Genomic DNA, 72,089 nt, shown 5'->3' with positions numbered 1-72,089 from the left:
ATAAAAACAATCTGAATGATTAGAGTCAATAGTGTGGACCCGTACCAAGTGTAAAGCATAAAAGTGCATGCGTATAAATATTCACTGCTGCAGCTCAGTTCCAATATAATATAATAATGTTTATATATAATTTTCTTGGTTCTTCCAAATAAATGTATGCTAAATATGTGTACCTTATGTAACGTATGACACAGTTTTAAAACCTTGAAACAAAGGTAGATTTTATTTTTCACTTCTTTCTTTTAAACATGGGAGACTGTATCAGGTGTCCTTTATTTGCCAGCACTGGTTACAGGTTACACTGGCCCTATAGATGTTGGCAGACGAGAGATATCTGAGAACAAGATAGAGATCTGAGACAGATACCTGTCCGCCCCTTTGACTTACTTACAATACAGGATTTTGTAATGTCACAGGATTTCTTTTTCTCAGTGTAGAAGTGAACTGTACACAGTGATCACTTTGAACCAGCAATATGTAATATGTAGAGCAATATGCAATGTGTAGAGCGAATGATTTCCCAGTAACATGTAACAATTCCTTGCAATATCTATAGAACCAAATGCAGTTATTGACAGCTAGATATCACATATTATGTCATGTGATGCAATTTACACCTCCATAACCGGTCAACTTCCATCCAGCAATGCCAACATTGATTGCTAATCTGTGATATATTTGCATGCTAGTGAAGTGGGTGACCATTATTCCTACTCATTGGAACATTTACAAAGATATTTTGGACACAATCCAAAAGACAATACGTATAAAATAGCTATGTATTAAGTTGCATAAAATGACTAATTAATAATAATTATTGAGTAATGAATAATAAATTGAAGTGCTGCTCATCCTTTTTAATGTTATTGGTGCTGTTGTTAATGGACTTCAAGGGGTATATTTACTAAACTGCGGGTTTGAAAAAGTGGAGATGTTGCCAATAGCAGCCAATCAGATTCTAGCTGTCATTTTGTAGAATGTACTAAATAAATGATAACTAATATCAGATTGATTGCTATAGGCAACATCTCCACTTTTTCAAACCCACAGCTTAGCAAATATACCACAAGTATCAGTGTGCTATTGTTCTAGGACCCCAGTGTCAGCATGCTATTGTTCTGGGACCCCAGTGTCAGCATGCAATTGTTATGGGACCCCAAAAGATACAGGTACCAATATTATCTATATTATATTTGATATTCAGGGGATTCAAAAACAGATTTTGGGACCCAGACTGTGCACCTTTAAATTTCACTGATGTTTATACATGCAAACAATAAATACGACTGTGAAAAGTGATTTTTAAACATACTTGCCTACATTGGCAAGGACTCCTCTGGGAGATCAGGGAGAGGTGGGCGTGTTGGGAGCGGGGCCTGACTGGTCACCATCAATCACTGTTTCCGCCCAATTACAGCAGGGGGCGGAGCCACAATGATGCTTGATTTACATAATAAGCCCCGTCCCTTGCTACTTTACTATAGGTGGCAATTAGAAACCAGAAGGTTGCCTCGCTCTCCCAGGACTCCGAGAGGACTCACAGAAATTCGGGAGTCTCCCAGACATTCAGGGGGAGTAGGCAACTATGTGTTTAAATGTATTCTTAGACAAACAAGTTAACACAAGGGGGTATATCACTGACGTCAGTCAGTGATCATGTGTGAGATGCGCCGCGGACATTGAAAAACAGCACCCCGCCGCCGCTGCACTTCTCTCCCGAGCCGCTGAACCGCTGACTAGATTAGAAAATCTAGTCAGCGGCGCCCTGCAGGTCCCAGCGCCCTAGGCAACTGGCTAAGGTTGCCTAATGGGAGCGCCGGGCCTGGTTACATATGCTAGTATGTTTTAATGGTAATATTACATTTAATATCTTTTGTTGCTTTTCTCCTTTCAGAATAGGCAGTTGAGTGCAAATAATGTGACTGTGCAAAAACAAACAAAAAAGAAACATAAAGTAATAAGTCCCTGATGAAGATTTCTTAATTCTAATGAAACATTTATTGGGCTATGTGTCATGCAGTATGACTGCATCAGGGCCTTAAATATAACTCAAACCCACAATACAAAAATTGGTTCTGTGTGGAGTTCAATAAGATAAAATGAAAAATACCTTTCACGTACAGTCTATGTTCCAAATGCTGCATCTGCTACTGTCCCGACTCACTCTAACAGTACTCTTACTCGCCGAAATGGGAATTTCAAGGGACAGGGTTACTAACACAGCCACACTATTAGCCACACACACTATTAGCAACATACACTATTTACTACACATACATATTACACACACACAGACACACTATTAGCCGCACAGACACACTATTACACAAACACAGAGACACTTACCTTTTTACATCCAGCAGCAGCACTCTGCACACTGCCCGGCAGACGGAGAATCAGTGACTGCCGCCTATGCGAGCAATCACATGGAACAGCACCACGTGACAGGTGCCATCCCATGTGATTGCTCACATAGGTGGCAGTCACTGATCCTCCGTCCGCCGAGCAGCGTGCAGGGTGCTGCTGCTCGGCGGGCATGAGGACCGGGACATCTGCCCATCGGCTCTTCTGGCATTTGCCAGAAGTGCCAGTCCGGCCCTGGTCTGAGGGCTTGGGTATGCGGGGGTGCAGAGGTAAATTTGAGCCTTTAGGCATGTTGGAAAAAATTTGCAGTGAGAGGGAGGAGGTGTATGTATGTATGTATTTATGTGTGTTTGAGGGTGTTTATTTTCTGTCCTGTTTTAACTAATATATATACATATTTTTTAGCACTGGGACAGGTCCGTAACACAAAAACTGGCTAGGACAGGTACACTGAGCAGAACAAGAGCAGAAAAGCTCTCTCCAGGTATGTCAGACATACATTAACTAAACATCTCTGGAACGATGTCAGGCAAATTCTGAAGTGTGTGTGCACTCACAACCAGCAGTGTAGGCAGATCTCCATAGAGTTTACAGAGTCACAATCTTTTCAGCAGATGCAAATGACAGATGTAGATCACAGATCTGAAGGTAAATTGTGTAAAATCGTGTAAAGTGTGTACACATGAATCGGCATGCTGCTCGGGACTTTCAGTCATTGGTAAAATCGTAAAAGATATCACGTCTGGAGAAATTTTTTGTAGTGTGTAACCAGCTTTAGACTCATCAAACATCCATGCTGGGGGTATGAGAATGAAACATATATGTTAAGTAAGTATTATTTTTTTTATGTAATCAGAATCAGATTCCACCAAAAACAAATATTTTTCATAGTGGGTGGAGTTATAATTTAACCAAGAACATGCAATTTGAAAGGACATATATCATGTCACTTTATTGCATCATCATTTTCAATTCCTGAGTACGCTTCATCTCCAGCATTTTGTACTACTGCTATTCAAGTTGAAATATTTAGAGAAATGAGTAATCCCAAGCCAACACTCCTGGGTCCAACAGTCCCTCTAGGGTGCTGGTCCATGTGTCCATGCACAATTTTAAAGGATTCTGCGCATGAATGTGAAGGAGCTGCACAATGGTCACTTACCGATGTCTGACCAACATTTTCTGTTACGGTTGCAGTCACTACAAGTCCACTAAACAAGTCCACGGAATGTCCTCTGAACCTCTAGACAGCGACACTTTTACCAGTAACCTCATGCAGCACCCTCCTCCAGAAGTAGTCCTGGCTTAATAGAAACAAATATTTCTTCCACACGTTTCAAAAAGCAGTAGGATTATTACTGGGGACTGATTTCTAGGCATAAAGATGTATATAACGTCAAAAGGTAAGAAGAATGAGGAAGACATCAGTGCCAATGTAATTCTATGAACCAGTAGCCAAGCATTTAAAGAGACGGAAAAATGTAATCTTATAGTATACATAAAATATAATTAAACATTTGATGGAAGATCCAATAGCCTTTTCATAATGGGCATAAAATATTTGATATACAGAGAAATCCCAAACTGAAGAGGGAATCTATTTCATCCCTATAATAGCAGTAATTCATTGACTTAGACATAACATGGTTTGAAGATGGTTTTATTACTTCCATTTTCCTTTTACTCTTCGTTTTTGTTCTTAGTGACGCTTTACACCTGTAATTCCATTTCCTGTGAACTCTAATATGTTTTGTTGCCATTCACTAAGTGTTTGCATTGGAGACACCATTCTAAAATCCCAGCTGCAGATGAGATTAGGTTACTGCAAACTGCACTTTTTATAATGCCTTATTCCAGAATTGCCACCCATAACATTGCCTGAGAGTATTTGGGGAGTTCGTAGATATTTATTTAAAAAAAAAGTATTTAAGTGATTTTCTTAACAGCTGGTTTAAAAACAATACATTGAATGTTTGGCTGTGATCTGCCCATTTCCATTAAACAGTCGACCCTTGGGGATATTTACTGATGGCTTAGGAGAGATGCCAGTCCGGTGTTCTATGTAAAATATAGTCTTGCTTTCGAAAGCTGAGCAGGGGAACCCAGAAGAGTTACCATAATATTTACATTGCTGATTAATTTATCAAATACTTTAAACACATATGGAGTTAACTGGTTCTGACAATGTTATAAATAGGAAAAAGGCTTAAGGACCACACAAGCAGATTTTTACATGCGCAATTAACTATTAAAACTGTCAGAACTGTAGATTAATTAGAAGTGCAAAGACTCACATGGACATAGATATATGCATGAATAGATTTAGCATTCAAGGGTAACTGATATCCATATTATTATTGGATGGTTTTAAACGGCTACTACTGCTCACTCAGAAACAAAAGCGCATTATATAAATGGGAATATAAGAATATGAAGAAATCCTTTCATTGAAGAGTATGATAGAAAGATATACATTCTCTTGAATATCATCATCTATTTATATAACGGCACCAATTCCGCAGCACTGTACAGAGAATGTTTGTTCTTCACATCAGTCCCTGCCCCATTGGAGCTTACAGTCTAAAGTCGCTAACACACACCACGTTAATTTTATGAGCAGCCAATTAACCTAGTAGTATGTTTTTGGAGTGTGGTAGAAAATCCACGCAAACACAATTCCACACAGATAAGGCCATTTAGCCACCATGCTGTCTATGAAATATGTTGCAATATTTCCCAATATTTAGTCCCATTTCCCATATAAGTGATGATGGAATCAGTTCAGGTGCATTTAGAATTTGTATGATTTGGGTTGGACTCCTGAATGAGTATGGGAGTTTGTCCAGGATTTAGTCGCAGGTTTGGTTTAAGATAACCAATAAGAGTGTACAAGAGTCACATGGACATATATATTATATAAGTGACTGCCGTGTACACTTACTCTGTAAGTGTATTTTATCTTTTTATTAAGAAAGCAAACAGAGAATCAGTTACTACCATTGACACATTATTTATTTAGTGTTCTACATTTTTTCAATTAGCCCGCCTTATTAAGTGTTTGAACCCAAAGGCAGCCAAGATCATGAGAACGGTAGGATGAGTTTGAATTACAGTATATCTGTAGCTGCCATTACTGTACTTTTTGTTAGCCTGTGGATTTGGGTTTTTACAGATTATTACCTTTTGTGAAACAGAAAATAATAATTTACTTTTCGCAGTAAAATGTAAAATGGCACTGCCAATGTTCCATGAGCCCAACACAAATACAGCCAATATATAAAATTGTCTTTTATGTTACTGATGTTGTTAATGCACAGCTGCATTTATTAAAACTCTCTGCTGAAGACAGACAAATATTATATCTCCAAATACACTTAAAGGTCTGCCTTGTAGTTCCTTATGTGTTTAGCAAAACTTCCAATTATTATATTGCTGCAATTTAATCATAACATGGGAGGAAAGAGACACATAATTGGGCTATCTGTTGTGCTGGAATTAATTGCTGGATGGGACCTTTCTACATGCAAGTATTACCTACGCTGAACTTGGAAATCAATAAACAATAAATGCAATTTTGCTGCACAGTTGAATAGTGTTCTTGTATTGCTGCTTAGTGGTTTGACAAATGATAGGGAAATATCATATGCAGTCCAGTAATACCTAAAATAACACTTACAGTATAAGTAACAATGCCTTTTCGTATTCTTTAGAATTATTTTAATTACTGGTTATTTTCTGTTTTTACATTAGGTGGAATTTATCTGGAGTACACTTGTATAGAAATCACCTCCTATGAGGCATCATTAAACCTACAGTTGGATTGCAATTGCTTACAACACTTGTTATCTGAGCATGGATAGCAATAGATTCAGCGATGCCATCGAGAAACCAGTGGGTTGTCTCTTGACATAATTGCTGTGTTGCAGAAAGCAAATTCTCATAGGGCAATATACAGCACACCATTACTGGATTTGTTCTTGACAAATTGAGAGTAATTATTTGGCAATGTACAGCCTAAATTGGACTAGTGAAGATGAGAAAGATGAGGGTAGTCCAGGCAACTGACAGCAATTGATTCCTATAGGTAAAAGGAATACTTATTGCTTTTGGTGAATACACAGAAGATTGGTGTTTTTCTATACAATATAATTTGTGTGTCAGTACATACTCGCAGGGGAAATGTTTCTGAAAATGCTGTTTAATCTTCTGCTTTTACCAAATAACACTGTAGCTATGATTGCTGCAGAACTGATACTATGATCAATATGTATAATTACATTGCATTGTCGGAATAATGAGGCTCTCGTCAACAGATCCACTGGTGGAGTGGCAGGAAAATGTGATTTTACTTTTATCTAGTTGTGATAGAAATGACTAATAGTATTATGGATAGTGTACTATTGTGCTCGCGGTAGGTGATGATGACTATTGTCCTTTCATTTATAGTAGCATTGGTGTAAAGATGTGAGCAAAGATGTGTCTGCACACTCTCATTTCCATTTCTGCAAACATTAAGCTGTATGCACACTTAGATCTAGTATGTAGATATGTTTGGAGCAAAGATTAATCATTATTATCAACTCCCAAACCTGCACCTGCACAATTTATGTCTCATAACTAACTTATTTCAAGATCTGGGCATAGCTAACTTGTGTCTGCATGCCCTTATTATACTATATTTGTATGTTAACATCCCTGATCAGCCTCTCCAAATGCAAATGGTCGATAGTATAAGATATGTACAATTGTAAATGAGGGTGCAAGTTGTGCACATGGGCAGTGCATCCATTTTTGCTCCAAGACAGACATTATCTTTATCACATTGTGCAAATGTAAACTCTAAATCAATCCAATATATACATGTTGATGTATTTTACGGTAAATTATACACTTTTGCATAAACATTGTCTGATATTCTTTTAGTTTAGTGCATTAAATATTAACAGTCTGTGAGCTGAGGCAGGAAAGACCACAATGTAAGCACACCAGTGTTGAGGGCACACCTACAAAGATTTGCTTTTTGACACAAACTGCAAGAGGGAACCCCCTAACAGGAATAGCATACTGGTTTTGCCAACCAACATATAATGCTATTTTGTATCCTGCATTTCACAATATTAGATGTAAAGAAATAGTACGTCCAGTGTCACAGTCCCTTCTGGACAGTGTCTGTGTAAACTTTGCCGCTAGTTCCTCTAACCATGGCTACAACCCCCCCAACTTTAAAAGTTTTGTTCGCAAAAGTGTTGTTGCTCATTTGTAAGCTTTCCATGATGCCAGCCTGGAAAATGATCCCTTGGTTAGAAGTATTAGTGCTGCTGGAAATTGCCTCTGCTGCGTCATTTTGGATTATTGGTAACAGTTACTATGAACAATGTTTTCTCAACAATGTGGCATGCCAATACCTACGGGTACATCAGACATATTTACGTTGTTATTTTCAAAGCTACATTTTATTCAAAATAACAGTTTAATATCTAAGTAGTGAATAAAACATAAAACAAACTTAAATGTATATTTCTAAAACATTTAGAAACATGAAGGGTCACTTGGCAAACATGTTTACACATTAAGGGCACTTGGAATAAATGTGTGCAATGAAGGAGGCACTTTGAATACAGTGAAATAGTGGGTACATGGGAAACATTTACCATCATACTGGGGTATATGCTACAGAAAGTAGGAAACACCCTACTGTAAATAATACTGTGCAGAGATTAGAAAACAATCTAGACTATAATACATGCTATGGCTAATAACTAGTGTTACAGAAAGTATCAAGAGTAAGGAGGCTCTATTTACATCTTGCCTTGATGTGATAACAAGGAAGATCTGCAGTGACAGTGACTGTATTATTATTATTATTATTATTATTATTAGTAGTAGTAGTAGTAGTAGTAGTAGTACTAGTAGTAGTAGTAGTAGTAGTATTAGTAGTATGATCATCATGCCAGCATTAAAATTAGAGTGGATAGAGTGTATTTGTTCCAAGTAGAAATAGTAGTTGCTGCTAAACTTCATTATTATCATTTGACTTTCATGTATATCCAAAATGATCTGATAATCAGGCAATAGTCATATCGGATGTATGCCATACTGCTCCTCTTGAGTAATTAAACTACACTATATACAGTGTTACTAAAGTATATTATTTATATCAAAGACTGGATACTGAGGTCGGCCTAACCTACATACTGTGCATGCAGACTCATGTTGGTGTGTCAAGATTTTTGTTGCAGGATAAATTCAAACCTATTGGCCATTTATGTTATATGTTAATCTTTTGGTCTACTACGTATTATCAGTGCTAATTGTGTCTGCTAAAAACATAAAGGGTCTGATTCATCTTCAAACACGATATGAACGCAATTTATGTTTAAAAAAATCATATACGCTGTATTCAAATCATGTATTCGCCCGCGCTGCTCCCTCCACTGGAACAAGCTCCCTCCCTCCATCAGAACTTCCTAAAAACTCACCTTTTTCTTAAAGCCTTTCTGTCGGCCACTTAACTTCCTACCTTATCTTCTGCCTCCGTCCCCCTACTCTCCCTCTCTCCCCTGCGTCTCTCTGTCTGTCCACCCCTCCCCTTAGATTGTACGCTCCTCTGAGCAAGGCCATCTCTCCTCCTGTTTCCACCACTTCTAACTCTGCTCTCCAGCTACTTAGCCCTCCTCCTCGAGGGTCCTCCACCCCACGTCCACTCTCGCTCCCTCCTCCCCCCTGGGGGTCTCCCTGTCCGCGCCCTCCTTCTTGGGCCCTGTCGTTTGCGGATCCTCCCTCCCCCTTCCCCGCCCTCTTTAGCTGTGCATTAAGCTTATTGAGTTACTGTGCTTACTGTTTACTGTACTGTGCTGTCTCCCATTGTATTGTAATTTGTTTGTCTCTGTACGGCGCTACGGACACCTTGTGGCGCCTTATAAATAAAAATTAATAATAATAATAATAAAATTCAAATACAAGTGCATCAAGATATCTTTCCATTTCAGTCTGGGGATAAATACGCTCTGGCTATACGTTACTTGCCGTATGTAGACAGGCATCAAACAGTGCAGGATATGCACATGCATATGTGCAATATTAAGTACCACCATAATGCATGCACAAAAGCATTCTATAGAAGAAATTGCCAATAATTCTAGAATCATTAATAAAAATTGTTTACTTTTTTACATTAAAATCATAAATCAAGATATTCTTAATGCATATTGTACATGTTTATAGTCTATTTTACTAGCATGCACATGTTCTGTGCTAGCTAGTGGCATACATACTTGTAGTCATCGCTATCACCTGCCCTGTAGCTGGTTCAAATGAAATGGCTAAAAAAACATGTACATACAAGATGCCCGGAGCTTCAATCGGCTGTGTCTGTGTTGGCACTTCCTCACTGTACAGTGCGTACGTTCATACGCCTCCCTCCACCATTCCACCCTTTTATCACACTTCAATGCAGAAATCACAGCTAACAAGCCTGGAATATGGTGAAACACACAATGTTTATTACTGGAAGGTACAAACCAGATGGTGTAGGAATGAGGATTGCAGGGAGATGGAGAAAGCAAATACCAGGAACACGGCTGATGCAGGTAAACAGACAATATGAAGAAATCCTTGGGATCGGATGTGCCAGGACCACAGCAGGGAACAACATGGAACAGCAACAACAATGACAAGCACAGTAAAGAGAGAGGAAGGTGTAAATAGGGAACACCCAGGTGCAGGAGATAATTGGTGCAGCAAGGTTAAGTCCTAAAAGACAGAGAAGCAAAGCACAATAGCAGATCTCTGGTGGATCAGAGATACTGCCGAAAATACATTCAGAGAAACACAATGATAAAGTCCAATCCCATGGGCAGGAGCAGCTGAGATGAAGCAGAATTCTGACACAATGCTGCATAAGAAGCGAGGCAGATCCTGACAGTATTCCCTCCCTTTAGGGCAGATTCTAGATGCTCGTATTACCAAAAATGGTTGAAAGTGTCTGAGTCATAGTCCACTATGGGGGTCCGGCATACAAGTCCTCATCCAAGGGTGGAAAGGCGATGGATATCATGCCAGAGAGAAGTTGAGGCACAGCAGACCCTGTTCTTTTCTTTCCCTTCTTCTTCTTCTTACGAGAATTACTCGGAATAGCAGCCTGTTCTAATTGGGTGGTGCACAGTGGTATCTCTTGACCTGATGAGATAGGTGGTATTGCCGAATGTACGAAGGCTCCGCAAGATGGAATAGCGGGAGATGTTGCAAACTTGTCATTTACTGCCTCAGTAAAGGATTTCAAGTCCGATAGGATGGGATGATCAATCTCAATAAATGGGTTTATCCATTCCAAAGCTTATGCTTTAAAATGTGATATTAGAAACAGTACCTGTCTCTTAGGGTCATTAACAATGCTAGGTACGGAGGGAATATGTGAAGGACAAAACCTCAGAAAGGCACTAAGTTGGAAAAGATACCCCTCAAAGAAAGGTGACAGGTCGTACTTGGAACCCTCAGCAAGAGATGGCTTGGACTTGGCACACTTGGCTAAAGGCCCGGACTCGGTGAACGACTTGGCAGGAGGCCCGGACTGGGCGGTCGACTTGGCAGGAGGCCCGGACTGTGCTGGGCGACTTGGCAGGGGCCCCGGACTGGAAGGATAGGCTAGCACCTTGGAATTGGATGGCAACTCGGAACTGGGAGTAGAGGATGGCACCTTGGAACCGAAGGCCGAGAATGGCACCTCAGTACTGGAGGCAAAGGATGGCAGCTCAGAAGTGGAGGCAGAGGATGCCACCTCAGAAGTGGAGGCAGAAGATGGCACCTCAGGACAGGTGGCAGGAGCTGGCACCTCAGGACAGGTGACAGGAGCTGGCACCTCAGGACAGGCTACAGGAGCTGGCACCTCAGGACAGGCGACAGGAGCTGGCACCTCAGGACAGGTGACAGGAGCTGGCACCCCAGGACAGACGACAGGAGCTGGCACCTCAGGACCGGCGATGGGAGCTGGCACGTCAGGACCGGAGACAGGAGCTGGCACCTCAGGACAGGCGGGAGAGACTGGCATCTCGAGACAGCAAGGAACAACAGGAAACAGCACAGCAACATGGAACAGCAACATGGAACAGCAACATGGAACAGCAACAGCAACAACAATGACCAGCACAGGTAAGAGAGAGAGAGAGGCAGGTATAAATAGGGAACACCCAGGTGCAGTAGAGAATTGGTGCAGTAAGGTTAAGTCTTAAAAGACAGAGAAGCAAATCACAATAGCAGCACCTCTGGTGGATCAGAGGTACTGCCGATAATACATTCAGAGAAACACAATGATAAAGTCCAATCCAATCCCATAGGCAGGAGCTGCTGAGATGAAGCAGCATCCTGACACTATGCTGCATAGGAAGCGAGGCAGTTCCTGACACCTTTAAGTTGTATGCAGTAGTAGATTTGAGTTGCATGCCATTGCGTTCATTGGCGTAAGGTCTGTTTCTGAGCATGTGCAGAGCAATTTCACATAAGATACGGAATGCAAAGGGACTTACAACCGAAGATGCATCAGGCCCAAGCAGCCTTTCTGACAACCATCATTTTAGCCTTCTGTTTTCTTGGTTTATTTAAGTGAATCCCTATCATAGCTAAAAATATAATAGATGGATCATTCATGCCTCAAACCTTTCATGATTAGTTTGATTGAAGAGGCCAACACTTGGTGAAAGACCTGCAACATTTTGGAGAAAACCCTTTCTTTCACCATGATTCCATCATTTCAATCAAATTTGTCACAAAAGATCGCTGATATTTTTTAAATACAAGTGAAGTGTGGGGGAGTTCTCAGGATCTAGTAAAAGGTGGTAGTACAGGGTCTCCCACCCTGAGCCAGAGCCCTTGGGGCTGCTACATACAACTGTTTTGGCCCAGGGCTCTGCGAGTTCTGTAACAAAGAGTTGCTAAGTCAATTTAGTTTTCCAATTTAAAATAGCGCACCAGGGGGTGTGTGAACAGGAGGATCACATGTCGCAATATCTTAATTTTGACATGTGATTGGTCGTTTTGCTCTCTCTCCCCTACAGCTGTAAGAGGAGTAAAGGTGCCCCAGAAAAAAAGAGGTGCTGGTAGAAGACCCTGGGTGTACAAGTAGGTGGGCGGAAGCTACACTGATTTAGTGCACTGAGGTAGTGCAGCTCTAAACACTTGCATATAATACTGTTAAAATAAAGTTTGCAGTTACTCTCTAATTTTGTTTGATGCTTTTCTGGAAATTACAAAGTGAATAACTCTTGTTTTTTATTCACTTGCTGTCCTACCTTGTACATTTGTTTTCCTGTCTCTGTCTGTCTCTCTCCCTGCCCAGCCAGAAGCCCCTCAGTAAACCTAAACGGATTAACAAGCCAGGTGCAAGTCATCAAATGCTTTAAGCTTTAAACACATAAATGGGCCTGTCTGATCCCTGGTTTAATATAATCATTAATGTAATCATTTAATGTAATCATTATTATTCTCTACAGACATTTGAAATGAGAGATGAACTAAAATTATATTTGATAATTTGCTCATTCAGGTTTTTCTTAAACAGTAAACCCAGCCACCTGATAACTGAACTCTGCTGTGCCATGGAGGATATACAGATATAAAAAATGTCAATTTGTAACCCATTAGATTTATATTCATATACCACAAATGAACCATGTGATTTGACAACATTGTAATGGATTCAATCTATCCAATTCTTGTATCCAACTAGCCTTGCTCTTGCAAAACTAGTGCTTTGCACGCTTGCTCAGAAGTAAAAAAAAGAGTATTGTACACCAAAAGTGCACATTGCATTCAACTCAGCATGAAGCCAATAGTCTCTGCTAGAGATGATTGAACTGGTGCTGATTGTTTTGACTTTTGTACACATCTTTGTACAAAAGTCAAAACAAATATTTGCTCAACATATTTCCAAGATTAATGCTTTTTAAGAATTTTCATACTTGAAGATTTTCAAAAATGGTAAAAGTAACAATAAAGACATTACAAACAGTGGCAATTCTTGCTCATGCAACTGATACCATTATAAAACGCCTTTTGTAAAGGTGAAACACCTTATTTCCAAAATAATTAATAAAATACATTTGTATAATATAAAGCTTATAGATTGTATCTGGATTGAATTCGGTCATCCCAACTTAAGTCCTGTAGCATCACTATCAGTCTTTCCAATATCATAATCTTTCATAAATATTGTTTTCCTATAGCAGACATAGGTTATGTTGTGCATAGTTCCAGCATTCTATAATTATATGGATGTTGCTAGACTGCATATGCTGTATATAAGTCCCACAGTGAGCTTTGTGGTAATGTAATAGCATTTTGATTCTTTTCAAACAAGCGTTTTCCTGTAAAGCTGTTATTCTTGAATAATGTGTTTTATTGTAGCCATTTGTAATGCCACTGCAGGCTATAGATTAATGAGAAAGCATCTCTGCTGACAGTCCTATCCAGAACACTAGTAAATAATGCAATGTACTCCTGATCACTATGTTACTTGCAAGCCAGATTAAACCGAAGACCATCTTTCATTAAAATGTGTTGAGATTGCAGTATTTTTATGCCAGTATATTTATGCTGTTTTTATGGATAAGATTTAGATGTACAGTACAAATATTTGGTGAAAGATAGGTCTTGTGCCACAATAAGTCATTTTACTTGCCTATAATTAATTAAAGGAGATTGACCAATTGGCAATCCCTGTATCTGATGTTGACTGGCCTGGGCTTAATTTTACAAACAGATGAGTGTAGATGAACTGCTGCTGCCTGTCAGAAGAAGTTGAGGCATTGATGTATTGGCAGTATTCAACATTCAGGGGTCCCTATACAGTTTTGAATTTTTACTCCAAGGTGTCTCTCACTCAGCTCCCTTTGGACAGCCTTGAAAAAGCAGCTGAGCTAAACGCGCATTGGCGTTTTAGGGCTCCGATACTGCTCTCCTGCATCAATACCTCCTATCCTACTGATCGCTCCCCAGTTTATACAGGCAGGGACTCTTCACATATTCCCGCAATCAGTAGGAATCGCTACTTAGTGTTTTTTGTCAATATTAGCGACCTTCTTTCCACTGGATCGGTTATCATTATCCAGTGAAAATTCTGTAGCTGCCATGTTCACCCTGCTCCAAATGTACTATTACTTATGAGATACCATTTCTCTATTTTCCATTGGTGCTTATATTGGCGCATTCAATGTGACAATTGACTGGCGCTCAATGATTTATTCCATAGGCATCTATTGTATTGTTAATCAGGAGCTACACCGCATTAACCCTTTGGGTTTATTACAGCCCCCCCCTTTTGTGACAGTAAAGGCTTATTTTAAGCTTATTGCTGTTCTTTGAGTGTTACTGATCTGTCTCGGAGCCATTTGCAACATAGTTTGCATTTTAATTATTTTGTATCACTGTTTGTTTATATGTTTTCTTTTAATATTTCGCTCATAGTTCTAACTTTTTAATGCATACCAATAAAACCTAGTTATTTTAATATCTCTCTAGCTGGAGTGCCCCATGCACACTTCCTTTTTCTCCCTTCCTTTGTATATCACCTCCCTTTATTGTACAGTGGCATGGTCCTAAAACTTTTAGCCATATAAATCTGTGTAAAAAAATAACATAATAATTAAAAATCCTCGTGGGTGATCTACTCTATAGTGTGGTTGGAATAGGACTGGGAAGACTTAAGGCCAAGTTCTGCAAAAGAAGCAAATTTTGCATCCTAATGTATAATAATGCAAATATTTCACTGAACAGTTTTGAAAATCTCAATAATCTCTCGTTACAACCAAACAAATGATCAAAGAGCCAGTACATTATAGTTTTAATTTCTTTTCTGAATAATGTTTATATGGCATGAAAAAATTAAACTCTTTGGCATAGAATGTGCAAATCAGTGGAGATTGCCAGATAACATGTAGGATTGTTGATTCAAGTATGGCTCATCTGATGCTGTCAATGATATCACAATGAAAGAAAAATACTTACCAGCATGTTGCGACAATTCCTGGCCACCTGACGGGGCAGCTTCACCAATACCAGGTATTATCTATCAGTCAATTAAAACAAGAATATACCAAATAACATTTTAATGGGTAAATTGGATTCATGACTAGCAAAAACGTGCTTAAGCTTTTTTGTGTAGGTTTGATTGTGTAAAAAAAATAACGCAATGTACTGAGCTGAGCTTGAAAGAGACAATAACCATTTGGGAGAAAAGTGTTTGAGATAATGGTACTGTAAATATAAATTGTAGAAGTTCAAGTAATGGGCATATTAGTGACACTTTTAAAAACCTTTGAAGAAGTAAAAATAGATCTGAAGAATGTGATATCAGTTATTGTTGAAGCTATGCAACTGTTGAAGGTCGTTGTACTGAAGATTTCAGTAAATAAAGTGCACTTCAAAAAAGAAATAGTGCTGAGGAAAGTTGGAAGTGTAGGAAAACTGAGTAATATGCCTTTCAGTGTCCATATACAACATGAATTAAATATATTTTTATCTGCTACTAGGTCTTTTCAGATATTGCCATTAGAGATGTACATATATAAATATTTTCTGTGTGTAATGGTTTATTTTCAGTTTGATGTTTTTTCAGCAAATAAAGTTTAATTCACCTTACAAGACTTCAAAGTTGCACTTAGAAATGTGAGGGGGAGTAGCACTATAATACCACTTGCTGAGAAGCTAATTCTCTTTGTAGTGCAACAGTACACACTTCTATATATCAACAAATAACTGCCATGCAATTAAATTCAGATCATCTTAACATATACAGTATAATTCCCCATTAGACTAGGTACTGGAATAGGACATTCCCATTAGTCAATTGTTAGTGGTACCACTGCAAGGGGTGGAAAGGGGGAGATCAGTGAGTAAACTTCAGGAAAGGAGGTTTGAGCAGAGTAATGTGGATGAGTACAGAAGAAGCATGGAAAGAAACTTGAGATACTCCTATAAGAAACACGTGTGATAGGCTAAGAGATCCCAGTTGAGACATGGCTGTCTACTGTCAATAACTTAATTACCAGACTTGACCTGAAACTCTGGAGAGGGGTAGGAAAGTAAGCTGTGTTTCAGATAAGTTCAAGTTTGGGCTTTGGAATAGCCGTGACCCTCTGAGAATTACTGAATGGAGGTGAGAGCCAAATGAAAGCTAGCTATCCTTGTGTAGTCTGTAGATTCCAAGACAACATCTTCAGGGAGTAAAGTAAGAGCTAGTTGGAGTGGTAGAGACCCTCAGTGTGTTTGCAGTTCCAATATGGGCAGCACATGGGCTTAGTGATTAGCACTTCTGCCTCACAGCACTGAGGTCATGAGTTTGATTCCCGACCATGGCCTTTGGTCTGTGTGGTGTTTGCATTGTATGTTCTCGCCATGCGCCCCCTCGCCATGCGCCGGTTTTCTCCCACACCCCAAAAACATACTGGTAGGTTAATTGGCTGCTAACAAATTGACCCTAGTCTGTGTGTGTGTGTTAGAGAATTTAGACAGTAAGCTCCAATGAAGCAGGGACTGTTGTGAATGACAAATATTCTCTGTAAAGTGCTATGGAATTGATGGCAATATATAAGTAGATGATGATGGTGATGATGAATATGGGATTCATAACACTCCGTGACTATTTCAGAGACATAACCTCTTTCATAGTGTGTGATGAAATAATACTAAGAAGCAGTCTACATCCTTTACTGAAATCAGTATGCACCATGTTCTCTGCAGGAACTTTGACAAGTTTATATGTTCAAGTGCAACACTACTGGAGTAATGGAGATACTGCACACTTAACTATATTTTAAATTGCTCCAGACAATAAGGATATTATCACAGATGGGGTTTTAATATCATTTAGATTATTCTGACAGAGTCCACTAGGCATCAGTTTCTGATTGGAAGGTTGAGTAACAGTTTTTAGAACAATATGTCTGGATTTGTAATATATCTGTTTGTACAATATTCTATCTGAATCAAAATGGTATATTGAATATTATAAATGACCTGACATGCTACATTGTAGTGCTTTGATTTAAGTCTGTTAAGCTCTAAGCAACATTTAGTAAGCTGTGCACTTACTTTACCTTATTCATGAAGGTACAGAAAACAAATGTAATGTGAGTTTGTTTTTTTAAAAATGAAACGCACGTAATTTTGGCATACACACGTCTGTTTTCAACTACAAGCGGATATGAAGAAACGTCTCTTGATGAATACAGGTGTAGGTATTTCAATTATTGTTACTTGCTAATAATTTAATCATTAAGAAAAAGACATTGAACAAACTACAACTTTTAAATTAATTTATAAATGCATTTATCCAGATGCTCTCAATGCATACATTATATAAAATGACACTTTGCAGTTGCTGGCAGGCATATACATCCGTCATCATTATCATTAAGCACTTAAACCTGCCCTGTAGCTATTGCAAATGATACAGCTGAAAAACACATACCTTAGAAATACCTAAAGCTTGAATTGAACACTGGTGATGTGATGGACCTTGGCATGCCCTTACTGTACATTGACTACATAAATAAGCCCCCACCCTACCCTGTTCCGCCCCTGAAATCATAGGCTGCCGGAAGAGTCGTTTGCGTTTGAAGATTAATTGGATACACTTGCGTTCCCTGGTGTATAATCCTTTTCTGAGCATGCCCAGAGTAATTTTCCGCAACACACAGTACGCTTTTACGTTCTTTAATGAATCAGGCCCTGAATGTTTATATATAACACTTTCTAGTGAAATTGTGTAACTTTAATGACAATCAAATTCTTATTACTAATCTCTGCCAAGATAGTGACATTGTATGACTTGAGTGTGAAAGCAATAATTAACAGGCATGGGCAGGTGCTAAAATTTGTTCCTAGGCCAGAAGAGATTGTGGTTTCCACAATCCGGTCCTGGGCAATGACAACAGCACATTGAGGGATTTTATTGTAACACATAAGTTTGTACAAGAGAAATTAATAAAGTGTGGATTTTAACAAGAGATGGTCTGGTGCCCATACTTGTATCAATGTACTGTGACGTGATGTGTTAATGATGGTCTATACTTGTTTCAAACTTATATGTACGAAGATTCCTTTTCCAAGAAACCAATTACACAAACCAGCCAGGCAGAAAGTCTGAGCTAGCCCTAAGGAAGTAGGTGCAAAAATGATTATTACTGTCATAGATTTATAAGGCTTGACAGTACACCGCAGCATAGTGCGGATATACATAAAACAGGGACATACAAGCTAGACAAAATAAATAAATGTTGGGGGGGCTTTTCTCATAAGAGAGCTTACATTATAATTGGAAGAGCACAGCTGAGACAAGAGGGTAGAGTGTGGCTCAGAGGGGACAGTTGTGAGAGTGCACTAGTGTGGCTGGTACATTTTTCTGTAGTTACATAAAACAAAGGACACCATGGGGTATATTTAACAAGTGGTGAAGAGTCAAAATGCTGACGTAAACGCTGGCAAAAGGCTCTCTCACCACTCTTTCTTATTTATCATAGGATTACCGCTGGGGAAATCATAGATTTCCCCTGCATTAACCTAGCTACTGCCACTTACCGTTGTCCCCATAGACCTCTATGGGGAGAGCAGCATTAAGTAATTAATTATTTCACAGCAAAGGAACGTCATCTCAGGATGGTGTTACTGGTATTTTTCAATGCTGCCCAGCTGAAACCTCTCCTGCTTCGCTCGATCCCTCCCAGGAGCAAGCGCACTCTCATAGCACTTTCTCCATTCGTCGGCAACGTTAGACAGCCAGAGAACAGAATAAAGTCTTTCTTGAGAAGAGAGGTCCACACTGGGGCTCCCAGAGCAGCCTGGCATAGAAAATTGTAGCAGTGCTTAATTATGTAGGATCAACACAATCTGCTGAGATTAGCTGCTCATGAGCAGTCTTTAGTTACTGGTGCAGTACAGGCAAGGAGTGAAGAGCGGCGATATCAAGTGTAAGTAACTTGGTAAAAATCCAGAAATTATCAAAATGCCCCATAGTCTTTTGCAGTATTTCTTTCCTTCCATATCACAATGCTACACTACAGTTGTTCAGCATTATGGTGCAGTCATTGTATCAGTGATAGGAAGGATGTATACTGAACTTGTCTTTAAATCTAGTAGAGTTAAAACATGGAGATAGAGGGTAAGGTTTGACCTTTTTCCAGTTATCATGAGTTGGTATTTAGGAAATAAATCATCATCATCATCAGCTATTTCTATAGCGCCACTAATTCTGCAGCGCTGTACAGATGTACAGATTCATCGAGCAATTGCAAGGACTTGATGTAGAGGATAATACTACTAGGTTTTTGTGCACTCTGGGCTCTGGAGAAACAGATAAAAAGTTGATAATCACATTAACTTACAAAACTGCATCATAGTGTGTTGACAGTTTCGGTCTGTATAATTCCCCTCTTTCCAACAATTTCTATTCTTTAACTTGAGCAGGTCCTTCTATTATTTACTTAGTGTGTATATATCTGAAAAGAAAAATGATGAACTCTTTTTTTTTTAGAAAAATGAATCCAATCACAATTAGAATATGAAAATCTCCAAGTAAGGATTCTAAATAATTTTTTGGGAAAAAAAATACATGAATGAAGAAATTGACTTGAGGAAAATGTGTTGTTCTGACATCACCTAAAAGTGAGTTAAATTACATATCCATCTTTTGTCAGCAATACTGTAAATGCAATTCTTGTATAACTAGTGAACTGAAAAATAAATGAAACCTATGAAAACAGTAGGTGCTAAGACTTAGATAGCTTATAGTACAGTTAAAATACTCTTAGCAGTCAGAGAAGATTACCTGCAAATGAAACACTGCAGATGCTTTAGTCAGCACTGAAAAATAATTAAAACAAAATAATTCTGCAGACTCTACCGCATTCTATGCATTATAAATGGATTCTATGTCTTGTCTGTGTCTAACTCTCCCAAAAAGAGCTAAGTTTATGATAGCAACTATAGCAGTATGAATATTTGGTATATACTGTATAAGTGTTCATGCAAACATTGTATAAAAGCTAGAGATGTTCACTGACCCCCGTGTTTTAGTTTAAGTTTTGGATCTGGATTAAGTTCATGTTTTGGTTTTGGCTTTGGCAAAACCTCCCTTGTGTGTTTTGGTTTTGGTTTTGGATCTGTATTTTTTTAGAAAAATTGCTAAAATATGCTAAAATCACATAATTTTTCTCTTTTTTATTCTTATATTATTATTAACCTCAATAACACTAATTTCAAGTCATTTGTAATCAATTTTGACCACCTCACAGGTCAGAATATTATTTTCATACACTTTCAAACAAAGACTGCAGCAACCTGGCTGGATGAGAAGCGACAGACCAACGACACAGACACGCGGCAGTTCATAGCACATCTAGGGAACATTTCCACACAGCAGTGGCAGAAAAGAAAAGTGATGGAAGATGGAATTGTCTTTAGGCTCTACCACCTACCCTTATGTAAGATATTGGAAAGGACATGTACAGGTTAACAAACTAAATTATCCAGCCAGGGGCGGATTGGCCACTGAACCTACCGGGAATATTCCCGGTAGACCAGTGGCTGCCGTTGAATGTTTTTTGTAGGGGGTTAACAAAAAATAAAAAAATAAAATTATGCTTAGCCCAATTAAGGACCTGGTGCTAGCAGGGGGCAGTGTGGTGGCCGCAGATCCCTCTCTCCAGTGTGGTTGCCAGATGTCACATGAGATATGCACCATGTGACAGGCGCAGTCCTATATTTGTGCACACGGTGCGAGGCAGAGGAGAGGAATCTCCAGCGTTACAAGGTAAGTGTGAGGGAAGGGGGTGGGCCTGCGTTGCCTGCCTGCTGTCATTGAGGGAGGTGGGGCTGCCTGCTGTCATTGAGGGAGAAGAGGGAGGGGGCTGCCTGCTGTCATTGAAGGAGAAGAGGAAGGGGGGCTGCCTGCTGTCATTGATGGAGAAGAGGGGGAGGCTGTCTGCTGTCATTTGTGAAGGAAAAGAGGGAGGGCTGCCTGCTGTCATTTGTAAGGAAGAAAAGGGGGGTGTGCCTGCTGTCATTTGTAAGGAAGAAAAGGGGGCGCTGCCTGCTGTGATTTGTGAGAGAAAATTGGGAGGCACCTCCTGTCATTTGTGAGGGAAAGGAGGGGACTGCTATAGTGTGTGAGGAGAAAGAAGGGGGGCTGCTATAGTGTGTGATATGAGGGAAGGGAGGGGGGCTGCCTTAATAATACTTGGGTGGGCTATTAATTTAATGGTGGAATTTAGGTAGGGCTAATTATTTAATGGGTACTATTTTATTTGTGGGGTGATGGTGGGTCAATTTAATTTATTGATGGGCTATTTAATTTAATAGTGAGGCCTATTAAATTAATATGGGGTGACGGGACCTATAATTTAATGCTGGGGTGGTTTGGGCCTATTAATTGAATGTGGGGCTAAATTTGGGGAGGAGGGCTATTTATTAAATCTGAATATGAATAGTTTAATGACTGGGATGGTTGTGGGAATTGATAATATTAAATGTAAATGTAAATTAATTTTTGCTGTGGTTGGTTTGAGGGAAATAGGTCTGTTTATTAAATGTGTATAGCATCAATTTAAAGTCAGGACTGGTTGGAGGGAAATAGATCTATTTATCATATATGAGTACTATTATTTTAATCGTGGGACTAGAAAGAGGCCTAATTATTAAACGTGGGCGCTATTGATTTAATGCCATGGCTGGTTGGCATTTTCAACATTTTATGTACACATTATTTTTTCCAAATAGGGCCTACATCATTCCAGGATCCAGACAAGCATAAAAGTGACAAGAACAGGTAGGAGAGAGCAGGACAGTCTGCCAACTGTCTTGAAACTAGTGGAGTAGTCCCGAATTTGGGTGACTGTCTCGCTTAGTCAGGGTTTGGTCTGACCACAAGGACAGTTGGGAGGTATGACCCGCTTCACACCGTACTACTTGTGAAGGCAGAGCTGCGTGCACCTAACAGTAGTGTACACAGTATTGCCTGTGTCTGAGTATTTGTGTTTTAAATGAAAACTCATCTGTTTTAAGTGCCCCGGGCCCCTTAGAGCCTTATTACAGCTCTAGTGATAATTTAGTGGTTCTTGCATTAATTCCATTGCCTTGTTTCTACTTTGCACTGGTCCCATTCTCAGATTACTTTGTTGAACATATTTCAAGCCCCCATTGCACTGATAATATCATTAATCCTGCTTCCTTTGCACTTAGTATATCACCAGCAAACCCTTGGAATAGCTCTCCCCTTCACTTATGTCACTGTTATTAATTCAAAAGAAGTGTTTTCTTGCAGATGCTTGAAGCATTTCACCTTTGTGGTGATCACACTGGATAGCCACTACCATGCCTTATTATTAGAATTTTAAAAACGCAACTTGCGTGAAGGTTGTGTTCGAAGATGAATCAGGCCTTTGTCCAAAGCCTTATAAAATAAGCTTACAGCCTCTCTTCTTTCTTGATTGTTCTAATGGAAGACATGCAAATGTTACTGTTTGTGATTTGTGACATGAGCTGTAACTTATTAGAGGCCTGACCTCTATATATTCTAATTCCTATCTTCATTTTGTCCTGCACACACTTAGATCATTTCCTGATTTGCCTATTTATTTTACTTATTACATACAGAAGCTAGTGATACAGTGACTCCCAATCTCTTGAAGTCCTATAGATATGTGTTGTTTTTTTTCCCTTGTAAAACTTGCCCATAAGTCACTTAGCCCGACTTTCAACAATAGCAATAAAATATTAAAAGTAACTACAACCATATATAAAGCAGACACAGAAGCAGTTTAAGGAACAGTGATGGAGTAATCAACTGGAAGCTATCGTCTGTAGTACTGTATTATTCATATTGACCTGTGTTATATGTGTACCGTGTATAAGAAATATATATATCAAACATATGTGTATGCAGTAGATAACAATCCTGACACAGGAATACTAGTGTGGTTACTCTGTGATTGTTGTATGTTATATAATTTGTAAAGGTGGGGTAAAAATAGCACATTGAAATATGTGGAAAGGGTTTCAGTATGCAACAAGGTATCATAGGTAGTGTATAGATGTAGTAAGTATATAATAGCAATATTAATACACTCCCATTACCTTATAGACCATCATAGTGGTTACTTTCTAAATCCTTTTGAACTCAGGTTCATGTCACAACAGATATACGGTAGAGCATATATGGACAAGGTGAATAGATGTCTTTCACTGGTCACTATATGATTTTAGAGAGTTAAAAAAATTATCAAACCACAGAGTTCATCATCGCCATCCCCACTGACATGAATGCCTAAAAAAAATAAAAGAACAAGTAAGACATTACCATACTAGTGTACATTTACTCAATTTTGACCAACAAGAAAAATAGGATGGTACAGTGACTATGCCTGAAAAACTGCATGCGCAAAGAAAAGCCATCAAAATGATGCTATGTTACATCTAAAATTTGTGGGAAATGTCCTTGTTAACTCAAGGTAACGACAGCCAATGATAAAGCTGTGGCTAACAGGCAAATTGACAATAAAAACAGTGCTGGTCATCTTAGTATTGACAAAAGGAGTCAAGAACTGATAGTCAACAAGGATGAAACACAGATAGAAAATTATGTTGTTGATGGAGGACAAATTAGAAAACATGGCACATAGTATGCTGATATGCATTCCAACTGACAGGCATGTAAAAATGTTCAAGAAAAGAGGCAATTATTTAATCTCACCCTTGCTGGATCTACAGTACAAGTGTAATATGGCGTGGGGTTTGGCCAAACTAGAAAGGTAGTCTGTGCTTCTGGTTGACAATAAATGCTTACACAAAGTCTTTAGTCGTTCAAATGTCAGAAAAACAATGCATCAGTGTGTCTGCAACAACCATATGTTAATAAGAGTAGCAATTAAAATAGAATCCCATCCATGTTCAAGTGTAATAACTGAGCATGTGTCCGGCGCTGCTGGTTGAATAGTTATAGAAAAGCACAGTCAGTTATCACCCAAAATTGTTTAAATGCTCGCATTCATAATAATGAGGAATGGGTAACATCTAAATTCACCCCTCTCCTATGCCGGATTCACAAGACAAATAAGTGAAGATGTACTTGTATTTCTGCGTGAGGCACCTGAGATTTCTCTCTTACCCGACATGACCTTCCCTTCAACTCTACCACCGACCCAGTTTACAATTTCTGGTTTTTGAAGGTTCTTTCATTTTGTAAACATTAAACCCTTTTCTGATTTCTGGCCTCCTCAGGCTCTCTTCCTTTCCACTAGGGCTGGTAGGCAGCAGCACGGGTAAAGTCTTGAAGGCAGGACTGAGAGGAGGTAATGAGTAAGCAGGAGAGGCAGCGGTTGTTACATTATTCAGTAAAATGCATCTTGCTTCAAATTGCAATGTGAAACAATATGTGATAGTGGAATATAATAAGAGGTTCCAATCATTTCAATAAAATATTTGTGACAAATGTGCCTTATATGCGAATGCTTAATGTACATAGTTTCCACGAATTGACCACATAACAAATTCATTCTTTGCTTCTATGTCCTATGATTAATCAAGCAAACAAACACTGAAAAAGCAATATTCTCGGCAGGAAGATTAACAATTCTAATTTACCTTGCATATTAGTAGTCAGTGAGACATAACATAAAACTAGTTGAAGATATTACATGTGTTCTAAAAAAAAGCAAAAACAACTATATCTACATGTCTAACCTGCCAGATGCCTATTGTAATTAAATGGTAAACTAGGCTAATCCTTGGACTGTACATTTATAACTAAGTAAATTATACTTCATTACTTCATTATATTTTTGTGTCTGTATGTAGTTTTGCATTTTGCAGTGTTTTCTATATTAATATGTATATTTTTTTGTTTTTTCTTCCTTGTATTTTCATCAGTGGTCATCTATACAGTATTTCAGTGAGATTACAAAAGAGCAAATGTGCAGCAATCTTAAGCAATGAATCAGCAATTATCCCTATGTGATCTAGTGTACCTTAGATAATGAATGCAAATGTCCGATTAGTTGAAATATATGTTGAAATATTTAACTTATTGCACTATAGTGATACTTTCTGAACAGTAGCTTAAAAGTGGTACTTTCTTTTATCAGTGGCCTTATAAATACATTTGTGTGCTGTGTTCTTTTGTTTTATTAACATGCCAGAGTTCTGCTGCGTATGGTCTCACACCTTTCACTGTCAGTTTATACTCCTACCAAGTGCCACTATGCATTCAATTATCTCTTTCCTAGTCCCTCCATCTAACTTGACAACCTTTCACTGCTATTTCCTCAATACTGAGTTTGTGTGACCACCATTATTAACTTAATGTGTACTGAATCACAATAAATTTTAACCTGTTTCATTCCATTTAACATAATTATTTTGTTACTGTGTTTATTCTTCTTGCAATTTGGTTTCCAATCTGGAAAATATCAATTTAAGGACAAAGAGCTGTGGTTATGTCATTAACAAGGCAGCTTCTTCTTCGTCTTCTTCTTCTTCTTTTCCACAGATTCCGTAGCACCCTACAATGCTACAAATAAATATAAGTAGGGGTGACTAAATAAACAAACTGTAGGGACTCACGCAGAAAGTAGGAAAAGGACATGTGAGGAAGACAGACAGTAGACAGACATGAGACAAAAGGGACAGAGGACGTTGCCAGTGAGAGCTTACATTTTAGAGACATGGGCGATGATAAACAGTAGGAACAACTGTGGGAGATGATGGGCAAAGGAAGTGGAAGTGGTGGATAAAATGGTCAAGAGGGGGCTTGATAGGCTAGAATAGGTGAGTATGCAGAGGTGAGTTTTGAGGAAGCGTTTGAAGGATTGTACGTAGGGGGAGAGGCAGGGTAGGGAGTTCTAATGATGAGTTGCAGCATGGGAGAAGTCTTGGAGGCAGGAGTGGGAGGAGGTAATGAGGGGTGAAGAGAGGCATAGTTCAAAGGCAGAGCGGGGTGGCCAAGTTAGGGTGTACCTCAAGACAAGATCAGAGGTGTATGGGGAAATGTATTGGTCAATGCCTCGTAAGTGAGGGTGAGAAGCTTGAACTGAATTTTGAGATGTATAGGGAGGCAGTGAAGGGATTGTGCAAGGAGGAGCAGCAGAAGAGGAGCGACAGGTGAGAAAGATAAGGCTAGTTGCAGAATTCTGGATGGGCTGAAAAGTGGGCGTTAGCAAGGCCAGTGAGAAGGAGGTTGCAGTATTCAAGATCAGATATGATGAGCAAGTGGACTAGGATTTTGTTTACTTCCTGAGATAGGTAGGGGCGGATTTTTATAATGTCAGGGAGAAGGCGGCAGGACTTCAGAGGGTCTGGGTATGAGGATTAAAGCAGTAGAGGACAATTTTGTGAAGACCTAAGGAGTGAAGGGTGTTAAGGGTAGAGAATGGCCGACCAGTGTCAAAAGCAGCAAAGAGGTCTAGTAATAAGAAAAAGTGCCCTTAGACTTGAGAAAGTCATTTTTCGCTTAAGTGAGTGTAGTTTCAGTTGTGTGAAGAGGTTGTGAAGTCAGAATGGAAAGGGCCAAGAATAGAGTGGGAAGACAGAAATTGAGTTATGCGGTTGAAGACGTCTTGAAGTTGTTCAAGAATTATAGAAGGAATGTTGAACAGAGATATGGCGTGGCAATTGGAGAGAGGGGATTTATAAATAGAGGGTTTCTTGAGAATAAGGGGGTGAGAGAAAGTTTAACGTGTTGAGCAACATGTTGACAGACATTGGACGGAGTAGGATCAAGGGTGTTGATTAAGGTAGAAGAGGAAGAGAAAAGAGTGAAGATTTCGGACACAGTTACAGGAGGATATGAGCAGAGGATGGAGGAGGGAGTGGTGGAGAGGATAGGTGGGGATAAGTTTAGTGAGAAAAGATTTCATTGAGAATAGAGTAAATTTTGTAAATTCCCATAAATTGTAAGCTTGAGATCAGGGCCCTCTTACCTCTCTGTCTGTCTGTATTACCCAGTATTGTTTTATTACTGTGTTTGTTTCCAATTGTAAAGCACTACAGAATTTTCTGGCACTATATCAATAACTGTTGATGAAGATGATTATTGATTATTTTGTCTTTAAAGTAGTTGATCAAGTTCAGATTAGTAATAGATGAAAATGAATGTGAGGGAGGATACATCAACATCATCATCATCATCAGCTATATATATGGCACCACTTATTCTGTAGCGCTGAACAGAGAACTCACTCATATCAGTCCCTGCCCCATTGGAGCTTATAGTCTAAATACCCTAACATACGCACACATAAACTGAGAGATACTATGGTCAATTTAATAGCAGCCAATTAACTTACTAGTATGTTTTTAGAATAGAGAAGAGAATTAAAAGCAGCGAAGAGGTGTCAAGAGTTATGTGACAGGGAGGAGATGAGGGCTTTCAAATAGGTTTGCCTGACAAGAGAGAGGACAGAATAGTAGGTGGAAAGAATTAATTTAAAGTGGATGATGTCAGTGTCACAAAAAAATTTCCTCCATTGGCGCTCAGAAGAGAGGAAGTACTTTTGAAGGTAGTAAGTCTATATTTTGGTAAGGGCTAGGAGACCAAAGGATCGGGAGAGGAAGAGATCAGAGACAGTAAGGAACTTATTACAGACATATCTGGAATTAGAGAGTGCACAGGAGAACAGGAGGTGAATAAGAGGAAGGATATAAATATGGTTGGAGGGATTGCCTACTATTCAGTGCATAACATAGGTTAGTGTTAAGACAGGATCTTACATATGCAAAGACTGTTTTGCTCTTATTTGGGCTCATCAGTACATGATAGAGGTTCCTGCTGAGAATGTGAAGCATAATAGAGGCAGCCTCATATTCTTGAATCCTAATATATACCCTATAAAACTAACTAATCCCCAATATTTCCTATCTGTTGGGTCGGTATTGACCCTAGTTACTATTTGATACTGGACTAATAAAATCCAACTTTTAAGTGTGGGAAAATATGATTTTTTTTCTTTAAATATAATATGTGATTTAAATGGTTTGTGCAGCCATGAAAATATATGTATTTTAGTTGATTTGAAGTGAACAAAGTTTTATACTATCTTCATCATACTCTAGTTGACATAACATATTGGTTATGCAACCACCTAAGTGCAGATGTTTGTACTCAAAACATTAAATGTATACACTTTTAAATATCCCTTTGAAAATAAATGAAGAACAGCACACAGGACATTCAACAGCAGTTGTAATAATAATATGTTGACTGGTATTACTGCAGTTTTGCTCTCCCAGTGGGTGCTAAGACTTGACACTCCTTACATGGTGGGGTCATAAAAAGCTCTAACTTTCCATCATTCTCTAAGTAATGGAGGCAGGTGTGCACTTGTTTTATTGGTCTGATTGATATTGATTGATATTTACTTTTAGCTTTTCTCTTATGTAGCAGGTGTCATTAATCCATTCTTAATACATTTCAGTAATATGGTTTTCTTGTTTCACATATAACAGCACATTTTGCTTTCCCGTTCTATAGATTTAATATGAGAAATACAGACACTGTAAACTTAAAGTCAGACCATGTATGTAGAATTGATGTGAGCAAGTTTATTATGTGTTACTTGATCAGACGTACAAACAGTTTATAGCACCTAAGTCATGTGTAATAACCATCCAACATCAAAAAGCAAACAATCTTTCTGACTTTTACTATTACAGTGCTCTAAAGAAATGTAGTCACTGCAGGAACTCAAGCAGTAAGAACATGCGAAATGAGATACAGTTAAACAAAGGATTCCAAAGCTTTCAGCAAAACGTCCAAGAGAAAAATAATCTCTTAGAAGCCAAGAAATACAGACAGCCCGCTGCTAACATCCATTCCGCTATGTTTAGTGGTCAGGTCTTTTGCAAAGTGATTTAGCATTCCGTGAAGTCAATGGACACTTTGTTGTGTGTGTGCACAGTAGTTTGTGTTTTCTGTGGGATTTATTTTTCGATTCCGCTCTAGCTAATATATATTTTTAAACATAAAAGTGCTGTTAGCTGTTAAATCTAAAAATATACGCAAATGATCAAGAAGGTTTTTTTTTCCATTTTGAAAGACTAGTACATTAAAGTTAGTTTTCAATAGAATGCCTGGGTCTATATAAAGAAACACTAAATAGGAATGACTGAAACTGGTCTCCAAAAATCTACTTGCTTACCTATCTATATTTTATTCTGAGCATGAGAGTGTTGTCTTCTGCATTTGTTTTCATGGTCACCAATATTCAGTGTTTCTTTTCTGGCGCCTTTTTTCTAATTCCTTAATTTTTTAATCAACAAGTGACTGAACATAAGTAATGGTACCTTTTTGTGTAAGTACCAGTACCTTTTTTATGTAAGTACCATAATCTTTTTTGTGTAAGTACCGGAACCTTTTTTGTGTAAGTACCAGTACATTTTTTGTGTAAGCACGGCTACCTTTTTTGTGTAAAAACCGGAACCTTTTTTGTGTATGTACCTGTACCCTTTTTGTGTAAGCACGGCTACCTTTTTTGTGTATGTACCAGTACCTTTTTTGTGTAAGCATGGCTACTTTTTTTGTGTAAGTACTGGAACCTTTTTTGTGTAAGTACCGGAACCTTTTTTGTCTAATTACCAGTACATTTTTTGTATAAATACAGGTACCTTTTTTAATAGTCAGTCCATAATTTGGCTGAAACTTCTATGCATTCATTTATCCATTTTTTCTTTGCTGCAACTCCTCAGCCTTTCACTGCTGTTGCCCCAGTATTTTATATATGCGACCTCCCCAGCTAGTGCAACCATAATTAACCTTTATTCACTTCACTCCACATGACTTTCTCTTCTCCAGCCATTTTAACTGTTTTTCTTATGTCTTTTACTTAGTTTTTATCAATGCCCATGTTGATATAATTAAGGAGAGACCTGGAAGGAAGATCATGAGGCAGAGTGGCATGAAAACATATGTATAGATGGAATTCCTCCTTTCAGAACCTGGGAACTTTTTTTTCTCTTCAAAAACTGAGCATTAAACGGATAATAAACCTCTCAACAACTGATTGTCTGTGAACAGAAATAAAAATAAGCGATTTATATGCAAGTCTCTGACCACATGGATGTAGATTAGTTCCTGTTATATATAGATTTGGACAATATTTCTGATATGGGTTTTTGAGCACATACTGTAAATAATTCCAAAGGCAAGGATTTATAAGAGCAATGGTTTTTAATCACTCACTCCTTTCCTACCTGGTTTTGATAAACATTCATAATGTATATGATAGGCTTACCCTGCCACCCTGGTCCATCGTGCTTTATAGGGTTTTGCTGGTTACCAGGAACTAGATGTCACTGACTACTTCTACTGGCTCTGCTTGGCCAAACCATCCATTCACTGACTGTGAATGGTGTCCCACATTACTGACAGGCCCATGATATTACCTTGATTTGCTACTGATCAGGCCACAAAAGGATAATTTCCTTCACTGTGATTTTTTTCCAATAAATACTTTTCAAATTTGGAACATTATTGTTGCTTGATAAAGGTTGTTTGACCACATTGTTGCTTTTGTACATTATGTATGCACTCATTCAGAAAATTAAAGTTCCCCAGAGTGCCTCTGGGAAGTTAAATGCAAATTGCATTGGCCATTTTGGAGTGGGCAAACTGCAATAAGAGGTGACATTTGCCTCTCTACCATACCACCAGTAGAATCCTTCCTTACACTATTTCTGGGGTGCCAATCATCCGCTCTGTTACATACATGAGTGCCTGGATTCTCTGCGTTCCTTTATATACAGTAATACCTTTCAAGTTATTCATATAAATATACACAGGCAGGAAAAATAGCCAAAATATTTCCACCAATATGTGGCTGAAATCGCACCCCTCCCTGACTTGTCCATGAGGGCCACCAGCTCCCGGGCTCCTGATCCCATAGTCTCTGGATGTGTCCAGAGCCTCAGGAGTTACCCGATGTTCTGATTCTTCCTGCAAGGACATTCCATCTGTATTGATGTTAGTCTTTCATTGCTTGTAGATAATTTGGAAGTCAGATCTGAAGTACTAGGCTCCACCACCACATTCTGACTTTCTCCCTGCTGTGCTGTGGTCATGATTTTGACTCTGACCAGGGCCCTATCTGCGTGGATTATGCTTCCCATGTTTTTGCGTGGGTCTCCTCCTGAATCCCCTTTTTCCTCCCACAGTGAAAAAACATACTGATTAATTGAAAAAAAAAAATGGACCCTAGTCTGTGCATTAGCGTGTGGTAAGAAATTTAGATTATAAATTCAGATGGGCTGGGATTGATAAATTACTGCATGTCTACTGTACAGCATTGTGTAATGTAATTGGCACTATAGAAATAAATAATAACAAATAAATCCACAAGCTCTATCAACATGTCCAATCTAAGTTAATTTCCCAGTACTGCTCTATCTGTTGAGAGGGAAACCATGACTGCCAGAATCATGATCTCCTTGCCGAGCCTCCAGATGAGCAAAAACCTAGCCATTCTGATCTCCACCATCAGTGTGAATATGGCCAGAACAGTGATAAGTCCTTGGTCCCATAGTGGTCCTTCTTGGACTAGATGCAGATCACTTTACATGTCTTGTGGCAGTTGTATTCCTGCTCAAGTCACACTTTTCCATTTGATCATTAACTTCCTTGCCACACTTAATTGGACTACTTGGAGAATAAAAATTCTCCTTTTGCTCACATTCATTTGTCAGGCAAGCAAATCTCTCACATGGATTGGTAACACAAGTTTGGTAAGCATGGGTTATCTTACATGGCATCCTAAGCTGTCCAGTTTTATTTCAGCCATAGCACTTTGGGGCTCCAGGGGACTCTGATAGCGATCAGGGACAGGATGAACCTCTGGCTGACAAGAAGCAGAAACACATTCTTGTTTACACACTTAAATGGTGTATTAGGGGTTTAATCCCCTACGCATACAGTTCTTTATATTCAAAGTATCCATTCTGCTTCACTTGCACCAGCTCCTAATGGCTGCCAGCTGCTTCCTAACCAAACTTGCGCATTCCTTACTAGGGACTAAATCCAGTTCTAGCATTGGGGCAGACCTGATACTGCTACTAGACATATAATTCTGGCTTTGTGTGCTGCTTGGTTGACTGCTGTCAGGTGAACAGCAGGTAGGATCTCAATGTTAGCTAAAGCTTTGATGGAATGGGGTGAATCTGAAACCCTCACCACCATCATCATCATCATCATCATCATCATTTATTTATATAGCGCCACTAATTCCGCAGCGCTGTACAGAGAACTCATTCACATCAGTCCCTGCCCCATTGGAGCTTACAGTCTAAATTCCCTAATATATACACACACTCACACAAAGACAGACAGAGAGGGAGACAGACAGAGACTAGGGTCAATTTTTGATTGCAGCCAATTAACCTACCAGTATGTTTTTGGAGTGTGGGAGGAAACCGGAGCACCCGGAGGAAACCCACGCAAACACAGGGAGAACATACAAACTCCACACAGATAAGGCCATGGTTGGGAATCGAACTCATGACCCCAGTGCTGTGAGGCAGACGTGCTAACCACGAGGCCACTGTGCTGCCCATACATACATAAAGGGATTTCATTGGTTTCAGGCAAATAGTTATCACTGACTATTCCTACTGGCACACAAGCCACTCACAGTCATTGAGTGACCTGTCCAAACAAGCTACTTAATTATTAACATAGATTTAATAACTGTGATTGTCAACTGCACACCAATGTGTTGTCCCCAGATAGGTTATCACTGCCACCACCAATCTCCTTCACAAGTAGCACAACTTTACTAGTTACTATGGCTGAATCCTTCCTCTGGATCAGAACTGGGTACCTGGCAAAATGCTGACATAGGAATACAGGACTCAATACAAGCCATCTAGGGATAGATTATTTATTTATATAACTTATATAGCGCTCACATATTACGCAGCACTTTGCAGAAAATGTGTAATCATTAGTGCTTATGGCTTAATTTCTCTACCACACAAACACACACACACTCTGATCAATTTCATTAGATCATTCGTTTGACAGATTGTTGGACTGTGGGTGGAAACCAGAGCACCTGGAGGAAACCCAGGCAGGCATGGAGAGAACATATAACATTCTGAGTTATGAAGTTTTTTGGAATAATTTGAACAAATTAGAAGTCAGGATTTTAACATATTTTCTTGGATTTAATTTACTCTTCCTTAGGCATCATTTTCCTTTTAATTGTGCACCTGTAATACTGTGGTCTTGTTTTTGTTAAAATAAGTACCACTTTCATCCTAGAGTTGCCTCAGCAGCCTATTACGCTACACAGGGGACAAAGAAAATAGTAAATTGGTGAGTTTGAAGGTCTACTGTGCTCTGTAGAATAAATCTCTTATCTCTATATCCTAGGGCATGCCCATGAGTCTACATTGTTTGCCAAAATCCAACAGCTTCAGCTACATTCTATATAATATTTGCCTCACCCTTCACAGACTAACGAAGTTTGGGAGAAGATCTGGACCAAATTGTCCCCAGTATTGTTGAGTGACAAGTACATTTTGGCACTTATTTTTGGAATGTCCTGAAGTACAACATTTTTGGGTCACTGTGTTTAACTGTATACATAGAACTGAGATTTCTGTCCCTTTGCATACCTCTGGAGTAGTTTTATTCGGGTTGGTCTGAAGAGAATTCTGGATAAACCAACCAGACAATATGAGATTAACTTGCTTACTTTGGCTTAGGGCTGTATAAGCAGGACATAGATGGCTCCAGAAGGCCCTAACTGCAGTGGATGGGAAGGCCACCTTAACAAAACAGTTGGTCATGATTTTGTTTTAGCCAAAATTCTAAATGTAATCTGATTCAAATGGACTGATATCTGATTGGTGGTTGCCTTGGTTTATTTTATGTTTCAAGACTGTCTCTAAAGGTTGTTGCTAAATGGAGAGCACTGGAGGAAACCATGAGTATGGTGAAACATTAAGGAATCCTTACAAGTAAAATTGGTACAAGACAGCAAGGATTATTGCTAAACCCGCACGTGGAACCGTCAGTGGATACTGATACAAAACTTGTGTGCGTTTGCCTCACAGACCTTTTAAGAAGGGTAAGGTTCTTATGTTTTAGCTGTAGTATTTTTCTGTGACTTTAGGAAAAAAGGAAATGCACTAAACGTAAGGTACCTGTGCTCCTCTGCATTTTATTGGCTGTTGAGTGTGGTATGAAGCACTGGCGGAGTAACTGTACAACTAATTGTAATTTATTTTTTATTTTCTTGGATGTCAGGGGATATTAGAGATGTATTCATTTACAAGGTATCAAATTAATTTAGTGACATGGTCAGGATGGATTTATTTGAAGGAGGTAAATATTAATGTGTGTTTTTAACATAAATTTACATCTTTCTTTTTTATTTATTCTTTAACATATGTTATTACATTGTTATACATTGTATTTCTCTAATTCTATTATCTTGTATTTTTTGTAGTTATTTAGTTCAAAATCAAGCATTTAGAAGCTCCTCTCTAGGAATCCTGTGTTTACTAATGCATATAAATTTATAAACATTCCCTGTTTTTAATATAGAAAAATAGAACAGCATTAATTGTGTATTTGGTGAGTGCAGAGCATCAATGTCTATTTGTTTATATAATGTAAGTGTCAGCATTCTTGCACCTCATTTCTAGTTGTTGACATTAATTAATTCCAACTTGTACACAGAATGGATATGTAGTGGCGCTCCTACTGTGTGTTGCCTGTAGTATATATGCAGAACTCCACTAAGTTCCAAATAGTATGTATCAAGATGTAACAAAATTATATATACATCAAGCGCTCACAGGAATCCATAGAATAGAAAATCTTCCTTCTCAGCGGGATATAATGGATCAATTTCCATAAATTCTTCTAGCACAGAAGAACTGAAACATGAACTCAAACTAGAGAATATATAGTGTATAGTGTATAGCATCAAATAAATGTTCAATTCACCAAAGTTATACATGAATATATATGTGTGAGACTCCAAATAGAGGAAAACAGAGAACCCTTGTCCAAGTGGTGATACAGTCACCCATGAAATATTTCTCCTTCCCGTGGCTGTATAAAGGCTTATAGCCCATAGGAAATATGCTTACAGAGAAGTTTCTTGTTATAAACCTTCTTGTCAATCATATCGTTCATGTTCATAAACTTTGTTCCATATTCAGAGCTCTCACCGTATGCAAGGAAAGTGAAAAAAACATCTAGTGCATTATCCTTTTATTTTATAGCAAAGTGGTATTGTAAACATTACACTCACATAAGAAAATCCATAGAAAACATCCTTAATTAGCTATAGATTAAGATAGTCCATACCAGATAGTCCATAGATGGTATCACATGTAAAAGAAGGATAGGTGGTATACCCAGGATGATTCCTCCTAGCAGTTCCAATAACAGCAATCTACAAGGAATGAGTGTAGTTGGTCTGTTTCAATCACAGATATGGAGTCTTTTCAAGGCTAAATTGACTTTCCTATACCGACAATTATTATTTATAGTCCAAAACAAACACACCACTTCCACCCCATAATGGCACCGAAAATGAGGCTTGGAAGTGATTCATTACAGAATTGTTTGTTGGTGGATTGTAAAACCAAACTGAGGCTTGTACTAACTATATGAATGAATGATAATCCAAAATGAGGCTTGAATGACGATTCCTGTATAGTCCAAAGCTAACTCAAAATGAGGCTTGGATACATCGCCTTTCAAATACAAAAGTTTTTTACTTAACAAAATTTAATAATGGTCAAGTCCATATGAGTCCTTTTCAATTGTGTCGTTATCTGAGGATCCATATTGAATTGCAATAATAGGGTGCTCAGAGCAATGAGTTTCTCTGGCAAATTTATGACAGGCATCTCGGCCCTATATAGCTTTCCACTGGCTATGATCTCTGCGAGTGGTCTGACCTCTGTGCCCTTCGATATTTCCAATGGCACGCGTCAAGGTTGCCCCCCTTTCCCCACTTATATTTTGCTCTCGTTATTGAGACTTTGGCTGCCAGGATCCAGGGCAATCACAAGATAACTGGCGTACCCATGGTCCCTTCTGCCCATATAATTGGGCTTTACGCTGATGATGTCCTGTAGTCCATCACACACCCAACTACTTCTTTACCTCACTGTTGACCTAGCTAGACATTTTTTTGGCCTACAAGATCAACTCAAACAAGACTGAGGTCCTGGACTTTTATCTTCCTGCCCCAGACAGTTATTGCTTGAGCGTTCTTTCCCATTTCAGTGGTGTCTTCAAAAAATCAAGTACCTCTGGATCTTAAGTACCACCTTTTTGAAGCAAATTTCCCTTGTATCCTTGCCCAAATAAAACTAGATCTCACCACTTGGTCGCAAAATGCTCCCCACTCCACCCAGTTTTCTCACACTTTTAACCATTTGGTACTCCTCCTCTCAAAAGTACGGCTTTTTACCTCATCCCTCTCCTGTGAAACTGTTATTCAACTCCCCAGATTTCTCTCCAGGACTTACTCCTAATGTATTCCAGCCCTGGCACACGCTTTTAATCACCTTACTTCTTCCATGATTTTCCCTCAATTTTCTGACATTCAATCTTGCTTTCATACAATTCTAGTAATTTCTACAGCTATGCCACTTCCATAATATAGTCAAATTTCGTCTTTCCTCCTGCCCACCTACTACTTTCGAATCTCTTTGTGTATGTTAATTCTCTTCAAAGGGTCTTATTTGTACACTATATCATGAACTTGCTCCCTCTACTTCAGGCCTCAGGGACCTCCATGAAGTAGCTTGGGAACGTGACTTCACGGAAACCCTATTAGATAAATAATGGTCTGAGATCCCTGAGAATGCTGCCTCCAGTTCTATTTGCATCAGAATAAAAGAAAACGCCTTTGCAACTCCTACTGACTCACTTCTGGGTTGAGATTAAACATATGCATTCAAGCGATTCTTCAGGTGAATGTGCCCCTGGAGCCAAAATTTTTCTCTTCTTCATATGGGAGCCCCTTCAGCGACTCGTCATCAGTATAAGTTGGCTAGACACATACTCGCAGCTCCTTGCCAAGTTGCAGTGGGCTGGTGGCAGCAAACCCCCCCTTCCACCCAGACCATAATTAATAGAATCTGGCACACCAAGCAAATGGAATATATGACCCGCATTATATGAAATTCATCAAGATCTTTCGCCAAGGTGTGGAACCCGTGGTTCTCTTTCTTCCAAGTGCATTCACCATTCTCATTACTCTGTACTGCTATTTGCTCCCCTCTCCCTTGGTCCTCTCTGCTAGCTTCTTGCTTTTCCTAAGATGGAACTTGCCTCTCTTCTTCTCCATGTGTATCTTTCTGTTCTTTTTTCTCTTTATCCTGTCTGTCTTTTTCCTTTTTCTTTCCCTTCTTCCTTTCTAGAAAAACTCTTAGTCATTCTCTCTATTCAGTTAAAATCAACTGCTGACGTGAGATGTTTACGCTGGCTGTAGGTACTGTTTGTTTATTCCGTTAGCTTGTACTTGGATATTCTCACTGTCTGTTGCAAGTTATTTTTCACTTGACCTTGCAAAAATAAAACTTTTCTAAAAAAAAATATTGTAAAATAATAATGCAAACATACAGTAATTATATCAATGGAGTGTAGTCTCAGTACATTATAAAAAAAACATTTAAATTCAAATTCTGTGTTAAAACCCCTCTGGGCTAAGGTTTTTAATAAAACAAATACATTTCATTTCTGCCTTCACTAATCTTTGCCGTGTGTTCTTATTTCTCCAATTTTCCTCTATTCTCTGTATCCCCCAAAAACATTTAATGTGTCTTGGCTCACAAGCATCTGTATCGTTAAAATGTTGGGTGAATGTGAGCATTTCTAATTATTTACGCATGTTATAAATGTGTTCCCTAAGTCTTATCTTTAAAGGGCAAGTAGTATGCCCCACATAAAATTTATTATAACTACATTCGAGTAGATAGATGACGTTACTCATGTGGCAAGTTATAAATTGGTCAATACAATAAGTTTGACCATTTACCAAGAACATAGACATATTACTAGAACAAGAACTGACTGTTCTGCATGCCACACATAATCCACACCTGTGGAATCCTGTAGTTGATTCTTAGAGACATCAAATGTAACATTTCTAACTATTTATCTTTTAAATTCGAAGACTTCTTGTATATGAAGGTAGGGTTTTTCAGTAGGAGCTCTCCTATGGTGTTATCTTTTTATAAAATATCACAATATTTATGAAATATGTTTTCAATCTTCTTGTGGTCCTTATTAAACTGTGGTACAAAAGTCCAATCATATCTTTGGGTGTGATTGGATGTAGGTTTATTCCTAGATGTCAATAAATCTGATCTATTCATACTGCCCAGTGCTTCCTCCGCTTTATCCAGAATGTGTCTACCATAACCCCTTTACAGAAATGGCTCTCTCATTTCTTTAATCTGGAAATCTAGAATCTCTCCTTCTGTAAAATGTTGCTTGAACCTTTTCATTTGGCCCAAGGGTATGTTCCTTAGCCAGTTATAATGATGGTTACTGCTGTAAAATAAAAGGCACTAGATGTTTTTTTCATTTTCCTGGCATCTGGTGGGAGTCCTGAATATAGAATAAAGTTTATGAACATGAATGATGTGATTGACAAGATTATAACCAAAAAACTGCTCTGTAAGCATATTTCCTATGAGCTATAATCCTGTATACAGCCACAGGAAGGAGATGATGCATGGATGACTGTATCACCACTTGGATAAGGGTTCTCTGTTTTCCTCTATTTGGAGGCTCACATATATTCATGTATCACTTTGGTGGATTGAACACTTATTTGATGCTATACTACACTCTATGCTATACTACTTCTCTATTTTCAGTTCATGTTTCAGTTCTTCTGTGCTAAAACAATGTATGAAAATTGATCCATTACATCAAATTGGGAAAGAAGATTTTCTATTCCCAGGATTCATGTGAGCGCTTGATATATATATATATATATATATATATATATATATATATATATATATTTTTATATATATATATATATATATATATATATATATCATTTTATTTTTTTTGAAATGCAACTTATGTCAGATGAGTCCCACGGTGTCCCATGACTATTATTCCTTGGAGAAGATTTGTCATTAAAAGCTGTGTGCAGGTAAGTGTCAAACCAGATATAAAGCATTGCAACTGGTCATGTTAGGTCTGGTCAGAAGGGGAAGCCTTAAGTTTGTCAGCTTAACATATATTGCAATATGTGGAACTAACATTCCCTGTTTTTAATACAGAAAACTAGTTAGAACAGCATTAATTGTATATTTGTTGGGTGCAGAGCATCAATTTCTTTTGTTTATTCAATGTTATTGTACAATGTGTTATGTATAACAGCCCGATCTTTAGTCAGTTCTCTGTTCCATTTAAAATCTTTGATATATCTCACTGTTGATTGTAATATTTGGTAACCGCATAGTTTCTAATACAGCATATGTGAGGCCTCATGAAAACGTTTTAAAGGGGAAAGTGATAACTTTCCTCTTTAGTCTATGCATCTTTTAATACAATACAAAATTGCTAAGTCTGTGATCTACAGTACTGTATACCTTAATTCTTTTCAATTAAAGATCAATCCAATAGTGTCCACCTAGGGTAGTGATGGCTAACCTGTGACACTTCATGTGCTGTGAAACTACAAGCCCCAGCATGCTTTGCCAGTAGATAACTAGCTGATAGCTGGCAGAGCATGCTGGGACTTGTAGTTTCACAACACCTGGAGTGTCACAGGTTAGCCATCACTGACCTAGGGTGTAAACTGAATGCATAGTCTTAGTCTCTTATATTGCATAATTTAATAAGCACGAGGTTTACATTTACCATAACCCAGGCCATAGAGATGTGATTTCCTTAGGCTTTTTAAATGTATCAAGTGTATTAAAATGACATACGCTAGGACCACGTGTTAACAGTTACATCAATACCAAGTTGCACATTTAAGGATCAGTTTGATGAAAATCACAAATAGCATTGGAAACATCTAAATCATGGCTTCTGGAAAAAAAAATGTCTGGTGTTATTCTTCCTACAAGATTCAGTAGCAGGATTTGTGGAAGAGATGAAAAGATCTCATACTCTTTCCGAAAGACTTGTAAAACAATCACATGTGGGGTTTTACATTCAAATATACTGAAAGATCTCCAGAGAAAGGTATACAGTTGGAAGTTACACTGGAATTTTACTAAGGGAACTAAAAGAGAGGTTCTCGGCCCCAAGGTGTGAAAATTGGCAAGTTACCGTCATGGAAAAAGCACAAGTAATAACAAGTGAAATTGAATAGGAGTTAAGCTTGGCTGCCAAGTACTGCAGTTCAACACCTCTATTACTTTGGATTTCTAGAAATCATTTACAGCATCAATACATTTCTTGGTCAAGATTCTCTGTACAGCACTGCGTAATATGATTGGCACTATATAAACGATAGTAACAATAATATATATATAAAATAATATATAAAAAGAGCCAGCACACCCTACGTACAGATTCACAGATAATGTAGCTCAGCAAGGTCCAAAATAGTAAGTAATAATCATCAGATCTGAACGAATGAACAAACCAGCACCAGCAATTCAGTTACTTTAAAAAAAAATAGAACGTTTCATCCATGGAAAAAACTGTCACAAAATCCAATCCCAATGACCATTTCAGTCTATAAACAGACTTTCATTAGGGGCACTAAAGAAGTGAACATCAACAGAATAAATAGTAATACACAGGACGGCAAGAACATCAACAGAATAAACACACAGAATGGCGCTACACCCAGACCTTGCATAATCAATCAAACCATATATAGTGCCGCTGGGAGTATATAAATCATCTATTCATTGCCAAGCAACGTGACATACTCCCAAATGGCTTGTCAATATAGGCTCACCAACTACCTCTATTATCACATCATACTAAATCAATCCTGAGACGAAGCCGCTTTAGGGATGAAAAACATCTAAAACATCTATACGTTGCTAAGAAACGGGATGCACTGAAAAATGGCTTCTCACTGTTCTGTAGTATAACATAAGATATGTTTCCATATCAGATCTGTATAAGGGAAAGAAGAAAATAGAAAATGGACCCAGGGGATAGGAAGAGAAATAAAGAATAGCCAAATATAGATAGATCAAGCTACAAAAAAATGAAGGTGGTAAAAAATATTTAATGAAAATAAGAAAATAGAACATAGAAAACATATATGAACACACAACAAGAGACAATTAGCAGACACTATGTGCTATCAGATGCTCAACTTTGATCCCACTGCTCTGCTTTGTTTAAGAGAGAGGTTGGTGGGATTATTACTTTGAGTGTCAAAAATAGATGTTTTGATCATGAGAATGCTTCCTTCCTCACACAACCTCACCCCAAAATCTCTATGCTGTACACTTTGCCAAAGGTTCACAAAAGCCTTGTGGAACCCCCAGGAGACCAATCATCTTGGCAAGAGGGCCCTTATGCCAACCCTTTTCACAGTTTGTTGTTCTATATCTTCAACCAATGGTGAAACTTTCCAATAGTTTCATGTCAGATATAATAGACTTTCTTGCATTAATCACGTCTTTTGGAAATTTTGAACACAATTGGCTACTGGCCACACTTTATGTCACTACATAACCATACCCCATGACCTGGGCATGATGGTTTGCAAGGAAAGAATAAGTACCAGCCCTGCTTGCTATGGTACTTTTCCTGATTTATTGATGCTTCTTATTGACACTATACTACACAAGATCAGGGGGTAAATGTATCAAAGTCCGTTTCTTTCATCTCGCGGGAGATCGGTGACTTTGCAGCTAAAATTTAAAGTGGCGATGGCTTGTAAAGGCAAGTTTGCCTTATATCTCCAAATTGTTTAGCGGAAGGTGGGAACTGGTCACGATCAAAAGAAGTTAATACAAAATTAATCATCGATAACCAGAGACATAATCTCCATGAAACAGCGAGAAATTAATTTTTTTTTAAGAAAAATCCCCCCCCATTGAAATACATTTATTAGAATGTCATTAATGTCTACTGAAAATACGATTATATTTTACAGCTGCTCATGATTGCAAAATCATGTTACAGGATGTTGTGAGACTGTCAACACTACTTTTTGGGACTTAGACTAGCCCCAGAGCTGGTGGAACAGATACATCAGAAAATCAAGTAACAATCATGGCCATACAACGTGATATGCTGCGGATGAGTTTAGCATGCCCCTTTATACATTGAGGAAGAAAAAATGCCCCTTCCCCGCCTACTTCACTTCCCGAAGCCACAAGCTGTAGTAAGTGTTCCTTGCACTCACTATCGCACGGACATTGATTGCGTACATGTCTGTATCTCTCTGTTTCTTGGCCTTATCTGTCTGTTCTGGGCATGCAAATGTTGGAGTTTAAAGACCCATCCTAAGTGATAGCTGTATATATAGATATCTCTAATCTAGGGTTCTGAGGTGGCAGTTGTTGGAGCAAGGACTAGCTAAGCACTATGGTGCCTGATGGCCTGCACTTCTATGATATGAAGTGCTGGGTTTGTTGAAGATATAAGAGGAACCTCCTTTGCATTGGTGTGTATTAGGTGAATGGCTGCCATCAATTTGGGACTTCAAGTGGGACAAGAGTATACCTAGTCCATGGTCACCAGTAAAGTTTTCTCTCCAACATATATTCCCTTATGCTTATGCAATTTGTATAGTATTAATGTTATGTTTTTACTTAGTGTATTACATATGGTCATTATATTATAACTTGTAATTGTAATAGTATAATAAACTGGAGTCTAAGTTACAGTAATCATCATCATCATGATTAATTTGTAAGGCAGCAAAAATCTACAGCTCAGGATAGTTAGTATTACAAATAATACAAAACACAAATCACACATAAAAACATAACAATTACATACGAAGTAGACAAAGGAGGTTCAAAAATAAGACAGAGGGTAGAGAGGGCCCTGCCTGTTAGATCTTACAATTAAGTGTGTCAGAACCCATGGTGAGAGCTCCTGGGTTTCAGCTGGTGTGTCTGAGTGGTGCAGTCCAGTGGTACAGTTAGCACTCTTTCCATGGGATGGATAGATAGACCATGGTCCCTACCCCGGGGAACATGACACTTCCCCTATGACATGAGCACCCTGACAAAATATTGTTCAGTAAAGAACTATATACCTACAACTAGTACACTACTGTAGACTTAGAATAGCACAACATGAGAGTTGTTTATTAACACACACAATTACGTCTTCCTAGAGATGGCTAGCTAATACAGGTGAATGTCCAACTGGTTGCTTTAGTTTAGTACAAATTTGCACCATTGAGCAATGTTAGTAAATATTTTTTCAATTCCTAAACTGCATATCTGCATAATTATTAATCTCCACAGAGATACACATAAATTATACTAGCAGGAATAGATACAGAAAAGTTTAAGAAAAGCTTATCCCTCCATCATTATTGTAATGTTCTTTCTTTCCCCAGAATAAGAGACACACAGGGGTGCATTGTGTCTCAGCATCTCAGTTTTGAATGAAGAAAAACTGCCATCCTTATTACTAGTTATAACGAACTTCTTTTTTTATATATTTAGGGATTCAGCAATATATAACGTTCAATAAAATCTGTGGGCTTTGCACTGTTAATAGTTATAATTTTGCAAATGTTTTGATATTCCTATGTAATCATAGATGTCATAAAGGATATTTTGTGATGTCATTGATCAGTGATATAATAATTGTTGAAATATTCTTTGTGATGTTAACAGTGACATAATGATGTAATTTATCATGTAATTTATTTTGACTGATGTGATAACAAATCCTTGGGGCTGGGGTCAGTTGTTTGACAGTCCAATATCCTATGAGGTTTGTTGCATGTATTACTGAATCTCTAAGTGAAAAGAAGTTGACACAACTATTGAGGAATTAGATCCACTTCCAGTTGATTCATTTTTACTTTTTTAAAGTCTCAAAATTTAAATGACTTATTAAGCCACAATTAACCCAAGTGATGATAATTTCCATAGTGCAGTGTTTCTTACAAAAAAAAATTACCTGTATGGAAGAGTATGCAAAGGATTCTCTGAAAAAAAGGAACTTTTCAGAACGAAGTACTGTGGGGCGATGAAACAGAAATGTAACTTTTTATTGTCAACCATTTAGTATGGGAGTGGATCTATTAGGCTTTGGGATTCTGTAGCAGCCTATGGCAAGGGAAATACTGTCTGGATGAAAGGAAGAATGGATTCAACAAAATATGAACAAATCCTAGGAGCTAATGTCCCAGAGTCAATGAATAAATTGATGCTGAAAAGAGGTTGTATATTTCAGGAAGGCAATGATCAAAAACATACTTAAAATACAACCGTGAAGTATGTACCGGAAAAAAAGATTAAGACTTTGTAATAGCCTTCACAATCCCCCAGGCTTGAATATTAATGAAAATCTGAAACAGGTAGTCCATGTAAGAAGATCTAATAATATTTCTGAGCTAGAAGAGTTATGCAAGAAAGAATGGGAAAAATCCTAAAGCAAGAGTAGAACGAATCTCAGTTGGCTTCAAGAAATGTTTGGAAGCTATGATTGCCCAGCCATAGCACATGCCACAATTATCTTTTCATACTGTTAAATTCAGCAAATAAATTACAATTGTACATTAAAATAAAAAATGATAATTTGCAATATGAAAAACATCATCTATACCGTTGTATTTTTTAGAAATAATAAATGAATGAAGTTGATGAATTGTTCATGCCAATAACTTATAAAATATGGTGTATTTACTGTGGTAGAGATCAGTGCTGACTCAATTTTAATAATTGGAACAAATTAAATAAAGTAAGTCAAATGATTTTAATTTGAGTTGAGGTTAGTTTCATTCTTTTTATATAGGATTTTAGAGTTTTTTGGGGTTGGGGATTACATTTTATATTCACTTATTGTGCCTTTAGTTTTTTGTTTTTTTTGTACTTTGTTCTTGTGTTTTGGTTTCTCATATTTCTTTTCTAAATCTTACATTTGGAAAACTTTTTAAGTACCTCTCATTTTGGTGTTGTTCACTTTTTGTTTGTTTTCTAATATTAATTTTAATAATTTTACTTTTTATTATCTTTCTAATGTCTATTGATCTGATTATTGTATTTAATTTGATAAATACATTCTATTATATAAAGCATAAAATTATAAATTATTAACATATGAATTTATTATCAAGCTTCCACATCGTGGGCCTGATTCATCAAGGAATATATCTACCGTTTTTGTATGTGTCATACACAAAATGAATCCGCGCATTCCCAGAACTGGACCATATGCAACTAAACGCAGCAACGTTCAATTAATCACCGTAAGCAAAGGACACTTACTACAACCTGCGATTTTTGAGAGGGAACGGGACGGGGAAGTACAATGTACAGTAAGGGTGTGCCAAACTTGAGCGCACGCAGCCACATCTGACTCAAGCTTTGGGCATCTCAAAATTACTTGTGTATCTGCCGAATCTCTTGCTCCAGCTACAGGGCTAGTCTAAGTCCTGAGTACTAATAATGACAGTCTTGCATGCATTATATAACATGTGCTTGCAATCAGGAGCAACTGTAAAATTGTAGTTTAAGTTCAATAGACAATAAGGTCATCCTAATAAATCTATTTCATGAAAAACAAATGACTGTTTTGTCATTAATGCTTATATTATTAAGGTTACATTAATTGATTTTTTATTTCTCTGTGCATTCTTTAACAAATATATATTCCACATAGGTATTGGGCCTATCCTGCAATGTCTTGTGTAGTAGTGTAGGGCAGACCTGCTCCCGAATTCATCAGCCCACGTATCTTCAGATCTGTACTTTATTGAATTTAGGAGAACGAAGAGCCGATTTATGTGTGTTTTAAAACAAACACATGTTGTGCTCAGTATCTGTGCCTTGACGAATCAGACCCCGTGTGTATTCAGTAAACAATATGCTTTATTGTTACCAATTTACATCAATACTTTTGTTTTCTATGTATTTTGACATTTCTTTCACTGGTTTTCTCTTTATACTTAACGTTTTACATGTGTACCTGTGTACTCCATGCTTGATGCCCACTTTATTTGGCTTCTCTAACTGTACCGCTCTGTTTAAATGACTCTTTTTCAAATGGGGTGTGAGCATAACACATGCATCATATGAATACCTAGTGGGACTGAGCGTGGTAATTAGGTCAGGACCATATACTAACTAGATGGGTCCACCCTCCATTATAGCCTTACTACACACCTTATTTCCTGATGTCTCTCCTAATAAAGATATGAAATATTCTCTGGGGCTGGTACTTTTCTTTTATCTCTACCATGGCCTAGTCAGGTATGACATTTATATGCTGTGGAGTTGGCAGTCATTAACTTCTATTTTCATTTAGAGATCTATGCCCTGCAGGGAACTTTAGAGTTCCCAGTGTGAAGGTTACATAGCTGTACTTATATTAACTTAGGGCCTGATTTTGAATTAGGAGCAAAGCAAAGAAAAGGAGCACATTTGCACCTTAACAAAACCATGTTGCATTGAGGGGGAGGTAAATTTAAAATGTAGGGATAGTTTTAGTTTTATAGTTGGGACACTGCATGTCATAGATCAGTTTTAATTTCTGTGTAAAAATAAAGCTGTAAAGCAGGGGTGTCCAACCTTTTAGCTTCCCTGGGCCACATTGGAAGGTGACAAGTTGTTTTGGGCCGCACATAAAATACACTAGCACTAATGATAGCTGATCATCCAAAAAAAACATAGAAAACATTGCTAATGCTCCTTGTTGTTGCTCAGTGCTTCAATGACATGCTAATGGCTGCTGTCAAACATCAAGTGATATTGTTACAACATTTTATGAAGGGCTTCAATACAGCAGTCATTAAGACAGGAAGATAAGGTCCGTGATGCTCCAGGACCAGGTGAGTTTATGCACTGGTCAGCGTCCCTTGAAATAATAAAAAAAAACAAAAAAACCCTCTTAACTTACCTTTTAATCGGCTTGTTCTCTGATCCTCTTCTCTTGTTTTTTCCGTTTCATTGCTGCTGATAGTTCGCGCGGGTGACTCCTATGTGCTGTGCTCCGCAATGGATGTCGGACGTGATGACGTCACACCTGACATTCACTGCGAGTGCCGCACGGAGGAGGAGACCAGGCAGGGACGGCGTGACCATAAGGTAAGTATTTTCTTATCTTTTTCTTTTTTTGCAGGATTTTTTTTTTTCATTAACAGCGCTGCCCCCTTTCCACAACCAAAACTCCTGCTGGGCCACATTTACAGGCATGCTGGGCCGCGGGTTGGACAACCCTGCTGTAAAGTATTTTTGTGCTACATGAAAAAACAGCCAGTATCTTCTTTGTGTGCAAAAAAATAAGTCAATTTGTACCCCTTGCTTTGTAACATGGTTTATCCAGGTGCAAAGTTGCTCCTTTTTTTTTGCTTTGCTCCTAACTCAAGTTCAGGTCTTTAGTGTCTATGTATGGTTATATAAATGATTTAGGGATCTTTATTTCTTTTAAATATTTTACAGTTTGCAAATTTTAATATTTATAACGATTTTGCAACCCTATGGTTTGTTTGGTTTTGTCACTCTGATTACATCACTAAGTTGAAATAAAGACTATTTATTATTATGTTTGTATATGTGTTTGGGTATGCTCCAGGTATCTTTATTCTTTTCATAGGATCTGTGGGAAAAAATATAAAATGACCTTTCAACCTTTATTAAACATATTGAAAGCAGATGAATATAATGGAGAGTCATGGTACACAGTTGTTGTCTAAGTTAATTTCCCAACTGGTTCAAATTACTATGGTATAGCAGACAGAACAGCGCAGTCACAGGGAGCGGTGCCCATTGTTTCAGAGCACCGTTACTGATGCTGCCCATGGCTGAATAATCATTGAAACATTTTTTTTTAAAGCAACTTCCAGGAAGGCAAGATGGGCTACATTAACATTTTATAAAATTCAGAAGGTTTTAATTTCCGTGTGTATACTAGTACATCAAGGAAGTTTGTACAATTAAAAAAAATAGTTAAGCAATGAGTAATCAGCGACAGAAGGCTATGAATGACATGTAGAAAATATTGATATGATTATGAAACAAAAAAATACTATTATGAAGTACATAACATACAGTACAAGTTTGTGTACTAATAACATAAGCAAGTACCGGTACATTAAATGAAACTTAATTTAAAAACAAGTAATACATAAAATAATTTCGCTGAAAGATGGATCACATGGAAAATATACAGCTACAAAAAACAACAGTGTGCAGCGCTAAAATCTAACTGTCTATATTATGATACATAAAATAAAAAATTCATACGATTATGAACATACATGCAAATAACCTATTAATACTTGCGATAGATATATTATGAGGAAAAAAAAAATATATTTATATATAAACTACATCACAGTGCACTGTGACATAGGACCAATAAAGTAAAACCAAAAAATAAAATAAAATATAAATTTCTAATATATTGGCGCCATATCAGGGTTATTTTTCTGTTTTTTACATGGAAAATATACCTTGTAACAATTTCCAATTTGAAAATGAGAATGTTTTGGCCATGTCCCTTATCGGCCTGAGCCATGCTCGATCTGTTCCTAAGTCAAAAAGTCCCACCCATGATGGGATGTAGAAATCATAAGTGTCCTTCCTAAACTGGAACTGTAGCTGGGTATGCAAAAAATAATGAACTTATTAAAGTTTGTTTTTGTTTTTGCATAAAATGTATTATTTAATGTTTCATTAATGAGATACTCTGAAGTTAGTGTTACATTTAAGTACTGATTTTCATTTGTTACTCATTATATTTATTGATTTCATCTGAGCAGTCAGAAAATGTGCACAATATAGTCCTTTTATTGTTTGTATGGTCCCAGATGTCTTGAAACATGGTTTATATTACTGTGTTTTGCAATCAGACACAACAGTTTTTAGTGTTAATTTACAAAGTGCCAAAATTTTCTGTAGCACTTTATAAACTAAGTGATACATACAATGCAATGGGCATATTTGTTCACTAATACAACATTCACTTGGCATTCCATTCATACCATTCTATCTCATATTGCACTGCTTGCCATGCTTTTATGTCACATCTTTTCTCACTTTTATATCAGGCTCCCTTAACCCACTTTAGCTCACTTTATTTCATTATCCTCTTGCCTATCTCTGACTCCCCCTGCTCTCTGCTGCCATCTCTGTGTTAACTGATGATTCTCTGTACTTCTTGTTTCCCCTGCTCAGGCCCCCTACAGTTTCCTTACCTCCTGCCGCCACTCTCTAACCTGCCTCCTCTTTTCCCCTCTGACACCTTCCCTCCTCCTCTCCACTTTCACTCCATCCCTCAATTCTTTACCTCTTATCTGTCCCCACTGCCTCTTTCACCCCTCCCCGCCTCTCTCTCCCCTCACCATGCCTCCCTGCTCACATGTCATACTCATACTCTCCCCTTGCCCAACTTCACGCTCTAGTCCTCGCACTCCCCTGTGCCGCTAACCTTGCCAACCTTATTCCCTCCCTCCATTTCTCCTGTGCCCTCTGTAACATCAGATCCATCCGCAATAAACTGCCCTCTATCCATGACCTCTTCTTATCTAACTCTCTTAACCTTCTTTCCATTACTGAAACCTGGCTCTCCGATTCCGACACTGTATCCCCTTCCGCTTTTTCCTATGGTAGACTCTCCTTCACCCACTCCGCCAGACCTGGAGAGCCATCCAGGAGGTGGAGTAAACATTATCCTATCCTCCACTTGCACTTTCAGAGTCATTTCTCCTGAACCCTCCCTCTCCTTCTCCTCTTTTGAAGTCCACTTTATCCGTCTCTTTTTCCCCATCCATCTCCGCGTCTCTGTCATCTACCTGCCCCCTGGTCCCACCTCCCTTTTCCTTGACAATTTTGCTGCCTGGCTTCCCCACCACCTCTCCTCTAACCTCCCCTCCATCATCCTCGTCAACTTCAACTTCCTTATAGACAACCCCACTGACCCTGCTTCCATTAAGCTGCTCGCCCTTACTTCCTCCCTTGGCCTCTCTCAATGGGCCTTTTCCTCTACCCACTGCCTTGGTCACTCCCTTGACCTGTCTTCTCCCACCTATGTAGTCTGTCTGACCACTCCTTCTCACCCTTTACACTATCTGATCACCGTATCCTCTCATTCTCACTCTCCTCTACTCCTACACCTCTCCCCACACACAAATCTATCCAGTCCAGATGTCTCTTTGATGCCCTTGATCCTACCATTCTGTCTTCTTCTCTCAAAACACTCCTCTCTCTCCTTTCCATCCAGGCCTGCCCCGATCAGTCGGCCTCCCTTTACAACCTCACTCTCACCTTCACTCCTCTGCTCCTGATGTGGTCGCCCATTTCGTCTATCTTTGCTGCTCCAAACCCCAACCCTGGCACTCTCAATTTACCCGCTTTCTCCAAAAATGCACCCGTACCACCCAACGTCTCTGGAGGAAATCCCGTTTCCTGGCTGATTTCCTCCACTTCAAGTTTATTCTCTCATCTTACAGTTCTGCCCTCCCACTTGCTAAACAATCCTTCTTTAAATCTCTCATCTCCTCTCAGTCCTGTAACCCCCACCGCCTACTCGCCACCTTCAACACACTCCTGTCTGCCCTCCCTCCACCTCCCATCCTCCCTCACTGCCACTGACTTGCCTCCTTTTTATCCTCTAAAATAAAGACCATCAGACTTGAAATCTCCTCCTCCGCTGACTTTTCCCCTGCCCCCTCACTCACTCTTCCTTCCCCACCACTCACCCCTCCTCTCCCCCAAGCCACCAACTCCTATACTCCTTCCGCCCTACCACGGTTGAGGAAGTCCACTATCTCATTTCATCTTTCCCCCTTCTACCTGTCGCCTGTTTCCTATCCCTTCTCACCTCCTTCGCTCACTTTCCCCCTCTACCTGCTCCCACCTCGCTCACCTCTTTAATCTGTCCCTCTCCACCGGCATCGTCTCACCCATTCTAAAGAAACCCAATCTTGACCCCACCTCACTCTCTAACTACCGCCCCATTTCCCTTCTCCCTTTTTTCCTCCAAAATACTTGAGAGGCTCGTCTGCAACTGTTTCACCACCAATTTTTCTGAACACTCCTTCCTTGATCCTCTCCAGTATAGTTTCCGCCCCTCCACTTCACTGAAACTGCCCTGGTTAAAGTTACAAACATTATCCTCTAAGCTAAAGCCAGGGACCAGTTCTCCCTTCTGATTCTCCTAGACCTCCCAGCGGCCTTCAACACTGTTGACTACCCCCTCCTGCTTCACACCCTCCAGTCCATTGGCCTCTCCGGCACCGTCCTTTCATTGTTCACCTCTTACCTTGCTGACCATTCCTTCTCTGTTTCTGCCTCTGGGTCACTCTTCCCCTCTTCCACCCTTCCAGATGGGGTCCCACAGGTCTCTGTTCTTGGACACTTACTCTTTTAACTATACACTTCCTCGATGGGTGAACTTATCAGCTCCTTCGGCCTCAAGTACCACCTTTATGCTTACGACACTCATCTCTACCTATCATCTCCTGATCTCTCTCCTTTCTAGGTGACCACCTGCCTCTCTGCCATCTCTCCGTGGATGTCCTCGAGATTTCTCAAACTCAATCTTGCTAAAACCGAACTCATTGTCTTTTCTCCTTCTCAAACCTCCTCCCCCTCCGACCTCTCTCTCACTATCGACAATTCCTATATCTCTCCTGTTGCCCAACTTCGCTGCCTGGGTGTCATCCTTGACTACTCTCTCTCCTTTGCCCCCCACATTCACTCCCTTGCTAAATCCTGCGCTTCCAGTTACGCAACATCGCACACATTCGGCCCTTCCTCTCCCAGGATGCTACCAAGTTTCTCATCCATTCTCTGGTTATTTCCCGCTTGGACTACTGCAACCTTCTCTTTATTGGCCGCCCCCATTCACATCTCGCTCCTCTTCGATCTGTACTCAATGCAGCTGCTAGGCTCATCTTTCTTTCTTGCTGCTCCACTTCTGTCTCCCTCCCTCTACTGGCTCCCCGTCCACTACAGAATCCTTTTCAAGCTCTTCATACTGACTTACAATGCTCTCGCCATCTCCACTGTTCTCTACATCTCCAACCTCACCTCTATTCACACTCCATCCCGGCCAATGCCATCGGCCAATGATCGTCGCCTCTCTTCCCCTCTGATTACCTCTTCTCACGCACGTATCCAAGACTTCTCCTGCGCTGCACCCCTCCATTGGAACAAGCTCACTTGCTTCATCAGAACATCCCGTACTCTGTCCAGTTTCAAACGGACATTAAAAACCCACCTTTTCTTAAAAACCTTTCAGTCACCCGCTTAACTATCCACCTTGTTGACTACCTCTCCCTTTCATCCCTTCTTCCCCCTTCATTATTATTATTATTATTATTATTATCATTTATTTGTTAGGCGCCACAAGGTATGCGCAGCGTCGCACACAGTACTAACAGTAGACTATACAGGGTGAAACCATACAGAACAATTAACAAAAAGTACCAATACTTCAGAAACTCCGGCTAGTCATATGCAGTAAAGACGGAGCGGAAGAACAGGTATGGAGACAGGAGGGGAGGGGGCTCTGCTCATACGAGCTTACATCCTAGGGGAGGGTAAACAGACCAGGCACAAGAGGAGCCAGTTGAGGCAAGAGGAGAGAAGGGAGGACGAGCAAAGGGAGGAGATGTGGGTTAAGTAGATGTTTGGTAGGCTTTGAGGAAGAGGTGAGTTTTGAGTGCACGTTTGAAGGAGCACAAAGTAGGAGAGAGACGGATGGAACGAGGGAGGTTGTTCCAGAGAAGGGGGGCTGCACGGGAAAAGTCTTGGATTCTGGAGTGGGAAGAGGTGATAAGGGTGGAGGAGAGGCGGCGGTCATTGGCCGAGCGCAGGGAACGGGCAGGAGTGTGAATGGAGAGGAGGTTAGAGATATAAGGGGCAGTAGAGTTGGAGAGAGCCTTGTAAGTGGTGGTGAGGAGTTTGAAAAGGATTCTGTATGGGGAAGGGGAGCCAGTGTTAGGCAAGGCAGAGAGGGGAGGCAGAGGAGGAGCGGCGTGAGAGGAAGATGAGTCTTGCGGCCGCATTGAGTATAGAGCGGAGGAGGGAGAGACGGGAGTGGGGGAGGCCAGTGAGGAGGAGGTTACAATAATCAAGGCGGGAGATGATGAGTGCGTGGATGATAGTTTTGGTGGCATCCTGAGAGAGAAAAGGACGGATGCGGGCGATGTTGCATAGTTCATGACTGTCTCCATATCACCTGCTTCTCTGTTTCACCCTTGTGTCTCTCAGTCTGTCTACCCCTCCCTTTAGATTGTACGCTCCTTTGAGCAGGGCGTTCTCTCCTCCTGTTTCCACCACTTGTAACTTTTCTTTCCAGCTACTCAGCCCAACTCATCTTGGACCTTTTGCCCTCTGACACCTCTTGCTTTTCTCTGCACCTCTCAGTGGCTCTTAACCTGTCATCTGCGCCCACCATTTTGGGCTCATGTTACTAGCTAGTGCTGATTTTCCTCACCCTTTCTCTCTAGCTGTGCTTTGAGCTTCCGGAGTGATTATTCTTAATTGTACTGTGCTGTTTTACCTTGTACTGTGCCATTGTTTGTACTTGTATGGCGCTACGGAAACTTTGTGGCGCCCTATAAATAAAAATTAATAATAATAATAATTCATACATATTTCTTATAATTTTTATACATATGAAAACTCAAGTTCAGACTCTCAGATGAGACTTGAGCAGGACATGAGTAAGTGATCGTCTCTCTTACAGTCACTCCCACCATCCAGTGCACAAATATCCTCATCATAAAGTAGACATAAGCCAGTGATGGAACTATAGTGGTTGTAGGGGGTTCAGCAGCTACAGGGCCCACCTCTGAGTCCCCAGTATCCCCCTCAGACCCCCAGGTCAGCCATGCTCAGACCAGACCCTTATTCTGCTCTTTTGAGAGCACAGAGAGGGGTCCGCGAGGCCAGAATGGCAGAATCAGTAGGCTTTTATAGTATTATTCACAGTTTTTATAACCCCCCCATCCACACCGAAAATAGAATTCTACTTCTATCTATCTATCTATCTATCTATCTATCTATCATATATTTTTTATATAATTTGGAGAAACATACCTACAATCTATGAAAAGACAATTGTAAGGAGCTCTCCAAGTATTCTCCACTCTCTGCAGACTCTCTTTGCAAACTAGAAGTGCCTAGATGTGTGGAGAGGTGGAATAATTTTAAGAGGGCCACTGTGCAAAAGTGTAAATGTGGCACAACCCTACCACTTTAGAACTAAGCCTCTCATTAAATTAAACTTTTCACTTTTGCTTCTAAAATACTGCTTGGTTTACTTTATGGCTTAAATTAATTTTGCAAATAAAGGGACATCAGGATTGTTTTAACTATATGTTAACCTTTTTTTACATATCTCAAAGTGCTCCTATAAATGTGCTTCTCTACTGAATTGCAATATGGCGCAAAATGTATCCTACTAAAAGTGTAAGATGAGACCCAACTTCCACTAGGTAACACAAGATGCAAGTTCCTTTTCAGTGCATAAATGGTTGTGCACCCATCTACACAAAAGGAATATCAGTAATAATATGCTTTAGCTGCACCTTTGTCTCATTTCAATCATTTTCATTTGCAAATTGAAATCTTGCTTTTGCATTGTTCCATCAAAGCAAGGCACACTGGTGCATCTACTTCATATACCGCAAGGGACACCATTACTCGATCCATCTGTTCTCGGCAGCCAGAGCACACATCTGCTCCTCTAAAAAATGACGCTCTTTGGCGGAAAAATATGCACGCACTACCAAAGAGGATTTTGCCCTGTGTCTCAGCTGATTTGTGCTTTGCAACTGATTCGCATGTTACTTGCCTATGGTTTCAGCTCGAACTGACTCAAGGCTTGTGATTGTGTCTGTGTTAACAAAATGTAGTATCTGGAATCTAGTGTATACAAAGATTTAATAATAAAATAAATAAAGACTAAATACTTTCAGTATAGTCTTTGCAAATAAATACAATATATATGTAATGATTTTAATAGCCATATCAAATGATTTGTATTCACCTTGAGGTCCTGTCAGTTTCATGTTTTATTGTGTAACAATTGACTTTTAGATAGGGAAAACTGATTAGGTTTTCAAGATCATAAAGACTTTAATAAAAAAGAAAACAAAACCAACATAACTCCTTTATAAAATCAACTTTGTGGAGCCTTCATTAAGCAAACCGAACTCCGCTGATTGAAAATTGAATTATACCACTGACTAGGCTCTTGCAATGGATAAACAATCTATTGTAATTCCAATATTTTAGTCCCAACAGACCTTACTTATTTTAAGCACCATATAAATTGATGTGCACGTCACAAAATAGTCACGGTAGTGCAATCTTGTAGTGCCAGTTAATATAAAAAAAAACATCATATTATAAATAAATAGATTTTTCTACTCTTTACATATGCTTTTTAGCAGTTTATTCCAGTTTTAAATCCATTTTATGGGCATTTTTAGAGCTCTTTATGTTTTCCTGTAGTGTAAGCATTTTAATTAGGCAGTTTAATACAGGTTTTACAACTGAAGAATCCCCAACAGGTCATGTTATCAGGATTTCCCTCTGTGTGAGGTGAATAAACACAAGCCGCAGAAAATAGATTATTTTCACATATGCATTATTAAAAAGACTCTGTTATCTAAAAACAAGTTTTGCTTAGGTTTTTCCCCCCTTCTTTTATGCTTTTTTTTATTGCGCACTGTTGTGATCAATGTTACAAAATTTAATTTCAAATTAATGCAAGTCCACTGTGCTTCTACCAGATAAACGTAAAAATCCAGCGCTCGCTATTGTACCCCAATAACCTATGAATTGATGTACCTTGTGTATATCCAGCAATATGTATGAATGCAGTAGTAGTTGAAAACAATGGGTGGTTTATTAAAAGGTTAAAACAATGCAACTCGTAATAAGTAAATATAACTTGGTTATTACAAAATTAAGTACATCGTACATAACATCCTGAAAAGAGGACCTAGTTGTTATCAGCTGTCCATAATGTCCATAAGAAACACAATCTATGAACAAATAAAAACAGAGCAAATATTGAAAGTTCTGATACTTGCAGTCTGTAGATTGGGAGAAAAGTGTCTTAGTCCTTAGATCCATATGGTCCTGCCGAGCCTTATTCGTCTCTTTGCCGGAGAGGTGCAGCACTGATGTGTGATGAAGTCCGGGAGTCGGCATGCGTTCCAGCGTGGAGCACATGTGACTACTTCCTGCAGTGACGTATGGGATGGTACCAATGCGTTTCGTCACGTGACCGTGACTTCTTCAGGGCTATCAAAGATAGAACGCACGCTGACTCCTGGACTTCATCACCCATCAGCGCTGCACCTCTCCGGCAAAGAGACGGATAAGGCTCAGCAGGACCATATGGCTCTCTCTCTCTCTCTTTATATATATATATATATATATATATATATATATATATATATACTTATTTATTTATTTAATCTCTTCCTTTGAAGTCCACACTATCTGTCTATTTTATCTTCTCCACCTTCGTGTTGCTGTCATTTATTGCCCCCCTAGTCCAGTTTCCCAATTCCTTGACAACTTTGAGGCCTGGGTCACTTATTTCCTATCCTTTGGCCTTTCTACACTCATACTAGGTGATTTCAACATTCCCATTGATCATCCCACTGTCTCTTCTGCCACTAAACTTTTTTCGCTTATGTGACAGGATGGACCGCCTATGCCACCCTGTCTGTTGTTGCTGGGAACCGGCTGGGGTTACTTTGCCACCATTCCCTCTCGTTATTCTGAATACACCCCTCCTGCCACAGTAGAAGGAGCCTGCTGCCACCACTGAGCTCCTTTATGGCGCTCATAACCACGTTCCTTCTGGGTAACTGCCACTGCTAGTGTACTCCTGTGCTGGTACACTTGGGCTGGTAACTCCGGACCTCTTACTATGGATCAGGGTTGCTGTGGATGCATACCCCCTGGACTATCACACTGACCAGAGCTGCAGGGTAGCAGGCAGAGTGGTGGTACTGGAGAGCTGGGTCCAACCTCAGAAACACCCGGAGAACGGATTAGATTTAGGGTCTAATCTGCAGGTCACAGGAATACAGCAATATTGAAGATGTTTTCAAGCAGGTCTTTGAAGCAAGTGATGTTTATTTGCTCTCACACTGGTTTAAGATACCAGGTGATCAGGTCAGATGGAACATCAGAATGATACATTTCAGTGTACAGGACAGTGCTTTTTATACAGATTTGGACACAGGCTATTTTTAGATTCAGGATGTAACCTATTTACCAAAATATAGATTTACATGCATTGCAAAGCTAACAATATTTACACTTATCTGTGAAATTGTAGAAACGCTGTGATGTCCTGTATCCTGTTTTTAGACACTGGAAATCTAGCAGCACATATTTAATTAAACCTTCCTGTCTTCAAGTGAACCCTCACACATCAAAAAATCCAATCAACATGAATCCTTTCTGTAGACAGTCGCAGAATACACATTCCCAAAGACAGGTACAACCCCAAACAAAGCATTTCCTTACACCAAGCTATACAAAAGGCTTTCAAAACAAAGACTTATTGTATCAGATATACACATCAGAAATAAGGCATTTCCTCTAGAAAGGTTAAAACAGAAAAAACTAATTTTCTACCCTAGTTTCAGAAATAACGATTTCCTATCTCAAACTATACACAATCAAAACTAAGTGCATTGGCAATTATATAAATGAGCACACTGCGCTATTTCCTTCAAAAAAATTATACCAGAAGTTATTTATCAGTGATCCAGTCACAGCTTACTTCCTCCTTTGGTCTCTCCAAATGGACCTCATCTCCCACCCACTGTTATGGGCACTCCCTTGACCTTGTCTTCTCCTGCTCCATCTCTAGTTTCTCAAGTTTAGCCTTTCCACTCTCTGACCACATCCTCTTTTCCTTCAGCCTCACCTAACCTCATGCCCTTCCCCCTGCACCCAAATACACATGTACACAATGAAACTTAAGTACTCTTAACCCAATCCACTTCTCATTTTCACTAAAACAACAATTTTTTTCCAATGACTGCATTGTCCTGTCCTAATCAGGCTGCTTCTTTCTATAACAAAATACTCACTTCAGCCCTAGACAATGCAGCTCCAGCTACTACATATAGTCTCCGATGATTCAAACCCCAGCAATGGCACAGCAAACAGACCCGCTATGTGCAAAAGTGCTCCCGCACTGCAGAGCGCCACTGATGGAAATCTCATTCCTATCCCGATTTCCTCCACTATAAATTCATCCTTTCATCTGACAGCACTGCCCTTTCAATTGCCAAACAAACATTCTTCCAACCTCTAACATCCACTCAGTCTTCCAGGCCACATCGCCTCTTTGCCACCTTCAACTCACTTCTCTGCCCACCTGCACCTCCTCCCCCTACCTACCTCACAGCCTATGATTTTGCAACCTATTTCAAAGACAAAATTGACACCATTCGACAAGATATTTCTTCATGCCAAATTCCACTTACTCTACCCACCTTTGCCTGCATTCCCCAATCCACCCTTAATTCATTTTCTCCAGTAACTGAAGACAAAATCTCTGCACTCATCTTATCATCTCACCCTACAACCAGACCACTCGACCCTATTCCCTCCCAACTACTCCGCTCCCTCTCCTCCACTTCATGGCCACCTCTTATTCACCTCTTCAACCTGTCTCTCTCCACTGGCACATTTCCATCCTCCTTTAAACATGTTCTCATCCCACCTATTCTGAAGAAACCATCTGTCCATCCGGCATCTCTCTCCAACTACCGCCCTATTTCTCTCCTCCCCTTTGCCTCCAAACTAATTGAGTGAATAGTGTACAAATGCCTGTCTCACTTTCTCTCTTCTCATTGCATTCTCACTTTCACCCCCCAACATTCCAATGAAACTGCTCTCACAAAACTGACCAATGATCTACTTACTGCAAAATCTAATGATAATTTCTCCATACTCATTCTCCTAGACCTCTCTGCTGCTTTTGATACTGTTGATCACCCTCATCTCCTTACACACCCTTCACTCCATTGGCCTTTGTGACCCAGTTCTTTCCTGGCTCACTTCCTACCTATCGAATGGTTCCTTTAGTGTTTCTATCTCTGTCACATCCTTCCCTCCACTCCCACTATCTATTGGGGTACCACAAGGCTCTGTTCTTGGCCCTTTACTTTTTTCATTGTACGCCTCTTCTCTTGGGGAACTAATTCGCTCATTTGGGCCTCCAATAGCACCTCTAGGCTGATGACACCCAAATCTATATCTCTTCCCCAGACCTCCCTCCTCTATACTATCTTGTGTGACCAACTGTCTTTCTGCTATCTTCAGATGGATGTCCCAATGCTAGCTAAAGCTCAATATGTCCAAAACAGAGCTAATCATCTCACCTCCTGCCAGAGTCACCACCTGCCCTCAAATCTCCCTCACTGTCAATAACACTACAATTTCCTCAGTCTCCCAAGCCCACTGCCTTGGTGTCATACTTGACTCTGCCCTCTGCTTTATTCCTCACATCCAGACTCAATCCCAGTCCTGTCAACTTCACCTTAAAACCATTGCCAGAATACGCCTTTACTTACTCAACATGCTACCAAAACTCTTATCCATTCTCTCATAATCTCCCATCTTGACTATTGCAACCTCCTGCTATCTGGCATTCCTGACACCCATATATCCACACTTCAATCCATCCTAAATGCTGCTGCAAGACTGATCTTCCTCTCTCACTTCTCCATATCTGCTGTACCAGTTTGCAATTCCCTGCACTGGCTACCTTTATCCTCCAGAATCAAATTCAAATTACTCACCCTTGCCTACAAAGCCCTCAACAACGCTACCCCTGCATATATCTCAAATCTCATATCAAAATACGCTCCCTCCTGCCCTCTTAGATCTACCTCTGACCTGCACCTTGTCTCATCTCTGGTAACCACCTCTCACTCCTGCCTACAAGACTTCTCCTGTGCTGCTTCCCACTTATGGAATTCCCTACCATGCTCAATCAGACTTTCCCACAACCTTCAAATCTATAGATGCTATTTGAAAACCCATCTCTTTTTAGAGGTTATCACTCCCTCTATAACACTATTCACACTAATGTACCCTCACAACTATCCCAATCTCTCCTCTGAATCACATTTACTCCTCTTGTTTGAGCTGTGTCCTCTTCCACTAAAAATGTAAAAACTCTAATGAGCAGGGTCCTTTATACCCTTTGTTCTCATGTCTACATTTAATTGTGTGCCTTGTATTTCCCTGTTTTATGCATGTACTGTTTTCCCTACTGTACAGCGCTGCGGAGCACTGTGGCGCCTTACAAATCTATGATAATAATAATAATAATAGTAATAATAATAATATATTCGTCTTAATATCCCTTACACCAGCAGAGGTGGAACAGGGGTCAGCAAGGTTACGTTAAGTACAGTAGAGACATAAGTGTAGCATACCCCTTGAAGATGCAACCTAATTAGACTTGGAAGTATCTTCAGATACACTTCTAAAAAGCGGATCTTCTGCGGGTACTGGAAGTAGTATGTGGTGGTGTTACTATGTGTAGAATTAGTATAGTGTAGTGATGGTGTTTCTAGTGTAATTGGTAGTAGCAGGTATTAGTGGTGTTAGTCTGCGTGATGTGCAAGCATTGGTATTAGTGTCTGGCTGTAGTGCATGATCAGCAACATTCAAACCTGCTTCAACAAAATGCAATATTCTACTTTTCAAAAAATGATAAGCCCAACCTCAGCAAATTTCCCCTGCTCAGTCTCCATAGGATTCCAAGGCCCCAGCAAATCACTACTTTATATGTGCTATGGGAATCCCATTATGAAACATATGGTGACATGTTGATATTACACTGCTCTCACTCACAAAATACTTTCCTAAATTGGAAGCTCCATATGGTCAGTGATACCATGTGGAGGCTTCCATTGTATATGCTGGGGGAGAGGGTTGTAGTGTAAAGTACAGGAAAAAAAAGTCACTAACTTCCTTCAAGAGTACAGAGCAGAATTAGTCAACAAATACTTGTAAATGGTTGTGGTATCCATTGCATATCCCATTGATGTAATCATCATGCACACAGGATTAGGTTGGCACATAGTGAGCACGTGTGGAAGTGCTAAGTTTTATGTGTGAAGTTAGTTTCTATAGTGAGTATGTGCAGGGAGGGAGAGGGCTAGAAGTTATGATGGTACAAGTGTCCCTCTCTGGAAATGTTGTTACTCCTCAAGTCCATAAAAGGCAGTGATTTGCTTCAAAATGTTGCTAAATGGCCCACAAAGTTCTATTTAGGCCCCTGCCCCCCAGATTAGGTAGGAGGCTCCAACACCGTCTCCTAGGAGTGCAATTTGAGTATTTTGAGGAGACATCACGCTGTAACAGATTCTGGATACTATATTACTAATCTTGATTAACGCTGGCTTACCTGAGGTGCGGAGTCTAACGATCTCCCCGGTGTTCACCAAGAACCGCCGCAAGGCGGGGTGGGCTTCGCTGCCAGGAGTCGCAGGTCGTGGTCCCCAGGTTCGCCTCAAGATGTAGTACAGCGGAGTGAAGCGGTGGTAGCGGAGTCAACGAGCCGGTTCGGTACACAGGAATGGGGTCAGGCAGAATCAGAAGGCAACTCGGAGTCAACAAGCCAGGTTCGGTACACGGGTCACAAGAATAGGAGAATGGTCAGCAAGCCGGGTCGGTACACAGGGAATAGAGAGCCAGGGAAGTCAAACAGGCAGAGATCAGCACACAGGAGACACAGGAACAGGAAGACACTGCAATCCACGAAGAGCAGGAGCCAGGAACAGGTAAGTGTTGCTCTGACACTCAGCGAGTGTCAGAGTGAGGTTTTTATACAGAAGGGGATTCAAAATCCCCGCCTCTAGGTTGTGGTCATGTGACCGCCTCCGGGTGCGGTCACATGGTCCTGAATGCGGAAGTGCGGCTGGACGGAGCGGCGGGGATAAGGTAAGTCCGTAACAGTACCCCCTGCCATAAAGGTGGACTCCGAACACCTAATAGGGTTTCAAAGGAAATTTTTTATGGAAGGATTTAAGTAGACGGGGAGCATGTAGGTCAATGGCTCTTACCCATGAGCGCTCCTCAGGGCCGTAACCCTTCCAATCCACCAAGAACTGTATGGCACCTTGAACTTTACGAGAATCTAGGATAGTTTTAATCTCGTATTCCACTTGATCCCGATCCACAGCAGGAGGAGGAGTTCTGGATGAGGTGGAGAATCTGTTGGTTACCATCGGTTTTAACAAGGAGACATGGAAGACATTGGGTATGCGTAAGGAGGGAGGCAGACTCAATCTAAAGGCTACGGGATTAATAATCTCAGATATAGCAAATGGGCCAATAAACTTGGGAGCAAATTTTTTACTGGGAACCTTTAAACGAATGTTCTGGGTGGATAGCCATACCCTGTCACCAACTGCAAAACTTGGAGTCATTCTTCTCCTTTTATCGTAGAATTTTTTGGAACGAGTAGTTGCTTGTTTTAAGTTTGTCTTGGTTTGTTCCCAAATATCAGAGAAGTTACGAACCAGAGAGTCCACTGCTGGAACTTCAGAAGATGAGACTTGAGAGAAGGTGGGTAGTCTAGGATGGCAGCCATACAGAACAAAAAAGGGGGAGTTAGAGATGGCCTCATGAAAATGGTTGTTATGGGCGAACTCGGCCCAAGGGAGAAGGTCCACCCAGTTGTCTTGGTTACTAGAGATAAATATTCTGAGAAACTTCTCTAATTCTTGGTTGGTTCTCTCAGTAGCCCCATTGGACTGGGGATGATATGCGGAAGAGAAGTCAAGCTTGATCCCGGATTTATTGCAAAAAGACCGCCAAAATTTTGATATGAATTGTGATCCCCTATCGGAGACAATATGTTGAGGACAGCCATGGAGGCGAAATATTTCTTTAATAAAAATATCGGCTAAGGAGGAGGAAGAAGGAAGGCCTTTGAGAGCAATAAAGTGGGCTGTTTTAGAGAAGCGATCCGTGACCACAAGCACTACAGTACAGGATTTGGAAGGGGGAAGGTCCGTGATAAAATCCATGGAGATCTGTGACCAAGGGTAATCAGGAATGGGTAATGGGAGCAAGCATCCATAAGGCTTCTTCCTAGAGGTCTTGTGTTGAGCACATTTGGAACAAGCAGCAACAAATCTCTTCACATCCTCCAGCAAGGAAGGCCACCAGTAGCTTCGGGACAATAAGTCCCAGGTCTTGCGAATGCCAGCATGCCCAGAGAAGAGTGAGTGATGAGCCCAGTGAAGGAGCCGGGTGCGTAGATGTGGCAAGATGAATGTTTTGCCTGGAGGACAACCCTTTTTCAGGTGTGTAGCTGCCAATACTTGACATGGATTTACAATGAATTTCTTATCTTCCGAGGATTCCATGTCAGCTGGATCAAAAGAGCGAGATAAGGCGTCTGCCTTCGTGTTCTTAGATCCTGAGTGAAAAGTGATGTTGAAATCAAAGCGTGAGAAGAATAAGGACCACCTTGCTTGACGAGGATTTAGACATCGGGCAGTGCGTAAGTAAAGCAAATTCTTATGGTCGGTATATATGGTGATAGGGAATTGCGCTCCTTCTAGTAAATGTCTCCATTCGGAGAGAGCCAATTTGATGGCCAGGAGCTCTTTGTCGCCAATCCCATAATTCCTCTCAGCAGGTAAAAAGCGACGGGAAAAGAATCCGCAGGGATGAAGTTTTCCAGAAGGACCTCGCTGTGATAGTACGGCTCCTGTGCCAACAGAAGAGGCGTCTACCTCCAGGACAAAGGGACGAGAACAATCTGGCTGTTGAAGAATGGGTGCGGATGAAAAGAGAGACTTTAATAATATAAAGGCTTGGATAGCCTCAGAGGACCAAATACCAGCATCAGCAGATTTGCGGGTCAATGCTGTGATGGGAGCCACGAGAGAGGAGTACCCCTTGATAAATTGACGATAATAGTTGGAGAATCCTAGGAAGCGTTGAGTGGCTTTAAGGCCTGAAGGTTGGGGCCAGTCAAGTATGGCTTTCAATTTTGTGGGATCCATCTGTAGACCGGTGCCCGAAATAATATATCCCAGGAAGGGAATTTGTCTCTGCTCGAAGGTGCATTTCTCCAATTTGCAAAATAACTGATTTCTTCGGATACGAGAGAGGACCTCCAATACATGAGTACGATGAGATGCTAGATCTTGAGAAAAGATGAGAATGTCGTCCAAGTAGATGACTACAGATTGGTACAAGAGGTCTTGAAACAGCTCATTCATAAAGCTCTGAAATATGGCTGGGGCATTGCATAGCCCGAAAGGCATGACCAGATATTCAAAGTGGCCGTCTCGGGTGTTAAACGCCGTCTTCCATTCATCCCCCTCCTTAATGCGTATAAGGTTATACGCTCCTCTGAGGTCAAGTTTAGAAAAGATGGTGGCACCCTTGATCCGGTCGAATAGTTCAGAAATCAGTGGCAGTGGATACCGATTTTTAACGGTAATGGCATTCAGGCCTCTGTAATCAATGCAAGGGCGGAGGCCCCCATCTTTCTTTTTTACGAAGAAGAAGCCAGCCCCAGCTGGGGAGGCAGACTTGCGGATGAAGCCCCTGTTTAGATTTTCTTGGATGTACTCCTCCATAGCCTTAGATTCCGGGAGGGAAAGGGGGTAAACACGGCCCCTGGGAATGGGTTTACCAGGTATCAGATCAATGCCACAGTCCCAGATTCTGTGAGGGGGAAGTCTAGTGGCCTCTTGTTGACAGAAAACATCAGAGAAGGTTTGGTATGGCTCAGGCAGGAGAGTCACAGGAAATTCTTGGGTACGTCTGGGACTATTCGGGGGAACCACTCTCTGTAGGCAGCGAGAGAAGCAGGACTGTCCCCAGGACAATATGTGACCAGATTTCCAGTCCAAGGTGGGAGAGTGGGCACGAAACCAAGGAAGTCCTAGGATGACTGGGTTGGTAGATCTTTGTATTACTAAAAAAGAAATCTTCTCCCGATGAAGTGCTCCTATCTGAAGTAGAAGAGGAATAGTGCGTACCAGGATGGACCCCTCAGGGATTCTTCCCCCATCAATGGCCATCAGAGAGATGGGTTGTTCCAAGGCTTGTGTGGGAATAGCGAATTGTTTAACTACTGTGGCGGAAATGAAATTTCCTGCGGCTCCGGAATCTAGAAGAGCCGACTGCGGGAAGGTCTTTTGTCCTAACTGAAGGGAAATGGGAATAGACAGGCAATCATTACTATTGGGAACTGACTGACACTGAGAAAAGAGGCCCAACGACACAGCTCCAGAACTCGTTAGGCCCTGTCGTTTCCCGAGCGTTTGGGACAAGAACTCAGAATATGGCCACTCTCTCCACAATATAAACACAGCTTGTTCCGAAATCTCCTCTCCCTCTCTTCGGCTGATAAGCGGGTCCTCCCAAGTTGCATGGGCTCTTCAGGGGGAAGAACAGGGGTTTGGAAGTTGGGGGCCAAGCGAATCATGCTACGCCGCGACTGTTCCTTCTCAGAATTACGTTCCTTGAAACGCAAATCAACTTTGACACAGAGGGAGATAATGTCGTCCAAAGACGTAGGGAGTTCCTGGGATACCAACTCGTCTTTGATTCGGTCTGAAAGGCCCTGCCAGAATGTAGCTACTAGAGCCTCATCGTTCCAGCGAAGTTCAGAGGCCATGGTTCTGAAGAGGACCGCATACTGCCCCACAGACTGGTTTCCCTGGCGGAGACGTAGTAAGCCGGAAGCGGCATTGGACACCCTTACTGGCTCATCAAATATTTTCTTGAAGGTGGACAAGAAGAGGTTGAAGTTATGTAGAATGGGGTCGTCCCTCTCCCACAAGGGGGAAGCCCATGCTAAAGCTTGACCGGACAATAACGAAATCACATAGGCCACTTTCGTTTTTCCGGAGGGGAAGTTCCCAGGTAGAAGCTCGAATTGTATGGAGCATTGATTTAAAAAACCTCTGCAATTTTTAGGGTCTCCATCGAACTTAGGTGGGTTAGGCAACCGTAGCTGCGAGGAAGAAGCTGCTGCTGCGGCCTGAGGTACAGGGGCCACTGCCGGCCCAGGTGATCCACCAGCCACTATGGTGTTCTGGACAACATCCAAGCGAGTGGATAGACTATTGAGGAATTTTAAAAGTTGCTCTTGGTTAGCTTCTTGTTTATCCATCCTTCCTACTAAATGCTCCAACAGATCTTTAGCTGTGGTATCCATGGTCAGAGCAAACTGTAACAGATTCTGGATACTATATTACTAATCTTGATTAACGCTGGCTTACCTGAGGTGCGGAGTCTAACGATCTCCCCGGTGTTCACCAAGAACCGCCGCAAGGCGGGGTGGGCTTCGCTGCCAGGAGTCGCAGGTCGCGGTCCCCAGGTTCGCCTCAAGATGTAGTACAGCGGAGTGAAGCGGTGGTAGCGGAGTCAAAGAGCCGGTTCGGTACACAGGAATGGGGTCAGGCAGAATCAGAAGGCAACTCGGAGTCAACAAGCCAGGTTCGGTACACGGGTCACAAGAATAGGAGAATGGTCAGCAAGCCGGGTCGGTACACAGAGAATAGAGAGCCAGGGAAGTCAAACAGGCAGAGATCAGCACACAGGAGACACAGGAACAGGAAGACACTGCAATCCACGAAGAGCAGGAGCCAGGAACAGGTAAGTGTTGCTCTGACACTCAGCGAGTGTCAGAGTGAGGTTTTTATACAGAAGGGGATTCAAAATCCCCGCCTCTAGGTTGTGGTCATGTGACCGCCTCCGGGTGCGGTCACATGGTCCTGAATGCGGAAGTGCGGCTGGACGGAGCGGCGGGGATAAGGTAAGTCCGTAACACACGCAGAGTAAGTGTGATAAGCAACAGAAAGCTACTTATGATCGCAACATTGAGAGTCTCACACTCCAGAATGCTATGCTCATGGAACACCATTATATAGCCTCAATTAACATGCTCAGAGAGGAAATGTAAAAGCGAGTGTGCGTGTGTGTGTGTGTGTGGGGGGGGGGGTTGGTTAGTGTGGGTTATCAATGTGTCTGGCAGTGAGAGGCATGAGAGGGCATTGAGGTTGGTAATAATACACATGAAAGAGAGCAAATATTGATAAATATGATGGGCATGAGCATAAGAGGGATGGTATATAAATATATAGGGGGACATTCCATTTGGCGCTATGTGTCACTGGAACAGTCCGCGAATCCACATCGAGGCGATGTCCAGCAAGAAATCCTCACTCATTTTTTTTGCATAAATGATAAGTGAGTATTCCTAGCCATAATTGGCACCAATGTGCGCAGTCGGACAATGGGGTGAATTCTTGCTGAATTGAATCTGTCCCATAGTGTTACATGTTACATTTTCTTTGGAAGCATATGTATGGAAATTTACAAATGACACTGTACACACAATTGTGTTTTGTGTATCTGAGCAACTGTACTGGATCATGTAAGATATTTCTTTGCTTAGTCTATAAAGCTGCTCACTATAGCAGAACTATTAAGTCATTAGAATGTACACTTACAGTGTTATTTTAATTTTAAACCAGATGTATCAAGTTACCTACATTAAAATTATCTTATATATACAATTTTTTTTTGTCATTTTTTCTGAACTGTCATGCATAATTTACACAAACAACATCATTCCTGTTGTTTGTGTGTATTTTAGACATTACATATTATAGGATCACATTTTTCTTATACCTATGGGAGTTGTGGTGGCAGGACAGCAGCGAACTCACAGACCCAGGCGCAGGGTATGCCTCCATAGCATGAGCAGAAGCCTCTTTGGAATGCCTGACACAGAGGTGAATGCTGGTCAGTTTATCCTGGGAACTCTGAACTTGTGCAGAGTGACCTTGAGCCTTTCATAAGCATCCACAAGCAAATCCTATGGGGCAACTGATGCTACATATACAGCTCTTTTACCACAGGTGTGAAATTAATTCATGTTTAACTAAACACATTTTTAATCCATCAACACCTATGCTATATGTGATTCGCCTTCCCTCCATAATCTGATAGCCACATTTTCGGCTGAATGAAGCCACTGCATTAATCTGCCTGCTGTACCTCTGCTCGATGTCAACCACACCAGAATTTTCAGTTTCCTATTTGTGAAATTTGTCTGTCTTTTTTCCCCACAGGGTCTTGTCTGCTTGGCTGTGCTCGGCTGCTGTCTGTAGCCTGGTGCTGGTTGCCATTTTTACAGGAGGACCCCATGCTCACTGTCCCCTACAGTAGTCGTAACCAGCCCAGGCTATAACATGCTTATGTCCCTAATGTAACTTGTGCTTACATGCCACAGATTCACTATTTTATGAAAGGTTTAACTCTAAATTCCACTTTGTTGTCTTGCACCCACACAGTTAAAAAACTAAATCAGGCCCAAAGTGTCTATTGCTTGCAGCACAGTGATAAGCAGCAAACCATCAAGTCTGAGAGACTGCACCAACATTCAAATTGGAACTCTTTCACAAAATTTTATCCACACAAAATAGCTATTAGTGATATGTATGTAAAGGTATTGTTTAAACATCAAAAGTATATACAATTTCTTAACTGTGTTATTTGATGGACTTCCTGAAATCTGATCTGTTGGGGGTAATTGACAAGCATATTTCAGGAAAAAAGATATAAGCAAGAAATAAATGAAAAAGCAAAAAAGATTAGTTAAACTTTCAAAACTCCTTCAACGGAGATGATATTTGCCTATGGTCTAGAGCTGGCTTTGTATTAATAGTGAAATTTTGGGTGTCATAAACTGGAAATGAACCACGTAGGTAAATCAAGATTACAATGCACTTAAATATGCAGTTATTTATGAACAACAAACAGCTTCTTCCTGATGCCGGATTATTGTGGTTAGATCCTGAATTCAATTTGTTACGACTTGCTAGTCTCTTGATTTACTGTATCTTGTTCAGTTCTACCTGGCTGAAAGTGCTGGAACTTCTCCTAATGGCCTCAACTGAACTAACTACTCAGACTGGTTGCAAAATCCAAATTCTATCTATCATGATGAATCTAATATATGATTTTATTTGCATGCTTACGCATTTTGTCCCCTTTCAGATGTTCATACTGAGCACACAATACATACCAGGACTTGGACACTAACCTTAGAAATCCAGACAGCCTATCAAACCTGTGAACACACCTACTGAAGGCAGGAAACCTGATTTACTTGCTTACGCTCCTACTTGTTTAGATGAACGTTCGATTTAGTGTCTTTGTGGTGTTGCCTTTCTACTGTTTATTAACTACTCAGTATGAGCTTTTATTGTGCCAATTGTTACATAAAAAAATAATACTTTATTTTTCTCCCACCTTACACTAAGGCTGGGTACACACTACAGGGTTTTCAGCCGATTATTAGGCCAATCATACGATAAACAAGTGTTTGGCCCAATATCGCATTAGTGTGTACACTGCAACAATGAACGATTATTATTCCAAAACACATCTTATCATTTCAATTGATTTTTAAATTGAACTAAAAATCTCGTTCAACAATGGAACTATGTTGTTCCAATTCTGCAGTGTGTACAGTATGCACTGATGACAGGCAGTATCCAAAGATCTCCATTGAGTGTGCAGAGTCATTATCTTTTCAGCCAATGATTATGTCACATGAAGAGAACAGATTTGAAGGTAAATCATGTAAAATGTGTTTATTGTGTACACATGAATCTGTATGCTGTTCTTTTCTCTTAACCGTTAGTAAAATCGTTAAAGATATTACATCAGGAGAAATTTTGTATAGTGTGTACAAAGCCTAATTTTGAGGGGAGATATCTGTGAAGTTTTGAATCAGCACTATTGTTGCTGATATATTATTCACAAAATAATTTATGTCAAATTCAAACTTTAGTCTTGGAGATATGTTGTCAAGTTAAACAATTAGATAGGTAATTTCACAATGAAATCAGTGTACTTTATTACGGTGGTGTACATTTTTTCCGACACTGTAAAGGTCAACACTTAAAATGCCGACATGAAAATGTCTGCAGGCTAAATGCCGACACTTGGATTGTGTGACAACTGGACTGAACTGAACTGTGCACCACTGTAATAAAGTACATAACTTTATTGATGTACCAGCAATTTTATTTTTTTGAGAGATAAAATTTCCCTGTAGCAATACTTACCCTTGACTTTGGCATTTCTGCTTACAGCCACATAAAAGCACAATGTCCAGGGGTGTTTTAAAGCTTACAATTTTATACATATTGGGCCCGATTCATGTTCGGACATACGTCCATTTGAGTAGCGTATTTTGCATGGAATAGCTCTGTGCATACTTAGAACGGACCTTACGCCAATGAATGCAATTGCATGCAGTTCATGTCAGAAAACAACACTTAACACAGCCTAAAACCTGAGAGGTGGAATGGGGAAGGAAAGGGACGGACTAGCTTAGGCCATGTACGGTAGTAAAGGTGTGCCAAGGGAGTTCTGATGCATATGTTGCCGATTCTTTTGCACTAGCTATGACACGGCATAGTCTTTGTTTTAAAAACTAAGAATAGATAGCAAGCAAGTCATTGTAAGTACTAAAAGCATTTTATTTATATATTTAATGTTAAAAAGATCTAAAAAAAACATTTTAAGCCATATTTTTATTGATGATTATACTTTTAAGAGGTGTTCATTTATTTTATCATTTTTCTTTTATGCATTCTGATGTGACCTAATATTGCTCATACGCTTGCACTTATACTGCAGTCTATTCTTGCGGTCTACGTACATCAACTACTGTGTAGGCAGAGTGTACTTGCAACCAGATTCAAAAGGAAACATATCCTGAGATACAAATGGATTTTAATACGGTTGCAACTACTCTCAAGTTCCGTCTTCTTTTTGTAAAATACAACTTCCCTGCAAGTTGCATTTGGAACTTGACCGACCCATTGTGGGAATTCTGTATTTTGTATAGGTATCCTATAAAATCAACTTCTTTAATTAAGCTAAAAAATATAAATATATTTCATGAAGCAATCTTTTATAAATGTATACATGTGGAAAGACTACAAAAATCTCAGAATTAGTTACCCAGTTGACTCACTGTCAATACCTCTACAATTTCCTCAGTCTCCAAAGCCCCTGCCTTGGTGTCACACTTTACTCCGCCCTCAGCTTTATTCCTGACAACCAGTCTCTAAGTCCCTCTTAAAATATTGCCAGAATACACCATTTTCTTACCAAAGATGCTACCAAAACTCTTATCCACTCCATCATCATCTCAGGCCTGGACTACTGCAACCTATTCCTATCTGCCATTTCCCTCTCCCTTCTATCCAAGTTTCCATCCTCTTTAATGTTGCAATAATACTGCAGCATTTAAGATTTTCTCACGTAGTAAGCTGGCAAAAAATAAGGTGTTCACTGACTCTGAGCAGCACACACCTAAACTCAAATATATTTCTTGCTTTTAAAATCCCAAGTGTTTCAATCTATAAGCAATTGTGTGGGGGGCAATATCAGTGACATCTTCAGTACTAAACGGCCAAAAAGCCAGAGTGCTCTTTCACTCAGAGTAGCACTGAGACCCGCCCCCCAAAGAAAAATAAGCAATATATATTTTTTTAAGAACCAATTGACTGAATTTG

Source organism: Mixophyes fleayi, chromosome 1, assembly GCF_038048845.1.
Source record: "Mixophyes fleayi isolate aMixFle1 chromosome 1, aMixFle1.hap1, whole genome shotgun sequence".
NCBI lineage: Eukaryota > Metazoa > Chordata > Amphibia > Anura > Limnodynastidae > Mixophyes > Mixophyes fleayi.
This window is presented reverse-complemented; position numbering follows the sequence as displayed.